This window comes from Polypterus senegalus, chromosome 17, assembly GCF_016835505.1.
Source record: "Polypterus senegalus isolate Bchr_013 chromosome 17, ASM1683550v1, whole genome shotgun sequence".
Taxonomy (NCBI): Eukaryota; Metazoa; Chordata; class Cladistia; order Polypteriformes; family Polypteridae; genus Polypterus; species Polypterus senegalus.
The window spans coordinates 40,799,893-40,871,981 of record NC_053170.1 but is presented as its reverse complement, the minus strand read 5'-3'; the positions used below and the strand labels follow the sequence as shown (position 1 = coordinate 40,871,981).

At 37.8% G+C, this 72,089-nt stretch overlaps 1 long non-coding RNA gene across 1 annotated transcript; it reads left to right on the top strand.

Moving 5' to 3' along the window:
- The first annotated feature begins 54,569 nt into the window (after positions 1-54,569).
- LOC120517909 lies at positions 54,570-69,201 on the top strand. The gene is made up of 3 exons (XR_005631133.1): positions 54,570-54,618; positions 61,263-61,345; positions 68,902-69,201. It is a non-coding gene; the product is annotated as an uncharacterized LOC120517909 (long non-coding RNA).
- The last annotated feature ends 2,888 nt before the right edge of the window (positions 69,202-72,089 follow it).

Here is a 72,089-nt window from a genome sequence, read left to right as displayed (position 1 = left end):
AGGGCAGTTTGAAAATGCAAGATAAACAAGTGATAGACATCCTAAAAATGAGCAGAATACAGAATTAGAAAATAATTAAAGTTGTGCGATTGTTTAACAAAATATAATCTCTTTTATAATGGAACAGGCCAGTCAATAAAATATGCATTGCCTGTGGATGACATTCATGTTCAACTAATGTGCTTAAGAAACCTACTGAAATTTAAACCTTGAAAAATAAAACATCCAATTTACACTTTGAATAAAAGAAAATAATGTTTAAAATGTAAGCATATATGAAAGGTGAGTCACTTTAAAAAAGAGTGGAAACGGTTTCTCAAATAAATTTCTTCTGATTTCACCACCAATGGCAAAGATTACGTGGCATTTTTTATTACTTTGAAAAGCCATTAATATAACAATAGTGCATCCTTTGGTTGTATCTTACAGTTGAGAGTACATTAAAAATGGGTGTATATATTTTCTCATCAGTTTTGCAAAATTCACAAAGTCACCAAGCACTGTAAGGAAAAAAGCTTTTGCATAAATCTGTAAACTGCATCAAACTGTACCTGCCTGTTTAACTAAGCCATCCAGCACATTACAAAGAGAACAATAAGATCATAACAACACTGGACAACTCATTTCTTTAAATGTTTTGCCTCCTGAAAGATTTTTGGTGATTATGATAGACAGCTTTCAAGCTGAACACAAATATATTTTTATTTATTCTTTATCACACAAGAGTTTATAGAAACATGAAATTGGCCTCTACTGAATTAGGCCTGTTTAATCTCTTAATGATGCCGATATATTGCATTAGTTTAACTTAGTTAAAATGTTTTGTTTATGATTTTAATGTGTAAACATCTGATGCTGTTTGTTTTGGTGTCCAAAAATAGTCGACCAGCACTGATGGATTCCACTTGCCCTGATACTGCTACTTTATCATTGCAGTGTCCTGGTCAAATGACTGCCCCATGGATTAGCTGAGAAGTGTGAATGCAGAAAATGAATCTATAGTAACATGTTGCACTTCATGGTTTTGCATGTTTGAAACATATTGTCAACTAGGTAGATGTATTTTGGTGCTCTATAGTTACCAAGAAAGTTCTCATCAACATCTTTGAATGTCTTCTATGCGATTTATTGTAGCTCCACTATCAGATCTTCGAACCGCTTGTCATTGATGACAAGTCTGATTTGTGGACCTATAAAAATTCCTTTCTTGATTTCGGCATCAGTCATTAGTAAAACCATCCATCCATCCATCCATTATCCAACCCGCTATATCCTAATTTACAGGGTCATGGGGGTCTGCTGGAGCCAATCCCAGCCAACACAGGGTGCAAGGTAGGAAACAAACCCTGGGCAGGGCGCCAGCCCACCACAGGGCACACACACACACACACACACACACCAAGCACACACTAGGGATAATTTAGAATCGCCAATGCACCTAACCTGCATGTCTTTGGAGGAAACCGGAGTGCCTGGAGGAAACCCACGCAGACACGGCGAGAACATGCAAACTCCTCACAGGGAGGACCTGGGAAGCAAACCCAGGTCTCCTAACTGTGAGGCAGCAGCGCTACCCACTGTGCCACCGTGCTGCTAGTGTAAAACCATCTCTCTCAGATATTAAAATCTTTCTTCTTCCTTGTTCCTCACTTTACCAAATTTTCCATCAGTCCATCAGTTTTATAGGAAGATGAAGCAAAAATGGCAAAAAAGGCATGCAGTGTGCTCTTGTGGTTAAGGCTTTGGACTTCATATTCTGAGGTTGTGGACTCAAATCCAGTTACTGACTCTTTGTGATTGGGAGCAAGTCACTTAGCCTGCCTGTGCTCCAATTGGAAAAACCTAAAGAAATGTAACCAATTTTATCATAAATGTTCATTGTCCAATCTGTGTGCCGATTGGTGCAACTAATATGTGTCTTGATTTTGTTATGCAAATAAACCTAACTAAAAGTGTCATTACTGTGGAAGTCATTCTGTATCATCCACTTGTGAAAGACCCCTGCAACCCACTGCAGATTGCCTGTTAGTAAAGTTGTAGTGGAAGATTCAATTATCTGTCTGCTCCACATGACAGCACTGTGAGGATTATGTTTTTTTTTTTTATTTTCAGTAACTTTAGCTTCATTCAGCCAATTCCTGTTAAGGGGTTAAGTCTTGCAGCCCCCTTATTTCTTCATAGGAGTCTGCACTCCTTTAATGTGGCTAACAACATCCTTTTCATATTCCATAACTCTGTGATAGCCATTGTGATATTTTACAGTGTAGGGTAGTTGGCCAGCAAAATCAATTCAGAAATACCACTGAATCAACAAGCTGTTTATGAATGCAGGTTCATTTATGGCATGCACTCTCGAATTGATGGAGATGGTAGAGAAGGAAACAATGAAAACAAGATTGATGAACTTTATGAACAATGCTGCACATGCTCCTAATTACACTTTGTCATTGAGTACTTTTATCCAACACATTATTCAGCAGAAGTATTTCAAGAAACACTACTGGGGCTCCCTTATACCAGCGTATATTCCTGTGTGTTCTTGTTGCTTGTTCATTCTATCTATCTATCATCCATCCATCCATCCATTTTCTAACCCGCTGAATCCGAATACAGGGTCACGGGGGTCTGCCGGAGCCAATCCCAGCCAACACAGGGCACAAGGCAGGAACCAATCCTAGGCAGGGTGCCAACCCATCGCAGGACACACACAAACACACCAAGCACACACTAGGGCCAATTTAGAATCGCTAATCCACCTAACCTGCATGTCTTTGGATTGTGGGAGGAAACCAGAGCACCCGGAGAAAACCCACGCAGACACGGGGAGAACATGCAAACTCCACGCAGGGAGGACCCGGGAAGCGAACCCAGATCTCCTAACTGCGAGGCAGCAGCGCTACCACTGCGCCACCGTGCCGCCCTCTATCTATCATGCTTTTTCTAAATATGTTATGTTGGTATGATAAAGGTAGATTTAGGGATGGTCAATAAAGTTATATTTTTAATAGGCAGTCCACAGATTTACAAAGGGAACATTCATACCTTTAGAGGAATAATATAAAATATTGTACAAATTGCTACCTGTAGCCTTGTGCTTACAATGGTAATATAAAAACTGTACTGCATAACACTGCACTACATTTGTTTGACAAAAATCAATTTGCAGCTGACTGGTTGTTGCATTTACTCTTCAAATAAACTTTATCTGAAATAATTCTGTCTTATATTTTCTAAATGTTTGGGAAACACTGAATTCCTAAAAGTAATCAAAAGTGCAGGATCATTTGCTGTCAAAGATCCAGGGACTGTAAAAACAAATTGATCATTTTAGTGGATTAATTACAGTTTCTTACTGACTTCTCTCTGTTAGTGTTAGCAGTCAAGAAGAAATTTACCCTATATTGTTTTACATTTCTGGACAAAATTGAAAAGAGCTTCATTACAATGTGACTATCTTAGTTTCATATGGGTCTACCCCAATGTGTTGTGTATTTGAATCTTGTTTCTTTTCTTTTTTCTTTGTTGTTGTGTTTCAGCTCTTTTTCTGCACCAGGCTTCTAGAAATGCTCTACCAGTCCATAGTAGTTAGTGTATTGTTTCCTGTTGTGGTTCCCTAGGGAAGCAACTGGAATTCAAATAATGCACTGCAAAAACTTATCAGGACATCCTGGTTCATCACAGGGCTACACCTGGACTCACTGGAAGCTGTTGTGGAAAAGAGAATGGTGGCAAAATTGAATGCCATTATGAAAAATACCCAAAATCCCCTCGAGGAGGCACTCTCTTGAAGCAATTTTAGTCACAGGCTCATTTTTCCACAGTGTGCTAAAAAAACACCTCACGGGTTTATTTCTGCTGGTTGCTATAAGACAATGAAATACTTCCTCCTGACGTGCCAGACTTATACCATTTAATTTGCTATGTCTGCAAAATATACAGATAGATTGATTAATTGATTGATTGATTGTATTATTTGATCTGGAGTCTGTATCTGTTTTTCATTTTTATTTAAATTCTCCTTGGGATTAAAAACATTTCTCTAATCTAATCAAATCGAATCTAGTTAATTTTGCAGTTTGGGCTCCCTCTGTTAGTTTAGTAATTATTTTCAATGTTAATTGTTAAAACGTGGGGGAAGACCCAGATTGGGTAGCTGACCTTGTGCTGCCTTTAGGCTTTACGACAGTACCTGTGGGTTAAATTAAGTGGTTGTTGCCACTTTTTAAGAGAAGAGTCATTGTTGTGAATTGGAGTTTAAGCTACGGAGTAGAGGTCTGCACTCTTGCTGGATTACTGTAAGACTTACCTCAGTTTTGTTTTGGACTCATATCTGTAAACAACTCCTAAGAATTACCCATTTGCAACCAGGGAATAATATACGGGTGGGTGCCCCAAACCTTTTTTTGATGTCTTTTGCTCGTTCTTGTGACTATATATATTGTGAGCAGGGGGGTTGAACGCACCACTGCAAGACACGGACGCTCCTCAAAAACACCCTCTTAAATGATGACAGTCTACCATCACATTGCTCCCTTACTTGCTGGACTGGTGCAGCTGCTCTGTCGCGTGATATGCTTCTCGCGCGGGACTTCACATACTTAAAAGCCTGAACAGCACCTGTCCTTTTTGGCTGATTGCTTGTCTCTCTCTTTCTCCTCCTCCAGACATCCACTACTCCTGTTGGGGGTTCCGCTCCTGTCGCACACCCCCATGAAGAGGAAGATATTTTTGAATTCTTTTAATTGAGAGATGGAACTGTCATCTCTGTCTTGACAAGGAGCACATTTTAAATTTTGAAAGAGACATGTTTGTTTGAAGTGTTTGAAAAAAGTTCCTGTCTCTACAATCTCCTGTGTTTCTGTGAAAATCTGTGACTCATGTGTGACAATATATACAATATATGCAGGGTGAGTCAAAACTATGTTAACTCTAATGGTACTGCTATGTATATACTTATATACAATTTCTGTGGACAATTTATGTGCCACATATGGTACATATGTTGAACATGTTGGCAAACAGGTTGAGACATTCCTGTTTTGTGAATAAATTGTTTCCACCGTTTAATTAACATAATTTTGACTCACCCTATAGGGAAAGGAATTCAGAGCAGTCTTCAAGGACTAGTACCCACAGTCACAAGCACTGTTATAGCACTGCCCCTTTCTTCCAGATTCTGGCAGCCCCCTACCTTCTCCTCACCTCTTAGGCAAACTTCATCCATCTCCTCCCGACTCAGGTTACCAAATGAGATGAGGGTGCTCCTTATATTCAGGATCTTGGGAGTATAGATAGATAGATAGATAGATAGATAGATAGATAGATAGATAGATAGATAGATAGATAGATAGATAGATCTTTATGGTCATTGTCACTTTTACAAAGAAAAATGAAACTGAAGGTGCAGTCGACTCAGTGTGAGGCATAAGAGTTAAAAAGACAAGAAGAGAGAAAATAATAACAAACTGAATAGTAATAAAAGTACTTCACAAAATATACAAATTGCACTTCTTATATATACAAATTGCACTGGTTGACGTAAGGTCTATATTGCACATTGGGAGAATGATATGGAGTAGTTTTATTCTGAGTTCAGGGCCATGATTGCTTTTGGATAAAAGCTGTTTTTAAGGTGGTTTCTCCTGGTTTTCATTGCTCTTGTATTTCTTGCACGATGGCAAAAGCTGTAAGAGGCAATGACCGGGATGTGATGATTTCTGTGAGTCTATTGCTTTTTTGCGGCATCAGGAGGTTTAGATTTATTCCAGAGCTTGTGGAGGGTACAACCAATTGTTCTCTCCGCTGTCCTGATAACCCTGTGGAGCACACTCCTTCTGAGGAAGTGCAGCTGCTGTACCAAACACACAGTCCGTACGTGAGCACACTCTCGATGGAACAGTGATAAAAGGCAAGAAGCAGATTTTTGAGGAAATGGTTCTTTCTGAGGATTCTCAGAAAATACAGTCTCTGCTGCGCCTTCTTCAGCAGCTCCTTGGTGTTGGCAGTCCAGGTCAGGTCATCCTCCAGCTCAATGTCCAGAAACCTGAACACCGGGACGCTCACCACACAGACTCCGCCAATGATGAGTGACTGGATGTCAGTTTTGTTTTTTCTAAAGTCAATAACAAGCTCCTTCATTTTTGTGGTGCTGAGGAGCAGGTTATTGACTCTGCACCATTCTGACAGCCGCTCCACCTTGTTCCTTTATGCCAGCTCACCCTGCTTGCCCGAGATGAGTCCGATCACCATTGTGACATCCGTGAACTTTATGATTTTGTTGCTATGGTAAGTGGGGACACAGTCATATGTGTAGAGGGTGTAGTGGAGCGGACTGAGCACACAACCCTGCGGCGTCCCGGTGTTGAGGCTGAGAGCAGTAGAGGTGTGGGGACCCAGCCTGACCCTCTGGGAGCGTCCAGACAGGAAGTCCAGTATCCAACTACACGTGAGTGATGGAAGTCCCAGATCTACCAGTTTGGACACTAGTTGTTGTGGGAGGATAGTGTTAAACGCTGAGCTGAAGTCCACAAAGAGTAGTCAGACATAACTTCCCTGCTGCTCTGGGTGGGTCAGGGCAGCATGAAGTGCAGTGGCCACAGAGTTCTCTGTGGATCTCTTTGCTATGTAAGCAAATTGAAATGGGTCCAGGTCTGCTGGCAGGCAGGTGATAATATGACTCCGCTCCAGTTTCTCAAAGCATTTCATGATGACAGATGTGAGTGCCACTAGGCGGAAATCATTCAGATTGTTCATGATGGATTTTTTCGGCAGCAGAACAATGATTGAGGACTTGAGGCAGGATGGGACAGTGGCCAGGGACTGGTTGAAAATCCTACTGAAGATTCCAGCCAGTTGATCCGCATAGTCTTTCAGCACCCATCTAGCCACACCGTCGGGTCCTGAAGCCTTCCTTGGGTTTACCTTCTTCATCACTCGCTGCACCTCACACTCTTCCACCATGAGTATGTTGCTGTTGTGAACAAGTGGCTGTGATGGAGCTGCTGTTGGTGTCGCCTCAAAGCGGGCAAAGAAGATGTTCAGCTCCTCTACCAGAGAAGCGTCTCCCTCAGCGGCCAAAGAGTTGCTGGATTTGTAGCCAGTGATGTGCTGGACACCCTGCCACACCTGCCTGGTGTTGTTGCACCTCAGATGGTCCTCTATCCTCCTTCTATATGCTGCCTTAGCCTCTCAGATGCCTCTCTTCAGATTCGCTCTGGCTACACTGTAAAGAGCCCCATCCCAAGTCCTGAAAGCAGTATTCCTGGCTTTCAGCAGACTCTGGACATCCCTCGTCATCCAGGGCTTCCTGTTGGGATAAATCCTTATGTGTCTTTCCCTGGTGATGTTGTCCGTGCAGAACCTAATGCAATCCAGGACTGCCGTAATGTGTTTCTCCAAATCTTGGTGATCGAAAACCTCCCAATCCGTTCTCTGGAAGCAGTCCTACAACTGTATGGCCTCCACGGGCTATATGGTAAAAGTCCTAGTCATAGTGGGAGCTTGTTTCCTGAGGGGGGGTATATGCAGGGATCAGAAGCAAGGACGTGTGATCAGACTGGCGAAGATGTGCTAGTAGTTTAGCGCTACAGGCCTGTCTGATGTTGTTTGTGTACAGCTTGTCCAGTGTTTTTACTCCCCTGGTTGCACACTTTATGTGTTGATGCTTTCAGATCTGCATGATTAAAGTCCCCAGAAATGATGTGACGTGCCTCAGGATACTTCTCCTCTTTACTGCTGATGGTGTCATGCAAAAGCTCCAGAGCCGAGTTAGCATTAGCATCTGGTGCTATATACACAGCAGTTAGCAGTATGGAGTTGAATTCACAGGGGAGGTATATGGGTCTGCATTTAATTGTCATAAACTCCACGTCTGAAGACATAACTGCATGCTGCCTTGGCACCCCCTCTTTTGTTTATGTTCTTTGCGCCGCCGCCGGCTCCTTGAAGCTGGGATTGTAATCCACAGAGAGCCCGGTGTTCGTGCGATGTCGTCTGGAATGTTATGGACACGGAGAAACTCAGATGTTGAGCAACTCTCGCTTGGTAAGCCGATAGATAAAATATCCTGCCGGCTATACGTTTATTTATCCAGGCAGGGTGTAAAATCCAAACTCTGAATCGGACAGCACACAGCCGCAGTGTCTAAATGCGCCGCCATTGTCATTCGCGTGACCTGAAATACTTCCAAGTAAGGCAGGAGCCCTATACACAAGGGTTCAACATTCTCTCCAGCACTCCCTGGCAGACCCCACGGAACCCAACAGGGCTGTAGCGTATTCCAACTCCGAGCATGCTCTGTGGAAATCTGTGGAAATGTGACAACCCAGGGGGGCTGCTGACTTATGGTTCAGGGGATTCAGTGCCCTTCATAAGTTACCTCCCCCTGTCCTTCCATTTGGGAGGCAGCCTGGCTGAGCAAGAATGCTGATCCCGACTTACAATATAAATGTTGATTTACAATTGTGAGTACACAAAACATTGTATTATTATTTTATCACTTGTTACATATAACCTGTAACGTCAGTGCACTTTTCTTTTGTAACATTCTTTTGAGTTAATTAAGCTATTGTAATAATCATAACCTGCATGTCTTTGTCCATATGTAAAACCGTAAATCTTCACTAAAGGCAACTTCTCATTTGCATTGGCCAATGAAAGTGATCTGTGAATGGCCAGCACCTACACTTAGCCCTGCCTCCTACTGGATCGATAGATAGGCAGGAAGGCATAAGACACTTCCTCTTACTGACACCTACTGTACTGTGGCTTTGTAGAAAATATTGACTTACACAGCATGACTGGAATTCTGAATGAAAAGGATTACCATAGTTTGGCTTTTACATCAGCAAAAGGTGGCTACTTTGATGAATCAAAAATTTGAATGCAATTTTGTACACTTAATGATTGCTTAGCTTATTTTTTATTCACTATTGATTTATTTGATCTATTACTTATTTGAATTTGCAGATGATACAATATTGACAGACATTGAGGAGGCAACAAAAAAATTCAGAAAGACGTTGACCAGTGTGACACTATGGGTCGCTGTTGCCACGTTGAACCCACCAAACAGACATCAAGGACACACGTGTAAAAGCACCAAGAATAATATTTAATTATTTTTCTTAAATAAAGTGCACAAAGCACCGCACACTCCACAATTCTCCAATATTCAATACAATCATCAATAATAACAATAAATCAAATCCTCCACTCCCAGCAGCTCCGTCACACTTCCTCCCAACTCCGGGCCACTCTGCTAGGTTTCCCATAATCCTTTATATAGTTCGTGACCCGGAAGTGCTTCTGTCCTTCAGTCCATGTGAATGCATAGCACCTCCGGGTCAGATAAAATCTTCTCCTTCTCTTTAGCCTGGAAGTACTTCGTTTCTTCCATCACCGTGACTAGAGAGTACTTCCGGGATACAATAAAAACACTCGTGCCTCCCAGCAGCGGCCCCCACGGTATCCAGCAGGGCTGTGATGCTGAACTCCATTGTCCATGATGCCCTGAGGGAATTCGGGGCACCTCCATGTTGCAGGGAGGACTCCATCTAGCGGCGTGGGGGTGTTGGCCGGGATAAACTGATGGCCATTTCTCACACCAGTTTCAGAAAAAGTTATTTTGTGAAAACTGCTGAATATAAATGAAGCGACGCTATGCTCAGAATATATAATACACTAGTGAGACTAGCATCTAAGTGTATTGTGCGCATTTCTGGTCACCAGACTATAAAAAAGACATAGTAGCACTTGAAGCTGTGCAGAGGAGAGCAACCTGGTGCTAAGGGCATGTCATACTCTAAATAATTTACAGAATTAAACCTGTTTAGTCTGAAGCGGCGGAGACTGCATATGAATCTTATCCAGGTCTTTTAAATTTTTAAAGGCATCAATAAAGTAGATCCAGCAAGAACTGTTTCAGCTTAATGGTGAATCATGTACTTGATGACACCAGTGGAAATTAAGGGGAAGTGCATTTAGGACTGATGCCAGAAAGCACCTCTTTACACAAAGAGTTGTGGGAATCTGAATCAAACTAAGGAGCCATGTAGCTCAATCAGAAACCTTGACAACCTTTAAGAAGTACATGGATGAGATATTGGGACAGCTTAGCTATTAGCTAAACAAATGAGCTTGATGGACTGAATAGTATCCACTCATTTGTCACTTGGGTTCTTATAAGACCATTTAAAGGGACAGAACACAAAAATACACATGACAGAAAACACATAAGTCACATAATCCGTTAAAAAACAACAAAAGCAACATTAAAATGCGAAAGCAAATGTAACACCATAACAGGCAATGGTTAGCATTTACTGCGTTTTTTTCTTTTTTGCCTGTGCTCTTTTGGATTAAGTTTATCCTTATCTTCTGACGTTTTCATTTTTTTTTTTTTATTTTGATGCTGTTTTAAGATATTGTTTAAAGAACTGAGGAAATTTGTTGTATTGCATTTAGTTCTTTCATTATGTGTGTTTTTTTTTTTTTTGTTTTTCAAATGTTGTATTGTGATTTTTATATTTGAAGTTTTGAATGTCTGAATTGACCATTCTCTTTTTCAATTTGTTTGTTTTTTATTTTAATTAATTCAATTTAATAAATAATTCTTTTGTTGAAGTAGCCAGCTTTTTCAGATATATTCATATATTCATAACAGCAACAACATTATCTTCCACCCCTTGCAAATTTTCCATCCAATTATCCTATTGAAAGTGTAATGATTGTGACTTACAAACCTCTACAGGTGCAAAGTGGAGTCCAACCTATTTGGCTGAAAAGCAACCTGGTATGACACCAGCTCAGCTCAGAATTGTAAAGTAATACAGAAAATGGTAATGCCAGGACAGAGCATTACTAGCCCACGGCTTCTTTCTGTCTGAAACAGATAAAACACATGCTGCCTCAGGAAGAAAACTGTATTACTAAAAATCTCAGCCATTATACACAGTAGCTTTTTCTTAAAGAAAACTGTTCACGACCATCAGCACTTATCCCACTGTATTCGCGTAGTGTTTCTTCTTCACAAGTCTACTCAACAGCCACTATATATTGTGTGTATTACCTGATGCTGTGATTAAGGTATGTGCTAGATTCACTAAGGCCAATTTCACACAGCATGACTTTGACTTTAATGGCATGTCACATGTATTGACTAGAGTCGTTTGATATCACGGTCTTCATGATGCCATATTAAATATGTATTTAATAACAAATTATATGACTCCCTCACAATTTCTCAGCACAGTTTCGTATTTTCCTATTGCACCACAACCATATTGTGAGGTTGACACATTTCTGCTGCCAATCAACATGGAGCACACCAGAATAAGAATTGGCACATTGTGTGAAAATAGACAAACAACAAATAGAACAGCCAGGTACGAGTTGCCACAGCTGTTGTTCTCTGTGCTTCCTTTGTAACAAGCAAAAGAGAAATGGATACATTTTAAAATCTGGAGAAGATCACATTAGTTTTGTCATGGACAACAGGGCTGTACTGTGCTAAACTGCCTGAGTGCTCAATGGCTGACAACCTTTGCACATGTAGGTGCCTGCCCCTACGACTTTCAACAAAATTGATCACTTTTGATATTTGTCATGGTTGGGCACAGGGTACTATGACTGAACTGCTGGAGATGTTACACTGTATGACTGGTGGTCATGGGGGCAGGCTACAATTGTTAGCAACTTGTTAAGTTTCATTAAGATTGTGTAAATGAAGGTGTCACCCTTGTGTTTTGTGGACTTCATGAAAGAAGGACATGATTAGATTGATTGAGGTGTGACACAGTCCTTAACTTCCTTTCCTTCTTTGAACCTTGTATGAAGGAGGACGAGCAGAAGAACCTCTTTCAATTCAATTCAATTCAGGTTACTTATGTATGTAAGTCTTTACTAAGTGCAGCATTTATTAGAGAACCAGTGTGTGACAGACAGACCTTCATCCACAGCCTTACTGGAAGGCACCTTAGTCTTAACCAAACTGTCCTTTTATGACATAACTTTTTCATCTTAACAGCATTGATGTCCGTAATGGATATTAACACTTCATCTGTGTCTTTTATACTTCCTTACAAAGGCTACAATGGAAAATTGCTGCAAAAACCATGCAGTGTGACTGGGCTTAACTGAATATGTCTGTATTTATTGTGCTACAGCAATAAATTTGAACTTTAACTTGAGTTTATAAGCAGAATACATTATAACAGTAATTCATTAAAATATATTACATATAGAGGATATTATTAGATTTAACTTATCATTCCAGCCACAAAGAAGCATCATGTACCATAAGTAGTACATCTGATTAATTTTGAATATATAATTGAATGACATACTGTATATACTGTTTAAAAACATTAAGAGAACACTTAAATCACACATCAGATCTCATTGAATGAAATATTCAAGTGGAAAATCTTTACTCAGTAATACTGTGTAATTCGTTGAGAACAAAATAATGTAACACCGGTCAATGGAAACCAAAATCACCAACCTGAGGGCTGGATTCAATATCACACCGAATATCAAAGTCAAAACTTGAATTCACAGAATGATCCAACTTGTGTGACTTTCGTCACGGCAACTCATAATGTGACTCAGTAGTGTGTATGGCCCCCACTTTCCTGTATTTATGCTCCAGAGATGATGGCACATGGTGTCCTGGGGGATCTCCACCTAGATCTCAATCAGAATCCTGGAGATTTTGTGGCGCTATTTAGTGGCATTGGATGCACCAATAAATAATGTTCCAGATGTTCTCAATTAGATTCAGGTTTCGGGACAATCAATGATATCAATCTAGGAATGGCGTAACACTCTGGCCACATGAGGCCAAGCACTGTCCTGCATCAAGAGGATTTCAGGGCTCACTGCACCAGGCTAAGTTCTGGCAATGGCTCTGACAATTTGCCAGAGCTGGAAATTGTGGTATTCTCTGGTGAATGCCAATCGAGCTGCAGGGTGATGGGCAGTGAGCACAAGTTCCACTAGAGGAAGTTGGGCCATTATGTCACCCTCATGGAGTCTGTTTCTGACAGTTTGAGAGAAAGATGCAAACGAATAGACGAATAGAACTGGAGTTCATTTTGTAGGGCTCATCCTGTTCCTCCTTGCACAGAGGAACAGATACCGATCCTGATACTGGGTTGATGCCCCTGAGACTGTGCTGGGAGATACAGCCCACCTTCTTATGACAGTACGTATGCATATGCCATGCTAGAGGAGATGAACTACCTGTGCAACCTAAATTAGCAACAGGTACTACCTCATGTTACCAGTAGTGACAAGGGACCTAGCAAAACATCAAAACTAGAGAGAATAAGTCAGGAAGGTTAAGGAGAGAGCAATTGTCTGTGGCCACCACCTGCAAAACAATTCCCTTTTTGCAGGGTGTCTTGCTGTTGCCTCTCCATTGCATCAATTTTATTTGCACCAAAGAAGATGAACTTGATTCACAATTGCTTGTGCTTCCTAATTGAACAGATCAATATCCCTGAAGCTTAGCAGACTTGGTGTTAGACTGTGATGATTACATGTTTCCTTAATTTTGAGCAGTGTATTATATATATTTTGGTATTTGGGATGCATTTGTAAAAGTTTCAGAACAGTGGCGGGAGGTTTATAGCAAACATTTTGCTGCATGACAATGCTATTAAAACAAACAAACAAACAAAACAACAAAGTAAGGCGTTCTTTTTGGGTGCTCCACTGAATCAACAGCTGCTGTTTAATTGTTGTAGAAAAAGAAGGAAATAATTGCATTGGAAGTGAGCCCATATTTATTATATCACTTTGTCAACAACATTAGGCTGGAAAAGGAAAGTCATTTGAGTTGTGTTAGCATCTCCAACAGTTCTGGATTCTGGACCATGGTTGGTCATCAACCAAATCTGAGGAAGCGCTTGCAGTTTCAGTTTGCAAATGTTTCATGAGTTCAAAAAGCTAGCAGAGTCTATTTGTATTAATCTTCATCTCATGATATTTTTTTCCACCTCTAGTAAAGTGCCCAGACATTTTACCCTTTCCTTTCATGTGTTGTTTTCAGAACTTAGCCAGAACATATTTTCCTTTTGTGTTATGCAGAGACTGTCATACCAACGTGAAAAGTATCAGTTTTGCTCCATTGACACATCGGAATAGGCCTACAACAAGCAAAATCCTCGCTACTGTTGTAGCATCTAAAAAATAAGCCTGATGTCTACACCAGTGCTTGTTGTTATGGCAACCTGCTAAATTTGATCAAGCTTCCATTCATCAAGTATTTGCTGAAGAGCCACTTCATGGTTCAGAGCAATATGGCCTTTTGTAAAATACATAGATTTGAGGCAGCACAGATTTATTCACACACACACACACACACACACACGAACACAAGAATGATGTGTGTCAAGTGTATAAAAGTGTCATTTGACAGAACTTCATTTTCCTAAGTTTTTAAATATTTTAATGTTTTTAAGACTATACTGTTTTTTGCCTGTTTGCCATCTAATGCTTATATGAAGACAAAGACATTTCTAAATTGATGAAGATGACATACATTCCTTGCTTACAATAAAATGCACTGTAGTATAAAGTATTTTATCCTTAAATAGTGATATCCTATATAAACGTCTTACAGTTAACATTCAAATATCTGCATGCTGTTCGAAGCAAAGAATTTGAGTTTCAACTTTATAAGGTCATTATAGGTTTATAGGGTCATTTTTGTCACAGGTATTATAGGTGATAGTGACGATGCTGGTTCCCTACAGACTCCCTCTTCCTATATAGGAGTCTGCTGAACCAACACCGTTGATAGTTATAACCGAGATGAGCTAACAAATGAGGATGGTGGAAAAAGTGCCCATGTGCTTTTATTAAAAACCAGTCAAAAACAAAAGTAAAACCAAAAAAAAAGTATCCATTGTGCAGTGTTCTAAAAACAGTACATACAGTATATAAATCCATAAAAATCCAGTGAAAAGTGCAGATAAAAATCAATACAGTAAATAAATCCGTTAAAAGATCAGAGGTTAAAATGCAGGCTAACTTCTCCCGATCTCAGCCCACCTCCTTCTTTCTCCCAGGCTCACCCATTGCTCGTGTAGCCGGCAGAGACTCAGCAGCCACGAACTCCATTCTGCCGACCCCCGTCTTGGCTGCCTCCGGATATCGCAGCCAGACCGTCCAAGGTCGGCTCACCTTCCTTCATCCTTCACGGTCACTTAGTTGCACCTCAGAAGTCTAGGGAGGGCACCTGCCTTGCTCACCACACTCCACCCGAATATTCAGTGGGGAGAACTAGGCCCTAGAGCACCACAAGTAATGCTCCTTTGCGGGGCCCCAGCTTGTACTGCTTCCTCCTTCCAGGTGCCCAGATCATCCTTCCAAGACTGCCTTTCACATCTTTTAACCTCTCTTTCCTTTCCTTCTTTTTCCTTTTCTTTGACTCATCTCTCACCTTTCCTTGTGCCAGCCCAGATATACTGTATCTATACTAATAAAAGTCAAAGCCCTCACTGACTGACTGACTGACTGACTGACTGAATGACTGACTGACTGACTGACTGACTCACTCACTCACTCACTCACTCACTCACTCACTCACTCACTCACTCACTCACACATCACTAATTCTCCAACTTCCCGTGTAGGTAGAAGGCTGAAATTTGGCAGGCTCATTCCTTACAGCTTACTTACAAAAGTTGGGCAGGTTTCATTTTGAAATTCTATGTGCAATGGTCATAACTGGAACCTATTTTTTTGTCCATATACTGTAATAGACTGCAGCTCGATGTCCTCTCGCATTGTCACACCTCCCACGTAATTGAGTGCCTGCCCATATAAGGTAAATATTCGCGGGTGAAGGACTGTGCTTAGCAAATTCATAAGTAAAAAAATCTGAATAACAAACTGATGTTAATTATATTTTGCCCATGAATACTTATTAAATAATTCCAAATAGTCTGTCCGCTTCCTTTCATAGCTTTTCCGATGGTTGTGCTGCTTCCAGGCATGTATTTTCATATTACAGCATTTAACCAATCACATCTCAGCCATCATTTATTGCCAGGCAGAGAGGCCTTCACAATCCATTCTGCAGGCACTCTAACACAGAATAAATGTCAATTAACCTGTTGCTTCAACCAATCAGATTTTGAGTTGGTGTCAGTATGGTCCTCTAGTAGGTGTATGGCGACGTCACCGTATTTAGACCCATTGATTGGATAGAAGCTGCAGGTTCAACTTTCAGCATTAGCTTCGATGGTGATAGAAAGGGACTTTTTGATGGAACTGAGGTGCACGGATAATCCGTACGACAGAGTGATTGAATTGTTTTTGAGGAAAGAGAGGAAGATGGATTTTGTTTACAAATAATCCGAATTTTTGGTGAGTAAAATTTTGCGATTTTCCTAAATAATATTGCAAGTTTATGAGTTATTATTGATGTTTTTTATGTGTGTCGTGGCTGTGGCCGCAGTAGAAAGGAACTTGTTCACCCCTGGTTTGTCTATTCAATAAAGGCATTTATTGTGGCTACAGGAGTTATCTATCTGCGATGCAGCGGCTCTTTTTACTGTATTTCTGCATATTAAGATGGTTTTTATAACCATAAATTAGTTTTTGAGGGGCGGGTTGATTCAGATGGAGCAGTACTGAAGGCCTAGGTGTGTGATGCAGGGTTCGCCAATGGACCAGATGATACGTAAATTTAATGAACATTACAACCCATCATCAGGTCCTTCCATGAAAACCCTAAATACAAAGAGGACTGTTTCATTTATGTTAGGTAGATTGCCCAGAGGGGACTGGGCGGTCTCGTGGTCTGGAACCCCTACAGATTTTATTTTTTTTCTCCAGCTCTTGGAGTTTTTTTTGTTTTTTCTGTCCACCCTGGCCATCAGACCTTACTTATTCTATGTTAATTAATGTTGACTTATGTTTATTTTTTATTGTGTCTTCTATTTTTCTATTCATTTTGTAAAGCACTTTGAGCTACATTTTTTTGTATGAATATGTGCTATATAAATAAATGTTGATTGATTGATTGAACCCGAAAATAAACAAAACTGTGTAGAGGCCCATGATTAAATGAACGGTAAAAAAGTAAGAGCAAAGCGACGGTGACTTATTGAGTCAGGCAGGCGAGAGCACAATAGCACAGGGCTCGATGTAGTGTGCGTTAAGTCGATCTAAAATGCGCACTGAGATTCGAAAAAATATATCTTTTCAAGTTCTATTTGGATATAAGTAGGTTCTATTTAGTCAACAGAAATATCTTTGGTAGGAATGGTTTCACAAATATGGATGCAAACTGAAACTTATCTGTTTTACTTACCTACTTTAGACACCCAGCAAGCTGAATGCTTGGACTAATAAACACCCAAATCCGTAATTAAATTAAAAGTTAAAAATGTGCTTAAAGTATAGGAACTGTTTCTAAATGTTTGCTTTCAATTGTTAATGCCACCCAATAAAAGTTAATTTAATAAAGCCAGATTTTTATGAGTATGATGGCTTTGTTACATCCTGGGTCCTTCCATCACTGTGAGTCTGTCGGATTCAGGACTCTTCGACCCTGGCTCTGCTTTTCCAATCTTCCAGTGTTTGTTTTCCTAAGTCCATTACAACCACACCTTGTTTTTCAATGAAAGGCTGGAACTCGTCATTCATTATCTGTCATAAACTATCTGTGACAAGGTTTGATGAAATGTGCATTGTAGTATACTATTTTGGAATGATCGAGTTACTCATCTCTCTTAGTTGGCTAGCTGTATTTCTAAACAATTCTCATCAGTCTCTCATCGGTCTCGTTAGCTATCATCCATGGTCTAATTCCAACCACAGAAGCACCATTGGCTGGATGTGTTTGTTTTTTATTTTTTTTTGTTGAGCCTATTTTCAACAAATCTGTGATGCTGTCATGTGTGACATCAACGCAGAGCCACTGTGCTTGGAACATTGCCCGGCACACCTTTGAAGCTGGCAGACATATGGGAGATAATGTCATCTGATCTGGAAAATCCTTCCAAAGCAGCAGCAAAAATGGCAGACTCTATGCATCAGGCTCCCACTCCTGAAAGTCTTGTCATGGCTTCCTTCGTCTATTATGCCACGTAAACCGTCATTAAAGAAAGCTACGTTATTTCTCCTATGTGGTTTCTTACCGCCATATCACTAAGGGAGGAGTATTGCCTTTTTATATTATATCTATATAGTTTTGGGTTATGTAACACGCCACAATTACTAAAGAACCCATTCCAACAAGGGAGATAGCACCCCCTGCTGGATACACCTGGCCAAGATGCTGTTATAATTTAAGATCAGGGATGGATGGGCTGCCCAAATAAGGTTGGAAGAACAGAAAGGAACTGTCTAGTGTGAACAGATACACACCCTCACTCCCTCCCAATACATGGAGTGGCTGGGACTCCCATCGGTGCACCCGCACGGCATCCTGGGAGCTGTAGAGGTTCAGAGGTGAGGACTGAATAGACATGCTTGTGGTTTGGAGTCTTTTTTTCTTAGACATTGTGCCTCACATCCTACCATGTAGGGTGGTTTTGTTGGCTTGTACTACATCCGTATGCCAAAACCATATAACACGTTTCAATTACACATTATTGCATATATTACAGTGAGCAGTGAAGACTGATTCTCCTACGTCATTCTGTCTTTTAATTCTCCCTCTATGCTGTATTCAGCAATGAAACGTGGCTTAAGGCTGAGGTTTTGTGCTTTAAAACATGAGGATGTCAGTTCATTCCCCAACACTCACCCATGCCTCAGTGCTTTAAATACTGAAATGGGCTTTAATGTATCTTGCTTTAAATACAACAATCAACTAAATAAATAAAATACCTAGTTAGAATAGAGTATGACATTTTTGTAAGCATTCTGAAGTAACAAGAGTTTTTAATATATTTATTCTAGTAGAATTTAAATTTAGCTTAAATTTAACAATGAGTAGACAAGCGCCACATCTGAAGAATTGCCTAAGCTTGACCACATTTCATCTGCCTAAAAAGTGACAGCCTGTCTGGAAATCCTTACGTGTGAAAAGCTGGGTGCACTGAGTGTAAGTTGAATATTTATCATTTTTAGCTTTTTAAACAGATGCCAATAATCATCATCTGTAATCCTGCATAAAGGAAGTACACTGACATGTTAATAATGAATATCAGATCCAAATGCTATGAATAATATATGCATGTTTTTTGATATGAATAACAAATAACATCATGGCCTGGCAACTGTTTTCAGTTCCTCTTGTCCTGCAGCATCTTCAAAATCAATCAGCATCACACGGGAGATGGATTCAAAATAGGAGAAAAAAAAAAGACAAAGGAGAAAACATTAAGGTCCAAATATAGAGAAAATAAGAAAAAGGACATCGATTTAACAGTGTAAATTGAGATATATTCATAATGAACACATTGCCTTAATTATTCAGGTACATTAGTTAATAAACACAGTATACAATACTTGACATCTTTAATGTAACAGCAAGAGAAATAAGAAAGGAATTGCTTCAGCCTGGAGTCTAAAAATAAATTGAAAATTATGTATTAGTGAGCAGTTACTGGAAAAGAAAATAAGATTAGAAATTATGTTTTAGTTGTAGCCATACTCTTAGCTAGGAAAATAAAAAGTGTGTTACATAAAAAATATAAGGAGAATAAAATACTTATTTGAAAAAGATGGAGTGGCCAGAGGACAATCACAAACTGTCACACTTGTAGTTTGTGTACTAGCATAACAATAAGTCTTGAATTGCATGCATTGTTACAGCATAACCTCTGTCAAGGTGGACTGTAGGTAAATATATATTCTCAGCCTATTCTTTTATTTAATTTACATGATAAGACTAAGGCAATTTTTATATATAGTATCTATGCTGTAAATAGACAAATTAAATTAAAGTTGAGTTCTGTGCAGAGTTGATTCCTGCCTTACACTTGATACTGCCAGAGTTGGCTAAACTAGATGGCAGTATGTGGATTTGATAATAGATGGATGGATATAAGGTGAGTTGCCAGCCAAAAGAAATTTTGAATTAAAACGGCAAAGTTCAAGTGAGTGTTTCAAACAGAAAAAAACATACAATGCCAGTCATTTATCATTCAGACTGTAGTGACATACAGTCAGTTTAGCCCCGCCAATTAGACAAGTAGGTCTTTAGGATATGAGAGTAGATCAGGTTAAGCCATTGAAACAACACACAGACATTCACAAAACTTGCACATTCCAAAATATTTTAAAGAAAAATGTTCACGTAATGAAGAGTTTCAGTGGCCACCATAGGTACATTTTTTGAGGACTTCACCTCTTTCCAACTGCATATTACAATACACTATGTGGCCAAATGTATGTCGACATCCCATCAAATTATTTAATTCAGGTTTTTCAGCTGAAGCCATTGTTAATAGATGTATAAAATCAAGCGCCATGTTATCTCCATTGACAAACATCGGCAGTGGAATTGCTCGTACTGAAGAGTTCAGTAACTTTAAACGTGATGTTGTCATATGATCCCACCTTTGCCACAAGTAAGCACGTGAAATTTCTGCTCTGGTAGATCTGCACTGTAATAGAACTCTAAGTGCTATTATTGTAAAATAGAAACATTTAGGAGCAACAACAGCTCAGCCACATAGTGGTAGACCATGCATACTCACAGAGCGGGGCCGCCAAGTACTGAAGTGCATAGCATTAAAGAATCACCTATTTTCCATTTTATCTCTCACAACAGAGTTCCAAGCTGCCCCTGAAGCAACATCAGCACACGAACTACAGTATGTATCCTGAGATTCATATAGAAGGTTTCCATGGCCAAGAAGCTACACATAAGATTAAGACCACTATGCACAATGCAAAGCATTAGCTGGTGTGGTGTAAAGCATACTGCCATTGGAAACACAATCATTGAAGTGATGAATCATGTCTCACTATCTATAAGACTGATGGGTGAATGTGGGTTTGGCAGATGTCAGGAGAATGCTGCATTCTGGACTGCACAGTGCCTACTGTAAAGTTTGGTAGAGGAGGAGGAAAAATTATGGTGTGGGGCTGTTTTTCGGGGTTTGGGCTAGGCTCCTTGGCTCCAGTGAAGGGTAATATTAATGCTACAGCATACAGAGACATTTAGACAATTATGTGATATCAACTTTGTGCCAACAGTTTAGGGAAGGCCCTTTTCTGATCCAGCATGACTGTGCCCTGTACATAAAGACAGGTCCATAAAGACATGGTTTGACAAGTGTGGTGTGAGGTGGCCTGCACAGAGCTCTGACCTCAACCCGACTGAACACCTTTGGGATGAATTGGAATGCTGATTGTGAGCCAAGTCCTCTCACCTAACATCAGTACCTGACCACATAAATGCCCTTTTGGCATAATGGGCACAAATACACACCAACACTCTCTCAAATATTGTGGAAAGCCTTCCCAGAAGAATGGAGACTGTTATATCCACTCAATATCATGCCCATGGTTTTGGAATGTGATTTCCAAAAAGCTCATATGGGTGTTTTCTGTAGCCGAGGATCAGACCGCCAAGGTCCCCGCCTTCGGCCACCACCCAACTCACACTGCACCCAACCTCCTTGACCCCTCCCATAGGTGGATTGTCCATAATGAACACCATGTTCAAGCATAAGGATGTTCATATGTGCACTTGGCACCAGGACACCCTAGGCCTCAGGTTGATGATCGACTTTGTGGTCGTGTTGTCGGACTTGCGGCCATATGTCTTGGACACTCGGGTGAAGAGAGGGGCGGAGCTGTCAACTGATCACCACCTGGTGGTGAGTTGGCTTCGATGGTGGGGGAAGATGCTGGTCAGACCTGGTAGGCCCAAACGTGTTGTGAGGGTCTGCTGGGAACGGCTGGCAGAGTCCCCTGTCAGAAGTAGCTTCAACTCCCACCTCCGGCAGAACTTCAACCACGTCCCGAGGGAGGTGGGGGACATTGAGTCCGAATGGGCTATGTTCCGTGCCTCTATTGTTGAGGTGGCTGACCGAGCTGTGGCCGCAAGGTGGTCGGTGCCTGTCATGGCGGCAATCCCGAACCCGTTGGTGGACACCGGCGTGAGGGATGCCGCAAGCTGAAGAAGGAGTCCTATAGGACTTTTTGTCCTGTGGGTCTCTGGAGGCAGCTGATAGGGACCGCAGGCCAAGCGAACGCGGCTTCGTTGTTGCTGAGGCAAAACTCGGGCATGGGAGGAGTTTGGAGAGGCCATGGAGAACGACTTTCGACGGCTTCGAGGAGATTCTGGTCCACCGTCCGCGCCTCAGGAGGGGAAGCAGTGCAGTGTCAACACCGTATATAGTGGGGATGGTGCGCTGCTGACCTCGACTCGGGATGTTGTGGGTCGGTGGGAGGAGTACTTCGAAGACCTCCTCAATCCCACTAACATGCCTTCCAATGAGGAAGCAGAGCCTGGGGACTCTGAGGTGGGCTCTCCCATCTCTGGGACTGAAGTCACCGAGGTGGTCAAAAAACTCCTTGGTGGCAGGGCCCCGGGGGTGGATGAGATACGCCCGAGTTCCTTAAGGCTCTGGATGTTGTAGGACTGTCTTGGTTGACACGCCTCTGCAACATCGCATGGACATCGGGACAGTGCCTCTGGATTGGCAGACCGGGGTGGTGGTCCCCCTCTTTAAAAAGGGGGACCGGAGGGTGTGTTCTAACTATAGAGGGATCACAGTCCTCAGCCTCCCTGGAAAAGTCTATTCGGGGGTTCTGGAGAGGAGGGTCCGTCGGATAGTCGAACCTCGGAATCAGGAGGAACAGTGTGGTTTTCGTCCTGGTCGTGGAACAGTGGACCAGCTCTTCACCCTTAGCAGAGTCCTGGAGGGTGCATGGGAGTTTGCCCGACCGGTCTACATGTGTTTTGTGGACTTGGAAAAGGCATTCGACCGTGTCCCTCGGGGAATCCTGTGGGGGATGCTCCGGGAGTATGGGGTACCGGACCCCCTGATAAGAGCTGTTCGGTCTCTGTACAACCGGTGTCAGAGCTTGGTCCGCATTGCCGGCAGTAAGTCGAGCCCGTTTCCAGTCAGAGTTGGACTCCGCCAGGGCTGCCCTTTGTCACCGATTCTCTTCATAACTTTTATGGACAGAATTTCTAGGCGCAGCCAGGGTGGAAAAAGGAGCTAAGCCGTAAGGCAAAGCTCTCAATTTACCAGTCGATCTACGCTCCTACCCTCACCTATGGTCATGAGCTATGGGTAGTGACCGAAAGAACGAGATCGCGAATACAAGCGGCTGAAATGAGTTTCCTCCGCAGGGTGTCTGGGCTTTCCCTTAAAGATAGGGTGAGAAGCTCAGTCATCCGGGAGGGGCTCAGAGTAGAGCCGCTGCTCCTCCGCATCGAGAGGAGTCAGATGAGGTGGCTCGGGCATCTGATCAGGATGCCTCCTGGACGCCTCCCTGGTGAGGTGTTCGGGCACGTCCAACCGGGAGGAGGCCCGGGGAAGACCCAGGACACGCTGGAGGGACTATGTCTCCCGGCTGGCCTGGGAACGCCTTGGGATTCTCCCGGAAGAGCTGGAAGAAGTGGCCGGGGAGAGGGAAGTCTGGGCCTCTCTGCTTAAGCTGCTGCCCCCGCGACCCGACCTCGGATAAGCGGAAGAGGATGGATGGATGGATGGATCATATGGGTGTGATGGTCAGGAGTGTACAAACTTTTTGCCTTATAGTGTTTTGGCACTATTAGCGCTTAAAAGTGGACTGAGAATTCAAAACAAGAACAGACGTTTCTTTTGCATACTGGGCCAACACAAACCCAGCTATTGCTTTAGATAAGCAGTTTTCAAGTTCAGACCTGGTGGAGCCCTGCAGAGTTTTTTTCTGCTTTTGATTGCCTTTATGTCCTATTTTTGTTGCTAACCAAGACACTCAAAAATTGGGTTTTATAAAGTTTTAATTGGATTGTAGTAAGCATTACACTGGGTAATTTAGTTTCTGTTATTCTTTCTTTTCAAGACTTTCAACAATCTATTCAGTAATTTAGTGTTGTTTAATTTTGCCTTTTAAGGTTGTACATTGTAATCATTGGGGTCAAGTATAGGCAAAGCACATTGGGGCTGTTATATACAGGCCCAAGGGGCAGAAGGGTTTGTGGTAACTGCCTAGTTGTTGTTTTACAAGGCTTATTTATTAACATGTGTGCCTATTTGATGTTGAATGAAAAAGTCAATGGTGTTATCATTCCCTCAACTCTCATCTCATCTCCTCAGTCGCTCTTCCTGGTGAGAGTTGCAGCAGGCCAAGCAGGTTGGCTTTTTGGGGTGTCCCAATATAGAGACTCAAGAGCATATGTTAGGTCTATTGCAGGGTCCCTGCCAAGTGGGACTTGCACAGAGCAGTTTCAGGGGAGGCCACCTGGGGATATCCTTATGACATGCCCTAACCACCTCAACTGACTCCTATCAATCTGGAGGAGAAACGACTCTACTGAGAGACTCCCTCAAATTGATGAGCTTCTCACCATATCATGAAGTGTCAACCCTGGGAAGAAACCTCATTTCTGCCACTTGTACTCGTAATATCATTTTTTCAGTCGACTGGTAACCTGAGAGTTTTAACTTTAGGCTCAACTTCAATACCACAGTGGTATAGCACCCACAAAACAGTTGCAACCACTCCAATCTACTTGTCAATGTTACACTCCGTGTTTCATTCATTAATGAACAAGGTCTCAAGTTTTGCAAACTCCTCCACTAAGGGCAGTTGTTTCCCCTTTACTTGGAGGGAGCAATCCATTCTTTCCAGAGAGAGAATCATTTCCTCAGACTCAGAGGTGCTGATTAGGGATTCCCGGACATTTTTAATTCCCGCATTCCCGGGAATGAAACTGCTGTAATTCCTGGGAAACCGGGAACAGCCAAGCTCGCATATATAGTGTGTAAAAATCGATCAAGAAATAACAGAGTTATAGTTGAAAATAATTAAGTGGCATGGTTTTTTGACCCACGGTGTAGTGTGTTGCCGATTAATTCAGTCAAGAACAGACCATCAGCAGTCGTCAGTCTCCCAGCTCCCACTAAGACTTACACCAATCATGGCCAATGTCAAATATAAAAGATCTAAAAGCTAAAATTGGTGGGTTATTTATGCATCTTTTAAGCCATATGCCATCCTAGTTTGTATATTATATTTAATATAAGTCTTTTTAGTAGTGGTAAAATTTAATCCCCGCCTATAATTACAATGTGCCATCCTGTTTCATATGTTTCATATTTTTTTTCTTTTGTTAGGTAAGTCTCTAAAGACTTTATTTTAGATTTTTTTGAAAGCTTTGCTAGAAAGCATTCCCTTTAAAGATGATAATGGCCAGGCAACCCTGGGTCACAATATAGCATTACTAATATTAAAACCAAGGCAAAAAGTGTCTTACATTTAGAAAGTCAGGAACTAGACATGTCCCCACATAGGTATATTTTAGTAAACAGCTCATTTCAAACATTTTCTGCTTCAAGCTGACACTTCATGTTCTAAACAATAATCATGCCAATTCCACATGAATGTCAATTGACATACGGGCAAAAAAACCTATAAAAATGACTTTAACAATTATGTTGAACCTACACGCATACATAATAATAATCAATGCATTTTATGGTAGATTATGCTGTTACTGTATATCTTATTAAAGCTTACTGTGAGCAGAAGCATTGCTAATGTTCTGACTATAAGTTTCTGCTTTAATATGTTGATTCTGTTGGCCATCTCATCCTGTCAAAAAGAAGAATATACAAGTAGAACATAGAATCTTGTTTACAGTATGATTTAGTTTTACAAAATATAGCAGTGTATTTTATTAATAAGATCTTCAGGGCTTAAGAAAATTACTCAAGACCTGAAACATGTTCAGGTCCTAGTTTTAACTGTATTTGAGAGTTTTAGTATCTATTAGGTAATACCAAATGTGACCAAATCCCAGTCAAATCTATTGGTAGATTATGAAAAGCTAACATAATCAGATAAAAAGAACACCAAACTTTTTTGGTGTTTACCTAGCTATGGCATCTGGATGTCTATGAACACAAACAGGAGCTTTGTTACCACCCTTTGTGCTTTTTTTAAATCAGTAATAGACAGTACATTATTACTTCTTATGGTTCTTTCTTACAGAGCTACTCATTTCAAAGACAGGAATACAATTCCAATATCGAAATCTATTTGTAATTGCAGCCTGCCATATTCAACAATGCCTCTAACTTCTTTCACTTATCTTTAACCTCATTCAAATTGTGATGACATATGCCACATTCTTTTTGAAAACGTACCTGCTCAACTACAAATGTATTTTTATCTTCTTTAGAGAAGGCACACCAAATAGACTTATTTGCTTCTTTACCTGAGGTAACCCCAGTACACAGAGCTTTCTTCACTAATACAGATATTTTAACACTTGGCACACTGATATGTGTGACTTGCTTTGAGTCACAAAGGAAAGCATAGGTTAGAACCAAAGTAACAACCTTATGGTTTAAATACAGGAGACTGTATGGTGTGTGATAAAATAGAAACGTCTAAAGGGAAAAAGAAAATAAATCATATAAAAGTAGCATCAGAGTCTCATGTCTTATGCTGTTCTATGTAGAGTATGTAGTCTATCTTAAATGTTTCATAATGGGAAAAGTTTTGGGGCAGTAAATGATGGTTTAATTCCTCCTAATCAATTGAATCTCAATAAGATAATAACACAGAACCTGTAGGCTAGTTTAATTAAAATTAGACACTTGGGGTAAAAGGTTTCAATCACATATTGCATTAACTTAATTGCACGATGCTGTGTAAGATTTACTCTCATAAAATGAAGTCTCTAAACAGCTGCTGAACTGTGTGGATATTTTGTAAGGGCAGAACTCATTATTGTCAATGCTGGGATCATCTTTAAAAACACATAGGCATAAATAAAGTATCTTTTCTTTTAATAATACAAAAGTTGATTGTTATAAAAAGCATAGTTCTGTATATGTTACATCAAACAGTGAAAACATTCCATTTGATTTCCCTGGTGGAACTGTTGGGGCTTACTTTCAATTAAAAATGTTAACTTGTTAGGAAATGCAATGTTGTGATTAAAACTGTTCAAAAAAATTAAAGGAACACTTGGAAAACACATCAAATCTCAATGGGAAACAAAATTCTGCTATGGAATGGGTAATGTGTTAGGAACAAAAGGATGCCACATCGTTTGATGGAAATGAAAATTATCAACCAACAGAGGGCTGAGTTCAAAGATAACCTGAAAATCAAAGTGAAATGATGTGGCAGGACCCCCACATGCTTGCATTCATGCCTGACAACGTCCGTCATGCTCCTAATGAGACGATGGATGGTGTCCTGGGGGATCTCCTCCCAAATCTGGACCAGGGCAATACTGAGTTCCTGGACAGTCTGAGGTACAACCTGGCAGCGACGAATGGACCAAAACATAATGTCCCCAAGGTGTTCTATTGAATTTAGGTCAGGCAAGCGTGGGGGATAGTCAATGCTATCAATTCCTTCATTCTCCAGGAACTGCCTGCATACTCTCGCCACATGAGGCCGGGCATTGTCATGCACTATTAGGAACCCAGGACCCACTGCACCAGCATAGGCTCTGACAATGGGTGTAAGGATTTCATTCCGATACCTAATGGCTGTCAAGGTTCTATTGTCTAGCCTGCAAAGGTCTGTGTGTCCCTCCATGGATATGATATGCCTTCCCAGACCATCACTGACCCACCACCAAACTGATCACGCTGAACAATGTTAAAGGCAGCATAACGCTCTCCATGGCTTCTCCAGACCCTTTTACGTCTGTCACATGTACTCAGGGTGAACCTGCTCTCATCTGTGAAAAGCACAGGTCACCAGTGGTGGACCTGCCAATTCTGGTATTCTATGGCAAATGCCAATCGAGCTCTACAGTTCCAGGCAGTGAGCACAGGACCCACTAGAGGACTTCGGGGCCTCAGGCCACCCCCGTGAAGTCTGTTTCTGATTGTTTGGACAGAGACATTCACACCAGTGGCCTTCTGGAGGTCATTTAATAGGTCTCTGGCAGTGCTCATCCTGTTCCTTTTTGCCCAAAGGAGGATACAGATATGCTGGGAGACACCGCAAACCTTTTGGCAAAGGCACATATTGATGTGCATTCAGGAGAAGTTGGACTACCTGTGCAACCTCTGTAGGGTCCAGATATCAGCTCATGCTACCAGTAGTGACACTGACCATAGCCAAATGCAAAACGAGTGAAAAAACAGTCAGAAAAGATGAAGAGGGAAAAATGTCAGTGGCCTCCACCTGTTAAACCATTCCTGTTTTGGGGGTTGTCTCATTGTTGCCCATCTAGTGCACCTGTTGTTAATTTCATTAACACCACAGCAGCTGAAACTGATTAACAACCCCCTCTGCTACTTAACAGATCAATATAGCAGAAGTTTCATTGACTTGATGCTATACTATGAACAAAAGTGTTCCTTTAATCTTTTTTGAGCAGTATATTTTAGTGATGGGTTAAATATCCTAATATAAATCATTGCCTTTAGGGACTTTCTCAGAGAGAACTTCATTGAGTCTGCAGTGTTCATGAGGCCAACAGGGGGCACTTACCCTATGGTCTGAGTGTGGATCTCAGTGATGGGGACATTGTCCTGTGAAAATGGTGCCATCCTCCGGATGAGATGTAAAATCGAGGTCCTGACTCCCTGTTGTCATAAAAGATCCCGGGCATCCGTCATAAAGAGTAGGGCAAAATTGTCCACCACAGCTTAGTCATTTTGGCCCCCAATCATTCCCTGTCTTTAACTGACTAACTATCTCACACTTGTTCACCACCTAATAGCTCATGTGTGGTAAACATACTTGCGCAAAAATGGCTGCCATCACAGCATCCAGGTGGATGCATCACATTAGTGGAGGTTGAAGTGGCTCCCCATTTTCGATGTAAAGCACTTTGAGTAGTGAGAAAAGTGTTATATAACTGTGAAGAAATATTACTATTACCTCTGCATTTTGCCTGCCTGGTAGGCATATTGGGCGCTGACTGTATTTAACTTGAGCAGAGATGACCATCAGGATAATGGTTGGGATAGAGCTATCTGGTGTTAATCTTGACTGCAGTCACTTGTTTCACTTGTCTAAGCCTTATTATTTATTATTATTATTATTTTTTTTAATAAATTATCGATTTACTGTAACCTGGGTTCACATCATAGAGTCCACACATCTTGCTTAACAATGTCTATCACTGTATGTTGTCATGGACATCAAATATTGTACATTATGTGCTTCTCCTACTGCTTTACTCCTGTGTTTTATTTATATATTTATTCATTTATTTGATTGTAATAGAGAAGGTAAGAGTTTGTTTGTATTTGATGACCTTAGCAAATTCTCCCTGATGCCAGAAATCTGGAGGGGCAATAGAGTCATTTAGGTGTACTGTAGTCACAATGAGGATATGTGTGCAGAAATGTAATTACTAGACCATCCTGACTGGCACACAAGGATTACAGTACCTACAGTATGTCAAGTAGACTCACCAGACTTCTTTTTATATTTGCTATTTTGTAACTCTTTTGTTATTATCTACATTCCCACTTCAATGTTTCTTTTTTGTTGTGGGAAACCCAATCACAATAATTTATACAGTGGTACATCTTAAATATTAATACATTGGCACATACATTTCTGCAGTGGTAGTGTCCTTCTTCCTTTGTGCTACCAGTACATACATTTTTCTCTCTTGGGTTTTTGCCTCTATCCTGTGCCACCTATTCTTGTATACACTTTCCTGTCCAACACTCCAGCTATCACAGCTCATAAAAACACATACAAAGCATGCTACCTGCACAATTGGGGGCTAGCCTAGTGTTATAATACAGCACTATTATTTTTTAATGCTATGGTACTTTTTAAAGCAAGAATAGCCTAAACTTCAAAACTTCAGAAGCTCAAAATGTGCCAGTTAGATTTCTGGATATTTGAAAAAGCAGTTGAAATGTTTTTTATATTGTTAGGCTTTTTAATTTTAAAAACCTGTGCAAATCGTAAAAAATAAAAATATGAAACCTTCAGCTTTTAAATACCTAATCAGTTATTTTAAAAAGCAGTAGAAGCACCATTCAAAGAGAAGAACACTTTGATTCTTCATTGAAGCAACTGCTGGTTGATGATGACAATATTCCTATATTTTTAACAGGAGGCCACAATAATAAGTTGCAGTTTGCTACAATTTCATGTCACTACTTTGGACTTTAGCATGATTCACAACTGATGTAAAGAGAACAAGAAATGCAAGCTAAAGTTAAGAAAAATTAAATACTTCTTGATGCTCTATTGAGTTTTCTGTGTTAGACAGAGACATGCTATGTCTAATAGAGCAAATATTTTAATTTGTTTATGATTATACTCCACATATATTTTATTGGATACATTTGACAATGTAATTAAAATTTCTAATTTCAAATGATAGGTATTCAATATCAAGAAAGATGTTTCTTTTGATTTACTTCAGCAAATTCAGAAATCCTATATTAATTTTTGCCACCATTATCTACATTTTCCAATTTTCTCACAAGAACCTAATTAAAGGTTAATCTTTTCTTTTTTACCCTTGTCCAGAAAATGGTATATATGATCATTACAGGCAAATGTATGTTTCCATTTTAATTGCACAAAAACAGCAATCAGGATGAGACCTGGAAGAGGAAACAGTAGTTACAAAGAAAGAATGTTTTTATATATAGATGTAATATTCAGATTTACTTTGAAATAGTCATATTTAAGGACATATAATAGCTCCAGTATATAATAGAATGTCATGTCAAAGCCATTATCAGTTAGACAGATATTCACAGAACAAGAGAGTCTTCAACATTTCTTAAGAACAATGCTGCAGTCAGAATTTCGAATGGAGATGGGCAGTTCATTCCACCACATAAGAGCCCATGTGAATTTCGATTCCATGCTTAGGTAACATCACCAGAGGATGTATATCAGAGGATCTGAGAGGTATATAAGGAGCACAGGACTTTAGATGAATCATCATATATAGGTGCTGACCTGTTGCCTACTCTGTATGCAAACATTAATAATTTAAACTTAATACTGTATGTGCTGCTACAGGGAGCCAATGTGGTGATTTGAAAAAAGAAGTGACATGTGCCCACCTCTGCCATTTGAACAAAAGTAGGGCTGCTGCATTTTGAATCATCTGCAATGGCTTGATAACACATGCAGGTACTCCTGCCAGCACAGAGTTGCAGTAGGCCAAACATGACAAGACCAACACCTGAACCAGAAGTTGTGCTGCATATTCTGTCAGATATTGTTTGATCTTGCTGACGTTATAGAGAGTGAATCTGGAAGACAGAGATACCTTCTACTGAAACCCCAGTGTTTTAAAATTCATGAACTGGAGGAACTAGAGACGGGTGTTTTAAGAAGAAGCACTGTGGTTGTAGCCTTTGCTGTGGCAGATTTCACTGCCAATCAATATAAACCTTTTTTCAAGTTGTTCCTAGACAACTGAGCATCATTCTCAATATAGCAGAAATTTGTTCTTGACAGATACTTGCTCCTATTGGCTTCTTCCCAGATGCAGACCCCTCAGACTTTCACACTACTATACACACATCAGGCAGTCTTTAGGTCCCCCAGACATTTCTTTGACCAAGCACCCTGTCACAATATGTACATATTAAAATATATATGAAAAAAAACAGAAGAAACTACAAAGGAGAAGAAAAAACTTTTCCTCTTCTGTATGGTAAACAAGTTATTGAGTACCAGTCTGCAAAATTAAAGACTCACTACTTCAATGAACAAGCTTAAAATTCTGTCCAGCATGGTGATGTGCTTGATGGTCCTGCATTAATCTTGATTTCAAATGGATGAGATAGTATAGTCTAATGCAGTCTGTCTTTAGTTGGCCAAGAGGGACCTTCTGGAGATAATTGACGAATCCTCAGAAAGTAATAAATATCAAATGAATAGTCTTGTGCAGTTTGTATTTCTCTTGAGTTTTTGCTATTTATTCCATCTAATAAAAATATGGTTAATTAATTATGTTAAAATCCTCTATAATGCATATATTATTTTGTGCCTTGTGGCAAGCTACAAATAATGTACAGAATGTGGAAAAAGGACAGAGTAACACAAACATTTTAGAATAGAAAAGTTAAACAAATTAACTTAAAATTAACATTGAAAACATAGAACACCTTGAATACCCCTTCAATTCAAGTGTCCCCAATGTGTTTAGATAATTTCTTGAGAAAACCCCAGGCAAAATATCCAATTAAACTGTATTTATTTGGCATGATTTCAAACCTCATTTTTTTGTCTTATGACATTCACATAGCTTTCAATCAGCTGTTAAACATCAAGAAGGCACAGCTAAGAAGAAGAAGTTGAAATGAAAGAAGGGTATTGTTAGTGTCCCACTCAGGCAAATCTTTCAGTTATGTTTCAAAATGAAGGCTATGCATCACTCACTCAGAAGAATGTGACTCCAACTCACACTCCTACAATTGTTCACAAGCTCGTCTCTCTTAGGCGTGTCCTAGCAATGACTCTGTACAGCTGGGACAGGTGACCTAATAAGGTGCAAGAAGGTTAAGTTGTCTATGATTTTGCGTAATCATTATTTAGTATAGTTTTTTTACGATATCTGTATTTACATACATTTGTTGAGTTATTGGGTTATTGTCCCTGATTTGGCCTAATCATTATTTAGTATGTTTTTTTTTTAACAATATCTGTATTTACATACGTTTGTTGAGTTATTAGGTTAGCTACGATTAAGATGGAATACAAAAAATGTGATGTAAAAAAGAAGCATGATCTTGTGGATGAACACAATATTTGTATTCTGCCAGTGCCCCAATCATAGAAATGTAGCATATTTATCCAGCCATTATATGAATCCAGCCATTCAATTTCTGTGTTGCAGCAAGCCAGAACTTAGCGTTGCAGTGTCTGATTGCTGTTAGGAGCCCACCTTGAATGTTGTAACCAGTAAGCATTTCACAGTATGTGTAAAAGGAAGGAATGTGCAAAGAGAACATAAAATTATTGATCAAGGGTGTGCAAAATCAGTTCTGGAGGGCCATAGTGGCTGCAACATTTTTTTCCAAGCTGATTGCTTAATTAAAAACCATATCTTGCCAGTAACAAATCTTATTTAATTTTATGGCTTCTTAGTGTTTTCATTGCCATGTCAGGCCATTCTTATATCGTGGATTTTTTTTCCTTCCCAAGGATATCGTCCAAATAATTTGTAACCTGAAATGCCCTTTACTTTTTTTCTGTTACATCTTCCAAATATTTACTAAACTAGATTGTTCACAATGAATACAAATGGGTTTAAATTGAAACAAGTTATATGGAGAGTTGCTTGTTCCTTTGTCATTTGCATCATATTGCTAATAAGGAGCAATCAAAAGCCGTGACTGCAGATGTTTCAAATTAAGAGAAACAATTGGGGTTAGGGTTGTTCTTAACAAGCGGGACAACTAAAATGAAACATAAACATGTTGCTTGAGGCATAAGTGTTTTACTAACAATGATTCATTTCTCATTAAAAAAAATTCATTGGAAACTATTTCAAAACATGGCAGGATCTGATAAATAACATTTTAGAATAAGCATTTAAATTGAGGTAGTGGATTCTCTTCTCTCTTTTTCTGTTCTATCAATTTTTATTCATTTATTTATTTACATATTTTTGCTATTATTAAAGTGCTACTCTGCTGACCTAGCTCCCTTTCTCATGGGTGGAGGTCGATTAGTTTCAAACTTAGTTTTATTAAGCTTGACTTGCCTGTATGGAATGTTTTTTGAAATTAATTAATTAACTAACTAACTAACTAACTAACTAACTAACTAACTAACTAATTAATTAATTAATTAATTAATTGGATGAAAAAACCTGCAGCCACAAAGGCCTTCCTGAACCCTTGGTATGGACCAGCGTCTTGTGCTAGGGAATGGCACAATGACCAACTATTAATCCTCTGAGAGAGTCCAGCAGGATTTCCACCAAGCATTTTGCAGAATGTGAGGTATTGGATTTCTGAATTATCACACTTGTATTAGTTTTAAGCATTTGGAGGATTATTGTAGAAAATTAAATTTGTTCCTAATTATCTGATGAAAATTTAAATTAATAGGTGCATCCAGCAGACTCCCGTGACCCTGTAGTTAGGATATAGCGGATTGGAAAATGGATGGATGGATGGATATTTAAATAATTTACTGCATTATTATTAGTTTTATTTAAAACAATGTTTTAATGAAAGTTAGCTCAAGGCTCCTTTACACTCCAGTCAAAAAATGATATTTATCTTTATGTTATTTACCCAATTTTATTTGTAGTAATACCTGCTTTCTTGCAGAAAATGAGAAAAAGGTTTATGGCATAATATAATAATAATGACCCATGCTGGACAATAGCAAACAATATTGAAAACATCCATAGGAAAAAGTGAAATGTCCTCAATTACTCCACATCCTTTTTCAAGTTGTATACTCAAAATAAACAAAACAAAAGCTTTTTTTCCCTAACATATTATTAATAGTCACTTCAGGGAAAGGCAGTGTTCACAGTAAACAGGAAAGGTGCATTCTCATAAGTTGTGCTTTTCAACTAAAGACAGGACTCTTGACCAATGAATGGGGGTAGACGCAGATCTCCTTGAAAATTAAGTAGTGCAGTTTTCTGATTGTTGTATCAGAAGTATATCATTGTTATACTCCTAGATGTACTTCATTATTCCTATAACTTTGGTTCAAATATTTTTTTGCAAAGACATAAGTTTTCCAAGCAAGTATTTTACATACATGATTGCTATTTTGAGGACCAGGGGTCTCATTTATCAAGCGTGCATATGCACGGTTTTATGTGTAAATCATGCGTACGCACAATTCCACTAATAGAATGTGATTCATTAATTTGTACGTGTGCGTGAAAATGTGTACACATTTAGAAGAACTCCTGACTGTGCGTAAGCAGAATCCCCAAGTGGTAGAGAACTGTAATCACATATAAACCCAGTGCCCTTATACTTCACCACTTAAATGTCAGTGTTGATTCTGAGTTATCTGGAACTGTAAATAATATAAAATCCACAACTGAAGAACTGTTTTTGGAAATGCATTGACTACAATGGCAGACCTTGCGCTTCTTGAAGATTTGCAACAAGCACTTTTGCGCAGAGATCGCGTTTTCAGGGACCGCACAGACTTACTTGCAGAGAGTGATGAGTGGCTCATTAGTCGTTTTTGTTGTCAAGGGCAATTTTGCTTGATTTGTGTCAGCATTTCTCGCAACTTTTGGAGAGGCCGACAAAGCGCACCAGTGCAATCCCCGTGCACACTCAGGTTCTTTCTACTATTGGCTTTTTAGCCACAGGCACATTTCAAAGGGAAATTGGTGACAGGTCTGGTATTTCTCAACACACCATAAGCCGAATTATGCCACACGTTTTACATGCAATTATATCACTTACATCACAGTACATTACGTTTCTAAATACCGCAGCGGAAAGGACAAAAATTATGACCGATTTCTATAATATCGCAGGATTTCCAGGTGTAATAGGGGCAGTTGACTGCACACATGTTGCCTTGAAAGCTCCTACTGTTGATGAATTTGCATTTGTAAATAGAAAAGGCTATCACTCCATTAAGGTGCAGGTAATCTGTGATGCACACTGGAACCTGCTAAATGTCATTGCGAACAGCCCGGGAGGGACACACGATTCCTTCATTGTGCAGAACAGCATCGTGGGACTTCGTCTTCAGCAAAGCGCTGCTAGAGAAGGCTGGCTTATTGGTAAGTGTGTAACGATTAGATTACTTCTCAACACCATCTAGTGTACTGTATTTTATGTTAATCTACATCATTGCAGGGGATCGAGGATATGCCCTTAAATCCTGGCTGATGACCCCAGTGGCAAACCCTGTATTTCCCAAAGGAGCTGAATTACAACCGAGCACATGAGCGCACAAGAAGCACAGTAGAACGTGCAATAGGCTTGCTGAAGGCTCGATGGCTCTGTCTATCAGGCAGAGGAGGCATATTGCAATACAAACCCGACAAGGTTTTGAATGTTTAAATATTTAAATTAAGTTTTAATTATATTTTATAACTACAATATTTATCAATTTGCTTTAGGTGTGCTATATAGTTAAAGCATGCAGTGTGCTGCATAATATTGCCATTAAAAACGGTATACCACTGGATGAGATGCCGATACAAGAAGATCGCCACATGGCAGAAGGTTTTGACCCCATGCCAAATGCTGTGGCCGTGCAACTAAGAGCAGGGATAATCAAACGGTTCTAAATCTGTTTCACAATAAGGAGTAATTGTGAGAAAATGGTGAAATCAATTGGAGCTTTTATTGAACTTGCATGATGCATTTAGTGAATCACTAATGTTCCTCAAGTTCACATTGATTTGGTGCAGTTCCTCTTTTATGCTTGCAATGCCTCTCACTAATTCCTCCTGTGTTTTCAGAACCGCATCAGTCAGGACGTGCTGAAGTGGCAGGTGGAGCAGGACCTGGCAAAACCGGCAGATCTATAAAATAAATGTTAAATGAACAATCCAAATCATTTGCAATGTGAGTGTTATTTACCTATGAATAATTTATCGCAACACAAACATTTGAAAACCTTTTAACCATTTTCGGATGGCTCGGCCTCTCCTGCAGTTGATGGGATTTCACTTTCAGTGGATTATTCCGCTCATTGACGTTTCAGCAATAATTGCCGCTATCTTGTCATCCAATGGTGACACTGAAATAAGACTCTGGCCTCCTCCCGTGGCACCGATGTCTCTTTTGTGGGCTGCAATTCTTTTTTTAGAGGACACTTTCAAATCAAACCACTTTTTCTTGATTTCTGCAGTAGTTCTACATACAGGTGAGACGGCATTTACCGCATTAGTAACCTGTCCCCATGTCAAGTCTTTTTTTTCTTTGACATTCCGCCTGAAAAAGTAGCAAACAAAACTGTCTTATTACGTTGTACCTCATTTAAAAGCACTTCCACTTCGTTGTCTGTAAAGTTTTTTTTTTTTCTTTCCTCTCCTCTATAGTGCCCTGGCGGCATTGGGTTTTTATAAGGAAGGTTGTTTGCCAAATAAGGTAATTTGAGGGTGTTTCTGTATGCAAATTTAAATTACTATGCACACGCACACAATTTAGAAGGAGTGCGATTCATCATCAGTCATTTCGTACAGCTGTGTGTACTCACGTTTGATAACTCCCAACTTTCTTGTGCTTACGGCTGTTGGTATACGCAATAGTTTAGAGCTTGTTTTACGCATGCTTGATAAATGAGACCTCAGGAACACAAATGTAAAAAATAAACCCAGTAATTTAACATAATTGCAAAATACATCTGCACAACTTGAAATGTGTAAAAACAAGCTATGGTGACTGTCTGATCACAGTGTATCCCAGTGTAAAGGCCCGAAGATCATAGAAAAACAAGGAGAGATCTTAAGAGTAACAGGTTAAAAAACAAACATAAAGAGAAAATTGAAAATTAAGATTTTAAGAAAAAAAATCTGGTGTGGTAGCAACTTGTCTTTCTCCATATTTATAACATGAATACAGTATATGGTTTGAATTTACCAAAACATGGCCAGAATGTAAGACCACTGAAGTTTTTTTTTTCACTTGCCATTGATGAAAAGCAAAATATTTTAAAACAAGTATTAATTTATTTAATTTAACTTAAATATGGATTGATTTAATTTTTTTTAGCTTAACTTTGAAAAATTAATTTATGGATCGATTCGCCTGCAACTATATGAACTTTGTATTAATTCCTTTACTTACGATTTATTTCATTTATGATGTTAAAAGATGTTGTCATGCAGCTGAGATCTAAAACTTCCACTTCATAAACCTAGTTTGAAAATTTTTCACTAAAAATAGTATGGTATACCTGCCACAGATAAACAGACACCATAGTAATTTAATAAACATTAGCTGCTGTGACTACTGCAATTGAAAATTTTGAAGTTGTTAAAGCTCAAATTTGGAATTTTGGATTGAATTCAAAATTCACAATAGTTAATCATTAGTCACTTAAATGTGTCTGCCAAATTTTGTGAATGATTGAGCAGTGGTTTGGTACTTTTGGTATTACTTTGTGTATTGCCATGGAGTCACATTATGATCCATCCCAGATTGCAAATTTTGCATGGTGGTAACTGCTCATGGTCAGTCATGAACCTGCAATGGCTAGGTTACTGTGGTCATTAGAAGCAGCTCCTCCAAAGGGTAAACTAAAGGAGAAGTTCTCTAGCTTTTTGTGCTGGGACTGACAAAACAGTGCAAAGCAGAGTCGGCCACCACAGTACTGTGCAGCATAACCATCACAGCTTTAAAAGCTCACCTTTAAAAACATGAAGCTGAATAGCTGCAATTTAACAAAAACCTAATTAGCTCATAAGACTAAAATGTCCATAAGAATTCACATTCTTCACAACTGCTGTTGAGTTTCAATTGCTGCAACATTTTTTTTAACCACAGAAGCACAAAAACTTAGACACAGAAATCTTTCCAAAAGTAGCTCATAATATGTTCCAGGGCTTAAAAAAGTATTTTCCCATTAAAAGCCAAAGTGGATTTTTTTTTTAATTAAAAGCAGTACCATCTCCATATATGAATCATAGAATAAAACAAGAATGTGTACACCAATGTTCAGCCTTGAAAATGAATCTTTTCAGATTTCGGATGGATAACATAGATTTCAACCATTATCAATCACCATAACTAAGTAACAATCATAACCAAGTCATGTATCTGAATTGCAGATTCTGTAACTCTCAGCTATACCCTATTACATGATGTGAACCAATAACACTACAGTTCTTGGTCTAAGTCACTGGCCTTTTTGTGGTTCACCATAATTTATACATCATCAAAAGTGACAACGCTGATTGTGCAGTCGTTGAAATTCTAAGCTTATTTGCTCATAATAAGTTTACCTCTAATGGGTTTTTTTAGTAAAGCTATTTATTACAGAACTTAGGGGAAAGATAACCTAAGTAAAACACATCAAGGTCAACATTATTGTGTGTGCACAGAGTTTAGTGAAACTCTTACTTGCAAGTCTGTCCAACACGCAAAATGTTACCACTTTCAAGCCCCATGATAAGCACTCAGTCCCATCATTTTTTTAGTTTAATCTGATCAGTTAATGAACATGGTTTACCTCTCTCAGAAATTATAAGTACAGAAAAAGACATGTTCTATAATATCTTTCAAGCAGTGGAAGGTGGCAATGATATTTGTGGCACCCTAGTGACAGGCCCACGATACGCAGGAACATTATACAATAAAATGTGTGAGAATTAAATACACTGTATTTCCCCTCAAACTACCCCTGCAAGGTACAAGAAACAAGATAGAGCATATGTTTGCCTCCAACCATCCAATTTCAAACCAACTTAATTCAATTATTGGTTCCCTGGGGGTTGGGGCCTATCTACATTTTCCCACAATCCTGTCTATTTATACTCATCTGCACTGGGTCAAATAAGAACATTTTGCCTATCAAGCAATTTTTTTTGAGGTGGACGCAAAAGTACAAAAAAAATCCATACAGATGATGGATATTCTGCCTGACAGACAGTGAACAACTGGGATTTGAATGGCAGTAGTGCACCATCATGTATTATGCACCCCAACATTGTGCTCCCTCCTCATGTATATTAATTGGTGATTTTACTTTGCCTACAATTCCAAATATATAGGAATAATCACATAGATTATGAGACGTTTGTATAGCAAAGCTCCAATGCACACAGTGTTGCTTTTATGGAGGTATTCATCTGATCGATAATGAAAAGTATTTTACAACAGCCATTGCAGTTTTGACAGTGTGATAAGTTATAGGATCTTTAAAGATAACATTTCTTGTTATAAAGGTCACCTTGTGTGGAAATATATTGACTCATCTTTTTGTGAAGCCAACTTAGAGAAATTAAAATCATTATTTGAACATCCTAGCAAACCCCAACCTTCATGTCTGAAATAATGTATCCATTACTTTTATTTGCTTCAGGTGTCACTTAAACCTACTGAGGTTTCAATAAAGAATCAAAACATTAAATAATTATAGCAAGTTATTAAAACATTTAATGTATCAAAGTATATTAGGATTGTGAAGACTGTTAATATATCGTACTTTTGGCAGAACAGAAACGTGTTCATTGTTACAGATCACTCCTTGGATGGCATTATACATTATACAAACTCAGCAGACCCCATAAACAAAGCACATTTATTGTTAGTAGTAGCATGCAGCATAAAGTACAGCAAAGAAGCCTGGCTGGCCACAGAGTTACATATGTCATCTAATTGTGCTATTTCACTGAGCAACCTAAAGGAAATCACTAATGATTAATCTGCCCAAAATATGTACATCATTGCTAAACTATATTGTTCAATTTATAAAAAAAAAACTTATTGGGATTTAGCATGAAACGTTCTATAAATGCTAAAAATGCTTAACACAGTTAGACTAGGAGAAACACATACAATGAAAGAATAATAAAGAAACAAATCCCCTCTAAAAAGACCAATAAAGTTTGCTCACTGGCTACCTGTTCTGCACAACCGTTGACATCAGATTCTGTTCAACTCCAAACAAATTTTCCATTGAAATTTCACAATTTGGATACTCTCTTGTATCTGATGTACTGTTTAAATTGAGGTATAGAAGGGTAACCCATTGGAACCAGATTTGTCATGCTCTCTTTATTTATTTATTTTTTGTGATGGGAGATTCTGCATTTTTTCCTAAGGGTGTTCACTGAATTCTCCATTTTCCTTCCATCTTACAAAAATGTGCATTTAGTTAAAAGTCATCAAGTGTGATTGAGTGTAGATGTATGAATCGGTCCAAGGCAGACTCTTCCTTTCAGGAATGGATCCTGCTTTATACCTGACACTGCCAGAAAAGTCTTAGGCTCCCCACAGCTCTGAAAATGAACTAAAAGTGGTCAGCATGCGAATGTATAATAATAGTAATGATAATAATAATAATATTCAGTGGCGGCTCGCGTATAGGCACTTTGGAACTGCAGCACCCCCTATTTTCACTTTTATCAATAATATTTAATATAATGAGCCCTTTTTTCTTTAATTCTTTCTTTATACTTGTACAATATATAATCCTTAAGCTTAATGTCAGTAGCCATCCCCCAGTTTATGAAAAAGATCCAAAAACTTTGTATGGAACTGTGCGCATCACAGTTTGGCTATTGTGCGCATGCGCACATAGGAAGCTGCACGCGAGGCTGCGAGGGAGGGAGAGCAGTGCCGACCCTGGCGTGCTAGTGGAAGGTAGTGTTTTTTTTTTTTTACTCCGCATGTGTTGTGTTTAAAGAACTATTAATTCGGAAAGACTAAATGCACTTGCAGTGCTTTCAATGGAGAAAAATTTCCTCAGTTGTCATCCAGAGATCAAGGAGAAAATGATCTTTTCGCGCAATTTAAAACAAGAAGAATGGATTTCATTTTTAAATGAATAGATCAAGCTTGACGTGTAACAATTTAGGTTATAGTAAGTAAATTTTATCAAGTTTCTGAATAAATTTTCTTTTTATTCATGTTTGTTTCCTATTACACAATTTTAAAACAAAGGCTAAAAGTTTTCTGTAGCAGCACCCTCACTAATTTTAGCTACGAGCCGCCATTGATAATATTATAATACGAGAATAAAAAGTAAATATAATTTGAAAATTACATGGCAACCACACCTGACAGAAGCTGACACAATGCAACACATTTCCGATGGATAAAGGGTAGTTTGAACACGCACAGTGCAGCACTAGGCTAGTTGAAGCCAAAGTTAACTGAAGATGGACGCTGCGCAGCAGGATTCCACCTTTGCTGAATAATGCAACATAGTGAGATTTCTTTGGGCAAAGTGAGTGAAACCTGCTGAAATTCACTGAAGGATTCTGCCTTGTACAAATCAGTAAGCTGTTTGGGTAACAATCTTGTGCAAACATTATTGTACGCCAAGTTATTATGCACAATGTCATGGGCAGATCCATTGGCATGTTTGGATACCATGTTGCTGCATGATATCCAAACATGCTGCAACAGAGTACAATGTAATACATTGGTCTTCTCTGATGAAGGCATTCGCCACATCGATGTGGGCTTGTGTGCATGATGTTGATGATTGACAGGATCAAGCTTTGTTGGTAACACTAGTTCGTCCCACCTTAAGCCTTTCTACCATTCACAAAATTTTCCTTGAGTCATGCTGTTTTCACTTCTGTACTGAGCCAATATCCTTTGGTGCATTTCAGCAGGTGCTTCCTCTGCCCAAAGCAACGGGCAACAATTGCGCAGTCCTGCAGCGGAGCATCCATATTCATTTCACTTTGCCTTCTACTAAACTAATGGCAGAGAATTGCATGGTGTGTGTTCAAACTACCCATAAGCCATTGCAAATGTGTTGTATTATCTAGGCTTATATCTGTTCTGGTGATTTTCATATTGCCTTTACTTAATGATTTACCCTTACACAAATATAATAATGATTAGCACATTAATGCTGTAATTAGCACTGCTCTCTCACAGCTCCAGTTCAGTTCAGGCTTGGTCACTGTATTTGCAAAGTTTCCCAAATCCTCCATTTTTTTTTTCTTTTTAGTTTTTGCAGCTTCCTTCCACGATACAAATAGGAGCAGGTTAACTTGTGACTCCAAACTGACCCAGTGTGTGACTGTGCAAGACCATATCCAACATAGGTCTGAAGCTTGAATCAATCAATCAATCAACATTTATTTATATAGCACATTTTCATACAAAAACATGTAGCTCAAAGTGCTTTACAAAATGAAGAATAGAAAAAGAGCAGACACAATAAAAAATAAACATAGAATAAGTAAGGTCCGATGGCCAGGGAGGACAGAAAAAACAAAAAAAAAACTCCAAAAGCTGGAGAAAAAAAATAAAATCTGTAGGGATTCCAGACCAAGAGACCGCCCAGTCCCCTCTGGGCAATCTACCTAACATAAGTCAAACAGTCCTCTTTGTATTTAGGGTTTTCATGGAAGGACTTGATGATGATGGTCACATAGACTTCTGGCTTGAATGTACACCTTATGAGAAGGACCTAGTAGTCAAAGTGGTCTCATTACAATCTACATCCAGACAATGTGCAGAAGCGATTAAGAATACTAACTGGGTGTTAGGTTAAATATTACAATGTGTGGTGTATAAGTTGGGTTTACACTTAAGTTTTATAGTGCACTAATAGGGCCTCACCTAAAGTACTGTGTACAGTTTTGGTGCCCATATTACAGAAAAGACACAGCAGCACTTGAGAAAGTCTAAAGATGAGTAACATGGCCAATTCCAGGACTGAGAGGTATGAGCTACGTGAAGAGAATGAAGGAGCTGAGCCTTTTCAGTTTAAGCTGAAGACTTTAAAATTCTGAAAAGAATTAAGAATTATGCAACAAGAACACAGGGACACTTTTGAAAACTTTATATAAAATAAAAATGCATATTTTATACACATATAAGAAAGATCCATAGACACATAAAATGAACTACCAAGTAGAGAGTAGAACTTTAGGGACCTTCAGATCTCGACTTTATGAAATATTGAACAATCTAAGTGAACAGAACGGATGAACTTGTTGTGCTGAATGGTCTGTTCTTGTCACAATTTTTCTAATGATCTATATTTAATGAACTTTTGCCCTCTCCACATTGTTTCCTGCCTTGCACCTTGATCTCAGAACCCTGTAAGGCTATATAGTTTTATCTCATACTCCTATAAAGGATAGAATTTTATTCAAACACATGTATAAAAAGAGCCCACAGGTTTCAATTAAGATCCATACTTAACTATTAATACTTACTGATCATGGCACAGGACAGTGCTGACACTTTGCTTGTTAGTCAGACTAGCAAGTAGGAATTTCACTGTACATTTGACAAAAAAATTTAAATTGAACTTGGAAATATCAGGTCCAAAGAAAGAACTAATAGATAATAATAAATATGCTGTCTGGGTAGACTTTGACTTCAACTCACTGCAGTCCTGTAACTGTAAGAGAAATAATGACTGCAGAATAGTGTATGAGGTTCTTAGAATTTTTAATATGGTGTTCCATCAAAATTTTGTAAATGTACACAGCACACTAGTACTAAGATGTATTAGTAGATAGATAGATAGATAGATAGATAGATAGATAGATAGATAGATAGATAGATAGATAGATAGATACTTTATGTGAATTTCCCCTTGGGATTTATAAAGTATCTATCTATCTATCTATCTATCTATCTATCTATCTATCTATCTATCTATCTATCTATCTATCTAATACATCTTATAAGACACACAGTGTATGTGAAGATGTACTGTATGTACGGGTTAGTAAATCTTGTGAGAATACTCTTCTGTACCAGATATAGCGGATGAGATATCAATGTAAAGATACCAAATGCTTGTAATCAGGCAGTGGCCAACTATTAACCTGCCTCCGGATAATGCACCTTGTATCGCCCCATGAGCTCCATCTTGCCCACACTGTTTACTAGAATGATGCACATATTGTAGAATGTCCTTCCACTGCAGTAACATAATATTCAGTATTAATGCCATACTCATTTTGTCATTCCTTTATTGATTACAAACTAAAAATGAGTGAATTGTTATGAAATGTCAAAGATATCATAGCAGCTACTTTCAGAGATACTGTACTTTAGGCACAACACGCAGATTTGTACTTTAACTGTAATTTAAAAATATGCATAAAGAAAAAAAATCCTCTGCATTATATGGTCCATTTGAAGATTAACTGCTTAGGCATTTGAATTGAACATCTATACTGACTGACAAAACACGGGCAATAATTACCTTGGTAAAGATATTCCTGGTGTGGTCCTACAGACAGAGTGTTTAGCTATCAATAATGAGAACAATTGTGGTCTTTAGCCTCTAGTTACATTTAAAAGGGACTGGTTTAATTTCTTTAACATACACAGGCATTGATTATCAGTCTAAAAATCTTAAAGGGCATCAGAGGCATATAGAGTATTGACTGAAGGACAATCATTAAAGCCACTTACTTTGTACATTTAATATACCTCAAAATAGTCAGTAACTCTGTTTATATTGGATGGGCTCCTGCAAATCAAATCGAGTCACAGATGGCAGTTTTTCATCCCACTGCAGGTCAAACCCAACAAAAACAGGACCTTAACATAACTAATTTATTATGCAATGTTTTTCATATGAAGTAATTTGATTTTAATATATTTATTTAATTTCACCATTTTTTTTTCTGTTCTTTAAAGCAGTACAAATACGAAAAGGTTAAGAGGCTTGTACACTACATGCAGTCAAATAAGAAACCTATAAGAAATTAATAAGTTAATCATTCACATATGTTGTATTTATTGTTAACATTTTTCCTACCAATGTATATTTTTACAAAACTTAAATTCACTGATATGCTGACAGTATGGATGCATGGATGCTTTAGCATTATTGTTGCATGAAAGTAGTTCTTAAAGTATAAAAAGGGGACTCAGACCCCTTTATATTTGGCACAATTTAGTGTGTTGTAGATTTAATTTTAAACTGAAAAATGTTCCATTTTTGCCAATCAATCTAAACTCAATAACCCATAATGACCTAACTTCTTCCATTTCACAATTATTGAGGCCACTATTCTTCTGGGAACACACAAAGATTTAGAAATGCGGACAACTCCTTGGACTTCATGGCTTTTTTGTCCTGACATGCAGTGTGGTTTATAGGACCTTCTATACACAGGTGTGTGCCTTTCTAAATGATGTCCAGTCAATTCACTTTGCCACTTTTTCAAGGTTAATTAAAGCAAACAGGCACTTGAGCCCAATTTGAAGTGCTACAACAAAGGGTCTAAATTCTAACACAAATGAGAAATTTCAGTTTTTGATTTTTGTGGGTTTCCTCCGGGGACTCTGGTTTCCTCCCACATTCAAAAGACATGCAGGTTAGGTGCATTGGCGATTCTAAATTGTCCATAGTGTGTGGTTGGTATGTGTGTGTGCGCCCTGCGGTGGGCTGGTGCCCTGCCCGGGGTTTGTTTCCTGCCTTGCGCCCTGTGTTGGCTGGGATTGGCTCCAGCAGACCCCCGTGATCATGTAATTAGGATATAGTGGGTTGCATAATGGATGGATGGATGGATTTTTAATTAATTTGCATACCTTTCTGAAAACCTGTTTTCCCTTGGTCATTATGAATTATTGAGTGTAAATTGAGGGGCCATTAAAAATGAAATGTACAATACAAAATAGTCTGTTTAAGTAAATGGGTATGAATGATATCTGAATCCACTGTATGTCAGCTTAAGATGGTCTAATATAGTCTCTTTGTTTACTTAATAATATTTTTTGCATTACATATCCTGCCTCATGTATGGTTCATATTATTTCTGGGTCTATTACCTTTTTTGTTAGATGATACCTACTTAAGCCTTTCTTCATTTGCTTCATTTCCTAAATATAAAGCACTTTTGATTACTCAGTGATTTTAGGTAATTTAGACAGTTCATATGACATAATCTAAATGTTTTTGGAGGAAAACTGAAGTACTCAAAAAATGAACTTTGTGACACTGGAGCTGAGAGACACAATGTGCCACTGTGACTTTGACTAATATAATTTTTTCCTCTGCAGCATATTAGGACTATTTCTTAACTGACTATAATACTTACAGTTTTATGCTTATGAGAACTTGGAACACCCTCTTGGATAAACTTCTTAATCTGTCATTTTTAAAGCAAGAGCTTAAGTCACTTGTCAGGTTGCAAACTTCAAAGGTGATATAGATATGTGACTTTGTCCCTTAGAATGGATTTGGTTGGCTTCATGGGTGGTTCTAGAAGGGGTAATAGTTCTGAGATGTTCCTGAAAAAAAAGAAGAAAATTGGCCTCTGTTGTGTGAGTTATTGAAACACACTAGGAATTACGCTAATTCCTAATAACTGAAAATTGGTATATGCCTATACTGATCATCAGTTATTTAACCCTTCATTGTAAAGTCAAGTCAAGTCAAATTTTATTTATAAAGCACATTTAAAACAGCCTAAACTGAACCAACTGAACTAAACTGAATCTAGTTTTAGGTGTCATAATGACGCCTGATCAGTACCTACATAGACAGTTGCAATAGTCCAAGCATGATGTTATAAATGTATGGATACCCTTTTCAACATCACTAAAGGAAAGAAAGGCCTTTACCTTAGCTCAAATTCTCTGCTGAAAAAAACTACATTTAACTACAGAGGTTTACTTGTTAGTCAAATTTGAATGAGCTGTCAACAAATAACGCCTAAGTTCCTACCTAAAGAATTATGATGTATTGTGAGTGATCCAAGAACAACATCAGGGACACTCAAAACTTTAGGTGTCGATGCATCATAATCTCTGTTTTGTTATCATTGAGTATAAGAAAGTTCAGTGCCATCCAGGTGGTAATATCATTCAAGCACGCATAGGGAGACTGTATTGTCTTGCTCTGCTTTGATTTTAGCGGCAGATAGATTTGAGTACTATCAGCATAGCAAAGAAAAGAGAAGCCACACTTCCTAACAACTGAGCCTAAAGGTAGCGTATATATCAAAAAGAGAACAGGCCCAAGAATGGAACCCTGTGCAACCCAACAAGTTAGAAGGGTTCGAGAGGATGAAAGCTCACCCAGGTGAATTGCAAAATGTCTATTGGACACCTACATACTGTTCAAAGCCAGAATTGCATGATCCATAGTATCAAAAGCTGAGGCAAGATCTAGCAGTACAAAAAGAGCTGAATCTCCAACATCAGTAGTAAGAAGAAGGTCATTGGAGACCTTTAACAGTGCTGTTTTAGCACTGTAACAAGATCTGAATCTGGATTTCAATTTTTATAGAATACTGTTTTCATGCAAATTTGTTTGTAGTTGAGTAAAAGCAAAAGTTTAGCTAAAAAAACACAGCTCAGAAATAGGACTGAGATTTGACAGGTCAGAGGGGTCCAAATTTTGTCCTCACTGATATTTAGACTTCACCAAGATGTAGCTTTTGCCTCAATGTTTTCCGTTGTTATTAATCTTAATATCTCTGTATATCTTTTTCTAGGTAGCAAAAAAAATCCCCCCAAAAAAACATGTGTTTGCATATAATCAAAAAATGTAAAAATAAAAACATTTAAGCATTTGTTTCAGTATTAATAATAATTTCTATCTCTTACACACACGTATCATACATTCAAAATTTACAGACATAGGGCTCATTCCTTTATTACTAACTGCTTCCAATATTGCTTCTGAATAATTTAAAGTCTTTCTTTATTCCATTCTCAAGTCTAAACTCCGTTATATTGTTCCATTTCCTACTGCAGTATTTACTCCTCCTTTGTCAAAGTTGTCTATTAAAAATGTATGCATGAAGGTATTTATCAGGAAGAATGTGATTCCCGTATTGTGAAGACAATTGAGACCAAAAAGCTGTACAGTACCGACACTGAATTTATTATTGTGATTAAAGTATAAAGCAACGTAGTCTCTTGTCAAGACATAAAAGGATGCAGGTATTTTTGGGCATTTTTGTCTGATTGACCTACCTTAGGAGCAGGGGTATTTTATTTTCCCTTTTCCCCCTTATTTACTTTACTCCATAAATGGCTGGGTAAATTTGTTATTTCTAGTCAGAGGCAGTTAACTTAATGTGCAGCAGCAGATGTGCAACTGGGGTGAAAGAAATATTTCAGAAGGCTTCAAAAATATTAAATATGTCTATTCTGTGCTTGAAAGTTGTTTGCTGTATAACAGTAGATATTTGACTGGTGCAAAGAGCAAAGATTCAGTGTCTTCTCCAGGTATTCATAATTGAAATGGTCTATAAAATTCCACAGCTGATAATAAAAGTAAAATGCTAAAGGAATCAGAGAGGTGCTACAGTACATTAATCACAGTCACACTCAGCCTCTGTAAGAGCACATAAGAGTCATATTACAGCCTTTTGCCTTTTTTATTCCTTGCCTCACATGCTATATAATGGTGCCTTTTGGGGTTAGCCTTTGAAACAGTGCCTATGACATTACAAGAAGAATTACATTGCTTGAAAACCATAGTGGTCCACCAGTCCACAGATACTAATGCCATTTATTCAAATTTGTGCCCTTGCGCCAACTTAGAAGCAATGCTGTATTGTCACAGTAATACTAAGAAGGAAACTACTGTAATTCATCTGCATTTCAGCCGTTTTTAAAGAAATGTGCATTACACTTTTAATATACAATACTGTATATCAGTCTGGCTTCCAATCAGACTGCTGAGGCACCTCATAGTTATGCATATCCACTACTGTTCAGAAGTTTGGAGTCAATGAAAAATGTTCATATTTTTGACAGAAAATGATTCATCTTAATGGTATCTTGATAATAAAATGTTTCATAAATATAGCCAAGGCCATTAGTAGTGTTTATAATGACTATTACTGCTTGAAATTACTGAATTTTAATTTATTATTCGCATATGGCTGCCCAATTTATAGCAGCAGTTCCTTCGGTATCCTAATAGTGAACTCTCTTAGATTATCCATAATTGGTCATGTTTACAAACCTTTGGAATTCCATTAGCGCCACCAAAATACTTTCTTCTGCTCACTTGTGCTGCAAGGTACTGGCATTCCTAAAGTTTAGTTCTGGGTTTAAAAATTGCCAAAATGAAACACATTTCTCAAGAGACAAGTCAGTCTTTTGTTTTTCCCATACGACAAATTGCCAAGAAACTAAAGATTTCATGCAAAGGTGTCTGTTAATTTGTCTTACTGTTTCTCAGTTGACTGTTTGTCTTTTGCAACAGAGAAAAAAAATTATTCGAGGATACTGGCCTTAGAGACAGACTTTCAAATAAAAGACAATATGTGAAACTGCCAAATAAAATGAAAAAGTTAAAATGAGCAAAAGAACACAGACAATGGAAAGAAGATGATTGAAAATATTTTTTTTTATATATATATATATATATATACAGTGGCATGCAGCTGGGGGTGGTACCCAGCCGGTACGCCCAAGAGGACCGGAGGAGGGCTTGCACCTCCTCCAGACCACGAGGGGGCGACCACCCTGGTTGCGTTGGGGACCACGGGTGCAGAGCTTGGAAGCTCAACCCTTTAGAGGCCCATGGTCACCGCCAGGGGGCGCCCCAGTGCCTGGAGAGCCCTGGACCTCAGCACTTTCGCCACACCCGGAAGTGCTGGGGGGAAGAGGAACCAGTGCTTCCGCCACACAGGGGGCATGTTGGCAGAAGGTTACTGGAAGACACCTGGAGCACATCCAGGTGGCTATAAAAGGGGCTGCCTCCCACCATTCGATGGCTAGAGTCGGGTGAGGAGTGAACAAAGTCTTGCAGGAGAGGAGTGGAGGCGGCCTGACGAAGAGAGGCACTGAGTAAAGAGGCCTGGACTTTGGGGTGATTTGTGCTGTGGCACTGGGTTGTGCACTCATTCTTGTAAATATACTTTAAATAAATGTGTGTGTTGGGTGACAAAACAATGTCCGTTTGTCTGTGTCCAGGGCTCGTTCCACAATATATTATTTAAAATCTAAAAGCATTTTACAAAACTAGTAAGTACTCAATGATGTTTGTGCTTATTTGTTTCAAAATCTGTCCCTTTAGCTGACCTTATCCATATGTAGACACCCTTTTCTGAATGAAATGGCATAAAATAAAAGTGCTTAGCACTAAGCCATTCTAAATTGCTGAGATAAGCAGTGAAAACTAGTTTTGAGAATATTTGTATTACTAAGTAAGTCAAGCATATCTTAGAAATTAAATAAGAAACATTTTAATAATTGAGAATTTAAATTTTTTTCCAGATATATACATTTTTAACATATTGTATAGTATTTCTTTTTCTCCTAATTAAAATTCTTCCCTATGGGGAAACTAGAATGGGAAAAAAAGCCTTGATAAGGTATTATTTTAGTGCTCCATTAACAATAAAAAAAGATTCTCACTAGTTTATCCCTGACAGTTTTTCTCATCCTCTGGCAAAAAAGAACTATGGTTGCCATACTGAAGTCTGGTTAAAATTAAAATTCTTCCTATGGGCCAAAATTGGCTCAATAAAAATGACTGCAAGCTCAAAAATCAATTATGCTATTAGTATGTAACTGGTGAGCATCTTTGCATTGATGGATTTGTTTTTCTCAGGGCTTTTACGGGTCAACAAGTGGGTCGGGAATTGACTCAATGGGTGTCAGATTATTAGATCCTTCAGAGGATTATCACTTCTTAAAATCAGGTTTATTATGTAGTATTTACTGTAAGTCAAGACAGATTGTACTTGTATGAATGTGGCAAGAGCTGCATCCTGAATGCCAATAGAAAGCAAAAGCTGCCTCTCCATATACTATGCTTCAGATTACTGAAAGAGATTCCTTCTGTTCCAAATTAATTTGGCAAGATTGAGTGCAGCTTAATATGTCAGAAAAAGGGACATAAAAGGGAAAAAAATAAACAAAAAGCCATCAAGTTATCCAGTCCAATGTAATATTAAATACCACATGTACATTCAGTTTCATTTATTTTTATATGTTGTTGCACACTTCCTTTTGGCAAGATCAAAGCACTGTACACATTTATGAATATATTCAGAATAAAACAAAAGCTCTAAAGATAGCAGACCTCTGTGTGGAGAAAAAAACAACATACCTAATATTGCAGACACAACTGTTTCATTTTAATTTCAGTTTTAGAGCTCCTACTGAAGCTGGCAGGTAGACAGATTGATAGATATCAATATGTCCCAAGGGAGAAATTTTGTTTTTACATAAGATCAATAAATAAATAAATATTATAATACACAACAACAAAACTCTCAGATACACACCAGACTTACTAAAAAGAAAGATAATTTCTGACTTGGCTAAAGATAAAAAGAGCAGTCATAGTCATAGTGAGGTATTATAAATGCATATTGCTGTTTACATAAAGGAACCCGAGCAACATTTCTTTACACACTTCTGCAGAATAAGTCATTAGTTAGCAGTATGTGTCCTCAGTGTGTCAGACAGAGGATAAGCAGCATTGTTCATAATGGCACTCAGTTTTGTTTTCAACCTCTTTTCCACTACTACCTTAAATGGGTCAAGAGAGTGTCCCATTACTGAGCCAGCCTTCTTGTTTAGCTTTTTGATTCTGTGGGCCTTTCTTAAGTGATGTTACAACAGTCCTGAAACTGCATAAGTACACACAATTACAATGTAAGGTAAAATATTTCACAGGTTAATAATTATGTTTGAAAAGTGTTTTGCAATAATTATAAATATTTTTTTATCTTAACCAAATGCCAGTTATTCAACAAGAACACAAGGGGCACAACTACATAAATCCGATACAGTCCATCAATGCTATCCATTGGAAAGCAATGGATAGCATCAAAAACAAAACATCTTTTTTAATTTCTGAAAAATAATAAAAAAGGGACAATTATTATATATATATTGTCTAAATAGAGGGTTCTGCCATGCTTGAAAGACTTCAACAACAACAACCTTTATTTATTTAGCACATTTCCATACAAATAATGTAGCTGAAAGTGCTTTACATAATGAAGAAAGAGAAAAAAGACTAAATAAAAATTAAAATAAGGGAACATTAATTAACATAGAATAAAAGTAAGGACTAATAGCCAGGGAGGATAGAAAAAAACAAAACAAAAAAAAAACTTCAGATGGCTAGAGAAAAAATAAAATCTGCAAGGGTTCTGAGGACACGAGACCACCCAGCCTCCTCTAGGCATCTGCCTAACATAAACGACCTCAATCAGTCCTCATGGTATTCAGGGTTCTCATGGAAGAACTTGATGATGACAGTCATGTGGACTTCTGGCCTTTAATCCATCAGTCCAAGTCTCTTCTTTGCTGACAGCAAACACAATTTTTAAAACTCAGTAGTTATAAAAGGGAGAGAAAATGTTCAGTTCATACAGTCATGGTAGTACGCACAGTAGCAGCTCCTCAGACTGTACCTTCTCGAACAGCTGACATTTGGTAAAATTCTATAATGTCCTTTTCATCCAAGGACGAAATCACAGGACACCTTGGGAGTAGATCTCTGTCTCAAATCATGGCATCTTGACAATGGAATGGAAAGGGGGAATTCCTGAGAACTGCCAGCCAGGGAGCAGACCAGTATAATAGTTCACTCTGTGCATTCTTTTGCAGGGTTCATTCGTCCCAGAAATTAGATTTTGACTTCAGCAATGCATGCAGGTGATCCAGCATATATTGTTTTTTACGTGTTGCTTTTTCATGAAGCTGCTTTGTCATGGCTATTTCACTTAATGGCAAGTACATGTAGCTGTTGTGCTATGAAAAGAATGCACACCACAAATGCAAGGAAACAGGATTGAGAGAACAGCAGGAGTCAAACCTAGCCTAAGATCATTGCCAATAAGTCTAAATATGATCACCAAAACCAAAATTGTAACTGAAGAACGAGGCCAAAAAACAGAGCAAAGAGTCATAACAAAAAGAGATTCAACAAAATATTAGGTTATCTGAAAACATGTAGTAGGCAAAGGTCAACGTTGCCTACTTTTATACGTAATTATCTGTGATATCATGTGGCCAGCAGCCCAGGACATTATTATACAGCAGCCTTGTGGCAATCCAGATTCAAACCCCTTGAAAATGACGTCCATGAAACTCAAAACGGTGTCATGGAAGGATGTAAAATAATATAGCACCATTAAAACAGTTAAATGAATTTAAAAAAAATTGCATTGGCCTTGAAAATCATAAGGAAAATTAGAGTGCAAAAACAAGTGTCATTCATGACAGCAGAAGTGTGTTGTACCTTAGTGCTCTGTCTAGGTGAACCAGGTAGTTTGGCCTGCAGATTTCAAGTTGTAATGTATTGATAAGTAAAAGCAGAGTATTATGTGAAAATACAAAACGTCTACAAGAACAGATTTTCTGAGCTACAGACACTCCTTCCCCTGTTTAGTCAGTTGTTATGTTGTTTCTCTTATTAGATACCATTTTAGTTTCTTTTTCCTTAAGTGTCTAAAATAAAACATGGTTATCTCATCCGTGACTATACTCCAAAGGGTGACCTAACAGGTAAACTGTCAGACTTTAAACTACAAGGATACCAGTTCGGTCCCCAGTTATGAATGACTGTCCAACACCTAGTAACTCAAATGGCCTGCACCTTTTCCAGTTATAAAATATTTATGAAAACATTTTCAAAATCCACTAAACCCATTTTTGTGTCAGTGGTCCCCAGGCTATCCCTGCAGGGCATCAGGAAGCACAAGACAGGATCCACCATGGACAGAACATCTCCAGAAAATGAATTGTTAAGTGGAATACCCAGATGAAGACCACTACATTCTTTACCATAGTGGCACTCATTTGTGGGATTCAAACACAGGGCACTCAATGTATAAAAAAGTAATGGTAGCCACTACTCCAAATATATATATCAGTATATACACATTGTGCTACTGTATATAATCAATTTCATTTTAAATTTACAGTTGACAAAAACAATGGAATGCTGTTTTCTCCATGAAGGTATTATACAGTAAGTTCCTAAACCTTTTCATTGTCTTTCATTAAATCTTAATTTACACTTTACTATCAGTCAAGTTTCACTATTATTTCTGTCATCATTTTCTTTTCCTATCAAAACTCCTAGAATAAAATTTCACTTAACTTGCTCAATGTTTGTACATTAATGGATAAACTTCACAGTATCCACTGTGGTTACATTTATAAATTATGTATTTATAGATGCAAACACTTACTTCCTTCATTATAACAAGAGCAATTATCTATCAAAAATATTGTAAATTTACAAAGTCAGAGAACATTCTGGCTTACATCCCCATAAACAGCTTACAGTACAGTATGTTCAGACTAATAACAATTTCATTCCACAGGGCTCTATTCTTGGACCATATATACTATTTAAATATTTAAATTAATTAAGAAGACACATTTATTGAGCCTTATTTTTTAATAACTTGCACTACTTTTATGTGTTAGTTTGCTGGGGGGAATAGTCATTTGTTTTTCTGCAGTCTACTAAATGATGATGATGATGATATAATTTGATATGTTTCATTAGTACCAGGGTGTTGTACCGTATTAGCCAGATCTTGCCTGAAGAAGGGTCCTGAGTTGCATATTGTAATCTTTTTAGTTAGCCAATAAAAGATGGCTTCTCACAATAAGTTTCATTTAAATCAAGCATCCCTTTGTGTACTTTAAAACACTTTTTACCACTCTTTATCTTGCCATACCCCAAAGCCCCAAATAGGATAGCGCCAATTGATTGGGTAAACATTTGTATATTTGGCAAAAACAGAAACCATAGTTGAGAAAACAATGAATTAACACAGGAAATTGTTAACAAAATGATTTATTGTAATTATTTTAAATGTGTCTTTCATTTATTATCACTTAAAGTATAGATGAAATGTGACCACAGTTTAAAAAGATCAATAAGATGTCAATACTATTCAAATGATACATGTGTAATGGATCCCCTCAATGAGAGGTAATGCAAGGTGAAAATAAAGAATTGTGTCCTGAAAAAAGTAACAAAAGAATACATTTAAGAAATTAACTGAATTTAAAAAAAAAAATCAAAGGTGAAAAACTATAAAGGACAAATGAAAATAAATAGGATTCTAACATCATGACATAGGAACACTTAATTTTGAGTCTGATAATATCACATATATCAAAAATGCAAGAAAAACAAAATTGAGACGTAACAAATGTATTTGTATTTCAAAAAGTGGCATTTAGAATATGTAAGTTAAACACAGAAACAACTGCAAATGTAACACTTTAAGAGAGCACCTCCACCAAGTTGCAAAATAACCATTTTTAAATATATATTTTCAGTAGACTACAAATGTATTATAAATTATAACAATCCTTTTCATTATGTGGTCTGTGTTGTATGTCATTGCCACATGTACACACACACAGGATGTAATGGGGCCAGTACAGTCTATCTACTATATAGCAAAACACTAAGCTCTGTGTGTCCCTCAGAGCAATTTGATTGGTCACTTTGCCTTTGCAGTGATAGATCAGTTTAGCTTTGGTGATGGGATAAAAGAGGAGGTGTGAGTGTGGGATGCACGAAGAAGAGTAAAGGCGCACACTGCCTTCAAAGATGAAAATTATAAAACCAGACAGGAGGTGAGAAAAGCGCCTTACAAATAATGAGTGTGTCTGAGAAGCAGGATTTAAATTAACACATTTGAACGGTGGAGGGCCAGTTAAAAGGTGTTCATACTCATGCAAATGTGGAGGAAATGCACTGAAGATACACGTAACACATGAGATACCAATTGTTTTTTAATTATTCTATTTCCTGTCTTCAACAACTACTGTATCTAGTTTCAAATTAAACACATGGCAAACACAATTCATTTGTAAGAATTTTGACCACCGAAGACAAGAGAAGATGTTGCTCTTGTAGCAAATTACACAAGGCAAACAATGAAATACCAGCCTAGTATTACCCTTATCTTTTTCTGTTACTAGCAAAACACGTAAATTTTGTAATATTTACCTAGACTGGTATGTTGTTCCTAACCGATATGATCAACATATACTGTCCAGCAGGCCTTCTGTTCTGTCTTAAAGGAAAATAACAGTAATTTGAAACAGAATGGATTGGGAGGTGGGCTCAAAATAAAGGAGACTGAAAAATCAAGCATCTCTTTGATAATTTCCATTGATGTCTTTGAGTATCTGATTCACCCTTAAGTCGAAAGAATGCTGCTGGATCTACTTTATCGATGCCTTTGAGGATCTGAAATGCATGTATTTGGTCCCCATGCAACCTCCTCTAATCGAGACCAAACAGGTTTAATTACCTGAGTATGTCAAATTAGGACATGTTCTTAAGTCCTGGAATGCACAGTTGCTCTCCTGTGCACAACTTCAAGTCCTGCTATGTCTTTCTTGTACTGTGGTGACCAGAACTGCACACAGTACTCCAGATATAGTCTTACTAGTGCATTAAATCTTCAACTGACCATCTATTTAGGTCAAACTGTGCCTGTATTTTTTTATGAACATCTTAGCTTAAATAGCACTTTTATTCTTGTAATAACAAACTAGACTTAGTGTTTAGGTTCAAAATTCAAAAGATATGGAAACACAATAGGAATCAAAAGCGTCATAATTAAGAGGCAAAATAAATACTATATGCATAATATTCGATCGAAATCTAATGACCAAAAAACTTCCTTTTACCTTGAAAAATGTTAACATCACTAAATCATTTACAACAACCAATTTGTGTATTTTTACTGTAGAAATCTCTGATAAATTTTGTAAAATTCTGATGAGGTATGTATTTAAATTTGATATTAAAAGGAAAATGCAAAAAACACAGAAAGGGATATCTGATTTCAAGAAATATTAGACATGAAAGCAAATTCATTTTTTTGTAAAAAAGTTTTCAACTGTATTAATGTAGAAAAACATACTGCTGCGACCTCCACTTCCAAAAAACAGAGAAAAGCACCAACTTCATAAAGCAACAATACCTTCCTTCTTGAACCCTCTCCTTCGAGACCATCCCCCCAAAAAAAAACTCTGCCTCCGCCCCCTCCATTTGGGGTCCCACCCTCTTTCAGTGTCAATCATACCCCCGCTGTCAGTCCTTTGTGCTGTACTCCACTCTTCCTCAATCGAGCCCAACAATCACTCCCAAGGGCCTTCAACCTGGCCGGGACATTACAATACTATAAAATCTTGGCTTATGTGTTGTAAGTGTCAGGAAGGTAGGACAGGCATCCTGGCCCGGGATAGAGGAAAGATTCATACCCAGCCAGGAAGCCATAATGGAAGGAGCAGGTGGCAGTGTTCTTCAAGGCTGGACCATTTAAGGACACCCACAGTGTGGCATGGGAATTGGAGTCGGGAGACGCAGCCCTGTTGGGGTCTTTGGGGACCACTGGAGGGCACTGCCCAGGGAGGACTGACCTGGTTTGTGTATGCCCCAGAAGTACTTCAGAGGACTGAGACAGGAAGTCTGAAACACTTTACAGGTCGGCTGTAAAAGACAACCTGCTGCATCACTTAGATCGAGTGAGAGGCGAGAGGCAGCAGGGAACACTCTTGGAGGACAGAAGGAGGAAGGAAATTGATTTGTATTGTGCATTGATCTTTGCACGGGTGATTATTGTGGGGGTGATTGTTTGGGGCTCAGTGACACTCGCTGGTGGTTCACAGTGTGTTATTTGCTTTTGTATTCATTTTTGCTTAGCTTACATTTATTTTCAAGAGGAAAATTATGAGTTTTCTCAGATTGCTTTGCTTTGAATTAACCATTTGATAGTTGCTTAGAACTGTGTATCTGTGGGGTGTACTTTAACAGCTGAATCCTTCTGGAGATTAACAATTACTTCCTCCGCTGCTTTTAACACATTGCATTCTGGCATTGATCATCTGCTTCTCTAAATTTAATTTCAATCAAACGGCCTATGGACAACATTATTTGTGAGATACAGTACTTTCATTTATTATTCGATAATAGGCTGACATAAATGTGAATCTGCGTCAGTAAAGAAAATACATCCATCAGGTAACTGCCACTTGTTTTAGAGAATTATAATAAACAAAACACAGAGGTGAATCAATTGTACACATTATCCACATTCTAGTGAATCATCTCATTTGATTCCCAAAAATCATTACTTCTGAAAGATTGAATTGTTTTAAAGTGCACATCTCTTGCATAAACAGTCCTGGTTATGGAAAATTACTGTTATCTCTGTTACATTTATGGTCGCCAGGTTCCATTGTAGTAGCACATTAACAAGTATTTCAATAAACTCTTGAGAATGTTTTTGGGGTGCCTTCATTTGAAAAAGGCTGTCAATTAAAAGAAATGTATTTTTTTAAAACTTAAAGATATATCTATTAATTAAGCAGCCCGACAGCTATGAGATCAGAATATAAATGTAAAATATATTTTTAATAATAAACTGATGTTTAGTGATATGGCATGTGCATTCCCAGGCCTTCATTACATTGCACATTATATTTTTTCAGACATAAATTTTGCTTTGTCAATACGCATCATGTTAGCTGAATTAGTGTTATGTTTTTACTAGGCCATTGAATGGGATATCACTCAATGTGTAGTTATTTTGTTCTTCTTCCACCTCATGTTTCATATGGTGTCTCTATCACATATATGTTAAGCATGAGCAGCTAACTTTGTGAGGAAGTTCTGGAAAGCTGAAGGGGAAGGCATTTTATGTATCCTGGGGGAACAGGTACACACCTATGTTTATTGATACTTTAATATTTCTATTATTTATAAATATTTACCCGGAGTGTTTCCTTAAGTAATCACATAAAATGAAATATATTTATTTCAGGATATTACAATGGTATACTCTCAGTTCTCATTGGACCTGGTTTCACATCCCAGCCTGGTCACATTCTGTGTAGAGTCTGACCATTTATCCCTTGTCATAAGATTTCACTGGTTCCTCTGGTCCTCTCCTAGCTCATACAAGCACATGTTAAATTGATGGGAGATTCTATGTTGGCTTTGCATGTGTAAACATGTGTGAGTGTCTAGATAAGCATGGTTTATGATGACCTGGCCTCCTGCTCAGAGTTCGCTTCTGTGTTTCAGCACCCCTACCACCCAACTCGTTGATAGAATAAAGAATTTCGGAGAATGAATTAATAATTTCTACACAACGTGTACAATTAGTTACATATTAGTGAGAAACTGTCACCAATCTTAATCTCCATTTTGCAGCCCATATTATGATTTCCCTCCTTTACCATTTACAATATACTGTATACTACAGGGAGAAAAAGTTGTACTTTAAAAAGTGTATCTGTTTAAGTACCATTTTTACTCATCCTTGATGGCACTTCCTAAAATAGAATTTCAAATGAACTGCAAAAAAACCTAAAAAAGAAAATTGAAATAGCAAAAAAAACAAAAAAACAAAAAACTAAACAATGGCTTTGTTTGTTTATTTTAATTAGAACAGCAATACAGTAGAGTATGTGAGTATAAGAGATTAACTAAGTGAATGAACATAATGAGGGACTTTAACGACTAATTAACAGCATAATATATGCTAAACTTTTTTCTATATTAAAACAAGTTCATATCTAACTGCAAAATCCCCCTCCCCCCCAGCACTACAAATGCCATTTATAGTTATGATAGACAATGTTTGATATGCCAAGCAGATATTCAACAAATACCCTCTGGACACATGTGCCTTTTCAACCATGTGATAATGAATTATTTGAATGAAAGCACATAAAACTAATCTAAAATTCTAATTGTGTATGTGATTCAGACCATTTGTTAAATTAAGATTATATAAATGTTTTCACTGTTGATTGACATAGCATATGTTTTCGTTTCCTAACATGGAAGCCAACAGATTCTACAATGTGCTATTTATCTGGGAGGTAGGATTTGGAATCTGTGTACATCATTTCCAGTATGTATTTTTCAGGAGCACTCTTTATGATGCTTGATGATCATTGCCGCTATAAAATTTCCTGTTTTTTGAGTTATTGGCTGTTTGTTTTGGGACTTTGAATTATTCACAATGACTAAATGGCATGTGGCACTCGTCCCAAACAAGGTGATTTGAAGTTGGACAGAAAGGTGCAGTGGGTGAAAGTCTTACTTTTAGTAAATACCATATATTTACCAGTTTCCATTGGTGCACAGTTACTTATATATAACATGAACTTAAAAGAAGTTACGGTAATAATTTGCCTACTGTATATTGTGCAGTCTGCAGACCCCCGTGACCCTGTAGTTAGGATATAGCGGGTTGGATAATGGATGGATGGATATTATGCAGTTTTTGTTTCACACACAGCAACTTATGGTGTTTTACTAAAGGTGCCCTAAATGTTATAAACCAATTCAAGTTATTTAGCAACGCAAAATGTTGTCGTGGTTAAAATGTATTTTTTCAGAATAAACTAAAAGACATTTCATTAAAATGTTACACATGTGACTGAGGTCATCAATGCAGTTTTACAACAACCAGACAGCAGTGTGTAATAACAGCAGTAGCAAAAGCAGCAGAGCCAGTCATGGATGCTGCGGGTGAAACTGCAACATAATAAAACAGACTTGATTTTCTTTAAAGAGCACTCATACAGAGACAAAGATTTTCTTCTTGACTTTCACAGATCGCAGGTTCAAGCTGTGCTGCTGGACGCGCTGGCAGGCACTGAAGAAGGACATGAGTCTGAGGCCGATTCCTCTATGTGAGGTAGACTATGAACCTTTTCTTGAAACTCTTTATTGCTTAAAGAATTTTAGATTTGTGCCTTCAGAAACGTATAGGTGCTTTAAGTGCTCAGATGTGTGTTGATATTTTGCCACCTTGATAAATACATTAGCCACAGTGTCCATTATTGCAGCTAGTAGATCAGTGGGAGACATGACTTGTCAGCAGTGCATGTATAATTTTAATTTTTTCTGCAGCACCAGCTGGATACAAACAACAAATGTACGATAGCTGAGGATAGGATTAACAACTTCTAAATACTGATCATTATAATTATTATTTTATTATTATTATTACCACGCTTTTTTTAACTTTACCTGTTTGTTGTCTTGTACAAATCTTGTAATCGATATTTAACCCACTTCCTATTGTCCAAATGACTTGAAATATTGCACACTTACTCACTTCCGATGACAATACATGAATCAATAATCAGTTTCACTAATTGATCAATTAATCCATGTTAATTAAGAAATAAAATTTTAATATGAAGAATAGTTAAAAGATTTCACAAATAGATGGTGCTAGTAATGTATAAAAATTTTAAAGGAAGTGTTAAAATATTGATTACAAAATTATACTAAAACAAACTCAAGACTAAAAAGTTGAAAATAATATATATATATATATATATATACTTTTTAAAAACCACGCTTATATTAAGTAAAAATGTGTACTAAGAAATAAAAAATTAAATCTCTCATACATCACTCCTAAAATAAAAGCTTGGGCGCTTTTCATCAATCAACATTCAAAAAGCACTTCTTAAAATCTTAGCAAAAGCTCCCACACTTTTATCTTACGAGTGATGTATGAGAGACTTATTTTTTACTTTTTAGTACACTTTTTTACTTAATATAAGGCTGGTTTTTAAAAAGTATTTTTTTATATATTATTTTTTTATTTAGGAAAACAGTTATTTGCATTTGTAAATAATACGTAGAACAAGTTGGTAATTTTATATGAGATACAGTATGTGTTAATTTTAGTAGGGATGTGTTAACATGTTGAAACAATGCAGTGTTGTTATGTTTTTTTTAACTACTCCTTTATTTCTTACACTTTATTGGTTCCATGGGTTTAGTGAACCAGTAAAACGTTTAGCTGCATTTATTGATTTAAATGTAGATAAATTGTCATATAATTTACATGCTAGCAGGCTACAGTCTTATTAGAAGTTCTAATATTATGATTCCTGGGTATGAGAGCTGTACAGTCTAATTTGTGGAGCTGTGGAGTCAGTCGGACTCAGAGTCATGGAGTCATCTACTGTATTTTTGGGCTATGACGGATTTGCAAAATTTTTATCCGACTTGGCCTATGGTCTCAAGTGCATCAATAAGCAGAGCAACGCCAACACTGACATGTCAGATTTGTATTGGCCAATGCACTAATTAAAACAAGTGCAAATGCAATTTAATTTAAAGAGTGTTGACACCTGTGTTGAGGAGGGCTCCCTCATGACTTAAGCTACAAAAAAACAAGTAAACCATGCAAATTAACTAATGTGACATTCTTAATTGCCAGTGTAGCTTGGGTGGCCAAATATTATATGCACATTAGAGCTGTCCTGTTCCCACAGTTACTCTGACTGCTCTCCTCCACTGCTCTGTTTTCTAACAAGCTCAGCCCAGTTCCCCATTGTGAACATGGAACCGTGGAGAAAGTGCCCGAGGATGATCCTGGAAAATGAGGACACTCACAGTCAGTAATGGGTCGGTGCAAAGTGTTGGGGTCTTTTATTTTAAATGACAATCAAGCAAAGTGTTCAAAAGTGCAGTGCTTTAGATCTTCAATAAATAAATAAATAAATAAATAAATCCATAAAAACAAGGTACATAGTGGAGAGTTTAAAATGTCCAATGAATATATCCCATAAAAACGAGGTTATCCCAGGCAGCATCTATCCTTTAAAAAGCAATCCGGAGCCACAGTGTCTTCTTCCTAAAAACTGACATTTCCTCTGCTTACACCAGATGGCACTTCAGCAGCCAGAGGAGATGTCCACCAACAGGTGCAGTCAAACCTAACATGATTTGGGTCTCCAATGCCAGTCCCATGCTCCAGGCAGGGTGCAGCACCAAGCCTTGCATTTCTGACTTCCGCTGCCACTCCTTGGCCTTACACAGGAGCTATGATGGAGTGCTTAGTCACTTCTGCTTCCCAAAATCATTCAGCAGGAGCGAATCCTGCCCCTGAAGTACCATGGTTATGCGATCAGCCAAGCAACCCGATCACACTACCAAACTTGATTAATTATTTAAATCACACTTCGGCATACCCCCTCCAAATAAGTAAATAATAAAATGAATTTAAAAACTGTTAATAAAGAATTTTTATTTTAATGAAAACAAACCTGGCGTATTCGGAAGCTATTTCAACAGAGTATTGAACAACCTGTACAGTCTTTACCTGCTACAAATTCATAATGACAAATGTCTACACACACAAGTGGAACACAATACGCAACATTTCTTTTTGTATTTAGCTTAATACTAGCAGAGAGCACATCTTGAATTTCTCTCAGAAATAAAATTTGATTTGGCTGGAGAAAATTAAGCACAACTCAGGCAGTTCTGCTCTCTTCTGTCTAAATCTAAAACTTGCTTCAAAAGTCTGCCTTCAACATCTTTTAATTGTGCCATACTGGTTGGTTTTGATTGTCCATTCCACATCTGCTGGCTCCATTTTCTCAATATCCTTTGGATATTTGGTGCTTGGAATTTGCATTATAAAAATAATGGTATTAGATTGAACTTTTATTATGCAAAAATGATAGAATTGTTATGTCATTTTTTTTTTTCATTTTGAAAGCAATAACTTTTTTTCTGAAATTTTATTTCACATCACAGGAAACTTGTCATCCCACATAATCAGTGCTGACTGCTAATTATTTCCCCCATGAAAGTGAAAGTTCTCACAACCACAACTTTCATGTTAAATCTCACTGGATTCTAGTGATGTATAATGCGTATCTTCATTCACCATTTACCATATATATAAAGTGTGCGTGTGGGGGGGTTGTAATTCACAATAATATAAATTAATAATAAGCAGCCATTCTGTATAGAATAGCAATGTACCATACCATACCAGCAAGTATAGGTTGTTCATTGCAGGGTTACACATTCATACACATGCCCACTAGGGGCTAATTTTTTTCAATGACACCACAACCCTGTTGTTATGCACCCAACATATCTGTTGTTCAAGGAATAGAAATACCAGCCCCTGACCATGTCCAAACCCATTTTAGAATCATTGCCCACCATAACAAATGCACTTTTATTGTTTCAATTCATTGGAACTTTGCTGCTTTCCATGAATATATTTTTAGATAATGTTTATTGATGTGCCTTTTGTTTTTGTATATCAGATATGGAAAGTGTACAAAGTATTTGTTAGAAATGAAATTTTGTACATTAGTTGATTCCAGTTCTGAGTAATGGCCCTGTGATTTTCATTTCCAAACTTCAATTACATAATCTTAGTGAATCATGGGCAGTAATGACACGCTCCTGTGATAGCCAGTTGGGTGGGTTGACATACCCAGTGACCCGGTCTAACCTGTCTGCGATTTGCCCCAGCAAAATCAAGCATAACTCATAATGGCAGCCTCTGTGTGTGCAAGAGTTGAGAAGCAGTAATAATTCAGCTGCAACGAATGCTGTAACTAACATGGGTGTTTTGGACCTCACAGTGACTCATCTTGTGTCTTGAGTTTTACATATCACCACAGAATGGAAAAAAATCAGGAGTGGTCTCCCCTAGACTTTCTTGTATACTAAGATATGGGGAAGGATATTTGAGGAGTAAACCACAAGATAATGATTATATTTTTATATTATGTACATTAAACCATCAACAACAAATCAAATCAAATTAATAATATATTGAACAATTATTATAAAAGTAAAGTTGAATAAATCGGACTCTGTAGCTGCATGAATAAAAGGTAAAGTATCACTTCCGGTTAATGGAAATAGCCCAAAAGTCGATAGAAATCTGCGTTTTGTACCTAATATTTATATGCAAAATTTGGTTGGCCTAATTGAAAATGCACTCAAGTTATCGTAAACCATAATATATATATATATATATATATATATATATATATATATATATATATATATATATATACATAAACCACACAGACATAATTCCAAAAATGGTATTTTCAAACGTCGAGATAATGGAATTTTTGGAGGATTCCAATACCTTCCCTATACTTCACGGAGGTCTAAAACGTTGAGAAAAATCTAAATTTTGACATCGAATCTTTGGAGGATTACAATACTCTCCCTATACTTCATATATAAGAAAGTAAAAAAGAAATAAGGGCAGAGACTGTGGCTGAACTGGAAAGCATTTGTTCAGCTCCAGCTCTGTCAGGCACCACATCATTTGCTGTTAGAAAAGGGAGTGAGCTTGTGATACTTTGGATACTTACATGTGAATTGGTCATCAGATGTTGATGCGATAGTGAAACTGATGCATATGGTGCTGTGCGATTGAACTGACATAATAAGCCTGTTGAAGCTTCAAGTAGCTACATTGAAAAAGAAGAAAAATGATGGCAATCAAGAAGAAGGACAGGAAAGTTATTAGCACCCTAAGTACTGTTTATAATGCAGCAACTGTCAATGTTAATTTCAGGGTAAATGTGGAAATCACTAAGCCCCACGCTGTGGTAGCCTACAATAACACAAGGTGATGTGGATCAGGCATTGACAATCTACCCTCTGATGCACAAACAGAAATAATATTATATGCAAAGTGCACCAAGAAACAGGCTTCTATTATCCTGATTGTAACTTTGGGCTGTGCATTGAAGAAAGTTTCAAAACCTGTCACACGAAGGACGTGTGGTAAATCTGCATTAGTACATCATTGGACACTACAGATACCTTTCCTTCTTTATTTATGTTGACCATTTAGTATTTACATGTTTCTGTTATACATAATAGCATTTTTTTTGTTGAACAAAATCATTTTTGGCTTGTTTTTCCAGGGGTAAACATGACAATGAGGTAGCTACGCATTAACAAACGTTTCATTGCCTGCATATTTCAAAAACTGTGGTTTACAACTGGCATTAAAATGCAGTCTGTGATGATATGCCTTCCTTCCCCAACGTGAATGATACATTTACTTGCAGCGCAGCTACTTTATGACTTTAATACTTTGCTTCTTTTACATTGCTAATCCACTCAGGGTGCCTATGGATTAATAGGGCCTGAAGTGCAGAAATGGTTTGTCAGGCCTTCTTGTCCTCTCCCTTCAGTAGTCACTGTGTACCACCTCCTTCACCAACTATCCACAACTCTGCTGAATATAATGGCAACTTGAATGATAGTGTTTTATGTTTCAGTGACTTCAGAAAAAATTATGTCACAGAGAACAGAAACTATGTTTTGTAGTTTATACAGTCTGAAATTTAATTGAAATTATCCAAAAACCAGTAGGAAAGGCAAGTGGATCTACTGCCATGTGACGTGTCATCTTTTTTTTTTGTTCTGTATACTTCTGCTACATACACACGACTAAAATACACTACAGAGTATGTTCTTTAGATTTATTTCATTTTCACTTAAAAACGTAAACCATTTTTCATAATTAAAGTTAGTAAGAGCTGTGTTAACAAAAAGAATCTGCAGCTATATGATGAGGACTGCCAGTGGATTAATCTGCTATAAATTGAGCACCTCTGGTCAAAGCCATTTCAGTTCACATACTATAGGACAAGTAAAATGTCTACAACTTTTCAATTAATAGAAAGTGAAATTAAGTAAAATGCAGATATGTTTTGAATTCTCAGTTTTACATCCTGTAAGTAAATACTCAGTAATATTAATAATTATTCTGTGCCATGACTTTTGTTTTAGTTTTATGCAGAGTGCTGAATTGATGTCTGAACACCTGCAGACAACAGGGAAAAGATTCTGGAAGTCAGTAGAGTCTAACTAATCAGGGCAGCTTGGGAAGCATTAAGACAGACATGTTGAGAGGAAATGTGACACCTGGAAATTACACAATGTAATGGAATCAGCCAAGTGGTAAATGTAGCTTTTAAATAGGTTTTGTGTTCTCCATTAACTTATCTGACGCTGATTAGTTCTGACAGTCTAGAAAGTGCTGGTCAACACCTTCTTGTTGTGCACAAAGTTCTTTTTAGTTGAGTTAGTTGCTGCAAATCACAGTTCAGTCAGTGATATACAGGGGGTGCGAATGATATTTCAGTTTAATATTTTCTTTTCTCTTAATGGCTTGTAAGAAGATTGAACCCCATCACACAATTCAATACAAGATATATTCTCTGTAAGTTGTTAGGGCATTGAAGTAAAATATTTTGAAATTTCAAATGAAAATGTTAATTTCTTAGCATCAATTATTGAGGCAAGAATAATTTGCTAGTTGAAGTAAATCATCTGGTATTTAATTTAAGACTGCTGCTAGTTCTTGAACCATGCACAATAATTGCAGTTAAAACCTGACCTTTGAAATTATTATTATAACACAAAAAGATGCTGCATTTATAGTTTTCTCTTCTATATTTGCTTCGTAAACTTACATGATATTTATTCTAATAGTAAATTAATTCAGGCTTTTGTTTTTAGCCAACTACATTACTGTAATGCCCTCCTAGCAGATTACACAAGAAAGACTTCAATCAGTTGCAGTTCGTTCAAAATACAGCATCAAGAATCTTAACCAGCAGAAGAAAATTTGAGCATATCTCACTCATTGTTACATTGGTTACCTGTGTCCTTTGGAACTGATTTTAAAATACTGCTAATCTAATATATAATCGTCTATGCATGGAACCATGTCTGTCTGTCCGGCCCGGAAGTGAGAGGTGGAGTTGGGGTAAGTGCTCCACCTCAGATGAAACAGAAAATTCGCTTAGCCGCTAATAATACAAGCAAGGTCAGCAAAACGAAACCTCAGAAGAAAGACAAACTCGCTTAGCCACTAACATCGGCAAAACGGAATCCATTTTACTTTTTCTCCCACCGCTAATGCACAAGCGATGCAAGCACATCGGCAAAACGAATCCTCCTAGGAGAGAGATGCCCAGAGTAGTTCCTTTCAATTACCTTACATCTCCACATTTCAATTTTTATTCTGACAATTTCAATAGTTTCTTGGACCCCGTTTTTACATATAAAGCTCTAAATAATATTGCTCCTTTCCTATATTTTGGAGTGTCTGTCCTCATATATTCCCGCTCATAACCTTAGATCTTCTAAGTGTGGTCTGCTTATTATTCCAGGAGCTAAGTATGAAAGAAGTGGTCAGACGGCCTTTCACTATTATGTACCAAAAATATGGAATACTTCACTGATGGAGATATGCCACTCTAATACTGTGCAACATTTGAAAAAAACCCTAAAAACACAGTTTTTAAATTTGCTTTTACATAACTATATTTAAGTCCTACTTTTAATATATAAACAGAAACATCACCTACTTATGGAATTTGCAATTATTATTAATCTGTACTTATACTGCTTTCTCCTCCTCTTTTTCTGAGGTAGCATTCTGTGCCACCGTCACCTGATCAAAGTACTGTGCAGCCACCTGTGGTGTTGTAATAAAAGAGGATAATCCGACTATCAACAAAAACTACTGCATCAAATGTTCTCGAATGAAGCTTAAGAAACAATAAAGAACTACTTAAGATCATTCATGTTAGATAAAATGCCCAGTGGGAGCTAAGCAGTCTTTCACCCTTGGAACCCCTGCAAATTTTTTTTTTCTACAGCATCTCACCCTTGTCCTCAGTTGCCATCTGACTATAGCATTGGACTTATCTTTAGAGACTTAAAAAGGAATCTGCGTATAAGGATTTTTTCTATTACCTGCATATTTGCATTATGTAAGTAATGTATATTATGTAATTGATTTATGCTTATCTACTAATTTTGGTGTGTCATTTATTTATTTTTATAATGTTTCTTATTATATTCTTATTAGAATTTCATTTTTCTTTGACATCTTTTAAAGCTCTTTGAGCTATAGTCTTTGTATCAAAACATGCTAAAGAAAGAAATGCCACCATAATATAAATTAATATTAATTGCTAATAATATCAATAGCTTTAATTCTGTAATGTTTGCTAACAGAATCTTGGAATTTTCAGATATTAAATTAAATAAATTCTTACCGAGATAAGCTGATCAACTTTCAGTAGTCCTGGTTCAAGTTTTCACCCAGTTATCACCTGTGGGTAGCTTTTCCTGTGTTCATCTGGCTTTTGTGATTACTCAGATTTTTTGCTGCATCTCAAAGTCATGCATGTGAGGTGAATTGGTCACTGAGGTGGTAAGGGTGGGTGCTTGTTTATGTATGTATGTGTGTGTGTGTGTGTGCACTGTGTGATAAACTGGCATTCTATCCAGGTAACTATCTAGATATTGCTTGTACAGGCCACGTAACCATCTACTGGTATGACAACATCCTATCAGAAATAAAACAATTAGTTTGAATTATTTCTATTCATTTTTCAGTTAATTTAATCTCAGAAGTAAATAATTCTCACAGACAACACTTTAGAAGTGATGCAATGAGCAATAATATAATTGCAGACTTGGTATCTACTAATTGCAACCACTTTCGTCATACATAGCATAGAACAAAGTATTTAATAATGTCAAAATTTCAAGTTCTCAAAGTCTTTTCATTATATAGGAAGCCCTGAATGTTATTTTACCATTTGTAATGTCCACGTGTTTGGATGTGTGGACCTGTAAACTTGCTCTTTGATTAAAATTCAGAAATGCTGGAGACATATTGGCTTTGAACATAATAATTTTACAGAATCATCTATTTTATCAAACAAAATGAAAAACTTTTAAGTGCAAAAGTAATATGCAAAGTTACATGTAAAATATGAAAAAACATAAGTCTACAACTTTTTTCTCTGATGTCACAGTGTGTTTAATGTAGAAAAAAGGTTTGTCATTTGTGGAACTGAGTCTGAAGGTGATAATGAAAATGGTTGGTAATAATATATTTAGTTTTTTGCTTTGATTTTAAATAGGTTATACATTTTTAAAATAACCACTATCAACCACTAATGAGAAGGTGTAGAATATCCACATGCTTATATTCCATCCTTCTTCAGTCTTCTGAATTTAACAGGTGTCACACACGCGTGAATAGGGGGCAGCCAACGGTCTCAACGAAGCGCAACAGAAGAAAAGAAGGGGACTTAAAATTAAGTATTAGTGCCTTTCTTCCTTATTCAGCAGAAAAACAAAGCATTAAAGACCGCACCTTTTGGAGGTCCACCAGTGTAACGTCCATTCCGGCTCTCACGGACAACTTCTCCTCCGGGTTCCTGCCAACTGGTGTTTCTTCCGTCCCTCCATAATGACTTCGCCTCCCATCCATTTCTGATGACCTCATTTCTGGCTCCTGATTAGGTTGTCATCTCCGTCACCTATCTTCAACGTCATTTCCTTTGTCTACTTCACTTCCTGCCATACCTCCATAAAATTCCCGTCAAACCTTGCTTCATTGTCTCTAATGTCTGATTCATACTGCTAGAGCATGGTATCAATCTGGATTGGACTATTCAGACCAACCGACACTATACAGTGAATTTCCCCAAACCTTTATCTTTATCAAACCTGTGTCTCCTCTAAGTATTTCATTACACAGGCCATATTTACTTTTATCAAGAACACTCTGATGTTGATTTTGCTATTTATAAATTTAATTGAGCAACATAGATGTTCTGCTAATAAAAGTGATCAGACTTGGAATAAAGTTGTATCATGTCCAATTTTGATGCTCTGAAAGTTACTGTAAAAATTTTATGATTGAGTTTGGGCAGAGACTAGTAGGTGAATCTTTCTTATGTGCAACGATTGAGAGAAGTGACTCCAGGATTCAATTCTTGCTTACATCTGCTAATCAAGAAATTAAGCACTGGTAGAAGAATCTGTTGGTAAGAGCAGGCAAAATGGTAAAGTCATTTAAATAAAATGAACTTCCTTGTGCAAAGATTACACTTTTAAACAAACTAGCTTGTTTGTCCACATAGGTCAGGTTAGGATGAGGAGCATGCACTGGTACAGCGTGTTGTCACAACCACCACTCGACGAAACAGCTCGGGATCCTGGTTGGCAACCTTCCAGACAGACACGTGGTCTAGTCCCACCCTCCAGAAATTTACAAATTACAATTTTTACAAAGTACATCCTCCAACTGGCCATAGTTCATCAATAAATTATTAGACAGATATTGCTGGTATCCAATTATGTGAATCAGTTTCTGCTTTGTTTTCTGTGTTCTTTAACAAATCTGTATTTTTATATAGAATAATTCTGTATTTAGTAATTAGTATAATCTATACTTGTACTTTACCTGAAAGTTTGTTCAAAGACCTCTGTACCAACTCAGTGAAAAGTTATATACAAAAAATAAGTTGTATTGTAGCATTAAAAGCCTTGTCCATACCTTCATTATAAGGGGGTGGGGTGGAGGCACACATGCAGAATAGAATTTTTTTCAGCATATCCTGATTTATATACAGTATGTGATATTACATGCTATGGTCTCCTTTTTATTTTCATTACACTTTCCCCAATATGTTTTCCTGGTCACGTAACATTACTTGTAATTCTTCACTAAGCATAACTGCTTTGTTTTACTCTGTATATTGCAACTTTTCAAGTATTTAATTTACTTGAGTTTCACTTTTATGTGACTGCAATGT